The sequence below is a fragment of the Malania oleifera genome, chromosome 7 (genome assembly GCF_029873635.1).
Source record: "Malania oleifera isolate guangnan ecotype guangnan chromosome 7, ASM2987363v1, whole genome shotgun sequence".
Lineage (NCBI taxonomy): Eukaryota > Viridiplantae > Streptophyta > Magnoliopsida > Santalales > Ximeniaceae > Malania > Malania oleifera.
Genome location: NC_080423.1, coordinates 81945976 through 82018064, shown reverse-complemented (window position 1 = coordinate 82018064; position 72089 = coordinate 81945976). Strand labels below are relative to the sequence as shown.

Genomic DNA, 72089 nt, shown 5'->3' with positions numbered 1-72089 from the left:
CCATATATCACGGTTCGGGTTCTTACAATTACAATCAGCCCAAGCCTTGGCTTCATGGACTAAGGCCAAGTAAGAAATCTTCCATTAAGAAACCATGCATTATTACCTTGTATTGGGTCTTCACGTAGATCAAACACAACTAGGCTCCACAAAAGCCTAACAAGAACAACTTTCGAACTTTGGGAACATGGTTCAAAACTTCGAAACTAAGGGGGGACAACTGATATGCCCTAAATATATCAACTTATAAAAGGAAGTCAAAACCCAACAATCACTACCCAAGTTAAATCCTCTGGTAAGAGCAACTAGCTCTAATCCAATAATGAAGGGAGAGATCCACGCTAGCGCTTTAAACCTCTTGAGTGATCCACGCCCCCGCGTCAAAATGACGGATTACCCCAAGGGTCAAATCTCGCCACTATAAAGAAGGGTGATACAAACAAAGCAAGGTAACTAACTCTTAACCCAATCTTACTATTACATTCGACCTCTTGGAAGCATTCCCTTACTTAGGCATCGGAGTGACCCCCAGAGTACACCCCGGGTCCTCCAAGCCTACTTTTGTTTTCATCATTTTCAGGTCATTGGGAGTTGGAGAGTAACGTCGCAGGTCATCACCATTTTATTCCGCAACATTAAGAAATGCAATCAAACGATGTTCTTAGTATAATAATTAGGGCCATTAAAAAATATTTAAAAATCAATATGATTCGAGCCAAATTGACATTTCAATTAATTGACTAGTTTATTTCAATTTTGGTTTTTTTTTCTATGATTTTTGGTTGTCGATTGGGTTTTTTTTTTTTTTTTACTATTTTCGATTTTGATTTTTATACTCACGAATCAATAGTTACCTAAACAGAACTGACATATGTATTTATTTACAATATGTATTATTTATATTATTTATTTATTATATAATAATATATAATATATCTCAAAGTTATAAAATAGTATGCATAAATATTTTTTAGATGATTAATTTATATAAATAAAGTGTAAATGCATACACTCAATCAAAACCCAAGTAAATTGTCTCATTTTTTTAAAAAAAATTTAATAAAGTTCCGATTAATTAAAGGATTCATATTGATTTTGGTTCATAAAAACATTGAACTAAAACTTTCCATTCAGTTCAAATAATCGAACTATGAACACCTCTAATAATAAAAAAACTATTTATTTATGAGTTGCGTGAATATAAAAGAGGCTAGCCATATTTGATATTGTGCGTGCATATAAAAGAGGCTAGCCAGACTGTACTTATTTTATAAGTACTTAAAATCAACATTTATTTTCAGGCATAATTAGACAATATTTATGACCTTAAGTAAAATAAGTATTTTTTTCAATTAGTTCATTATAAATACTTTTTTCTTCAAACAATACTTATTTTTTCCAAAAATATAATTTTCATGAGAGATTTCAAATGTCTTCTTAAATTTATAACTTTTTGGGTGGAGCTTGAAATCAACATATTCGATTCAATATTTCACTTATCATAGCAAATGTGTTGTGTATTAAATATTTTAGAGCCAATAAATTATAAGGTAGTTTCTAGGTTTTAGCTTGAAAACCTAGAACTTGAATTTCAGCACCTGACCTATGCCTGTTCGTATTGAAAATAATATTCTTTAGAGAGAAAATTACAAAAATACCTATTGTAGTTTAACCAAAAACAATGAGTTATGTGTGTAGGTGGGAACAATAAGTTATGTGTGTAGGCGGGGTTTGGTGCCACACCAGGCGGTCCAATTGGGCTCATCGGTGGTAGGGAGTCCCTTGTTACCAAAAAAAAAAAAAAAAGCTATGTTGTCACCCTTTTTTTTTTTTGTGTTTTTATTACAATTGTTAAATCACCTTCTAATTTTCAAAAGAATAAAAGTATGTGATATAGCCAAAATCAGTACGCCTATATTCCTTTCAGGTGATCACAGTCGAAGGGTGAATCACAAAAGTCGTTCGATTTTTGGCAGCAACAGTATGCAAAATTATAAATTCATTAGCATTTTTATTTTATTTTATGAAAACTAATATATTAGATGGATATGTCATCCTTTTAGATAGAAAATGTTCTTAAATTATATCACTTGTTTTCATTAGATCTCTACGAACCAAGTGCAATTTTTCTCTTTAAGAAAAAAGATATTCTTAAGATCACCATGTTTGAAAAAAAGTTAAGCCTTGTTTATTTGTGAAAGAATAACTTTCGTTTCTTTTTTTTTTTTTTATAAAATAAAAAATAAAAAATTTGTAGTTTGTAATATTTGTATTAAGAAATTTTTTAAAAAATTTGACACTACTCACGATAAAATGGTTTTATTTTCCTTTTTCAATAATTTCAAAAAAAATGCCACATCATTTTCTGATTTTCTAATTTTATTTCAAAAAGTTAGAAAATATCATTTTATTGGTTTCTAAATTTTTGATTTCTCGTAAAATTTTATGAAAATTGAAAACTAAGATGCTATTTTGGTTATTATTTAGAATTGAAACATAAGAATTACTTTTCACAACTGAATAAATCATTTTTATTTATTTTTTTTACATTTTGAGACAAATCTTGAAAGGTCAAGAATAAGTTGACATCTTTATAGTTCTTTGAAAAATTAATAATGAAAAACAAAAATTACTTTCCACACTACTAATTGAATCCTAAGGTGCCCAGCCATATCAAGCTCCCTTTAATCAAACAATACTAAGTAAATTTGTTTAGTTAAGGTCCTCCTAATTATTTACAATAACTTTTAGAACACAAGTTACTGATATCTCTCAAGGTTTGACGAAAAGATAATAATATTTCCTAAAATTTTGAAAATTTTAGAGACATAACCTGGAGGAAGGTATGTGATATTTTTGAAACCTAAAATAAGGTTTGTGACATTTTTAAAATTTTAGGAGAGGTGAATATTTTTTATCCTAACTTTTATTATTAATCAAGAGCTTGTGTGATTGTACTTGTACCATTATTTAATTAATTATATATAGGGTATTTTTGTCATTCACATATTTTAGTTAACAGAGAATATCGATAGCAACAATTTTGTATTATTTTAAAACAAAGTTGATCATAATAAAATCCAAAATCCTAAGGCGTTGTTTGGTATCATTGTCAAAATGTAGAGAAATGAAAATCAAAAATGAAAACTAGAAAGCAGAAACAAAAATTAAAAATTAGAAACCAATAACTTGTTTGGTTAACATTAAAAATAAAACTAACACAAATTAAAAACTTAATTAAAAAATGCTCATTTTCATCTTTAAATCATAATATTATAAAAATATAATTAAAATAATAAAATTACAAATAATACACATTAAAAAATAATTATAATAAAAATAAAATTTATTATAATTATTTTACTTAATTATTCTACTTTCAAAATTTACTTTACAATAAAAATTTTTATTAGACTTGACGCTTGAAAAATAGTAAAATTATTTTGTAATTTGCTTTATTATTATTTTTAAAAATTTATTTATATTTTTATTTCAATTATATTTAAATTTATATGATAATTTAATTTTAATTTAAAATATATAAAATAAATAATTTAATCTAAACAGAATATTAAAATTTTTAGCAATAAGTTATCAAAATAATTAAAAATTAAAAAAAATTAATTTTCAATTTTTTCATAAACAGTTGAAAATCAGCAATATAAACAAACGTGTTTTTATTATCTATTTTTTAATCATACATAAATACAAACAAAAAGTAAGAAACAATAACAATATCAAACAACACCTAATAAAGTTATTTGTTTTCTTTGAATTTATTTTATTTTTAAAAAATTATTTATAATGCAAATTAATTAAATAATTGGTAGGAGGTCATCGGTGGAACCTAAAACAGTTTATGGCAGTTTGGGCCTTGGGGGTGGAGTGAAGAACAATTCATTTGATGGCCGGTGGGTGGCCGCCGCTCGCAGTCATTGTTTCACTCAGCCGAACCGCCGAGTTGGTGAATTGTTGACCCGGCCTCACCCACTCGGCCACTCGCTTCCTCTTTCCCTTCCCGCAAGCGATCCCACCAATAATGCGCTCTGTTCTTCAACGCTAATCCCTTTGGCTGAGCTTCTTTCCCACCAGTGACTCGATTTGACGCTTATTCGTCCGACATGGCGAGAGACCCTTCGCCGGAAATCCCACTAAGGGTCAACTCAAGGCGAGGCAGCAACGTGATCCACCCGGTGGAGATCGAAACGGCGCCTGCCTCGTCCGCCGGTACTGTATTTTTCGGAGAGGTCAAGCATCTCCGGAAGTGGTTTCCATGGCTGATTCCTTCATTTGTTATTGCTAACGTGGCCTTGTTCGTCATCACCATGTTCGTCAATAATTGTCCCAAGAACTCGGTTTCTTGCATTGCTCGGTTTTTGGGGCGCTTCTCCTTTCAACCCTTAAAGGAGAACCCTCTTCTTGGGCCCTCATCATATACGTAAGTTCCTCCAAGTTGTTCTTCCTTTTGATGTGAATGGTTGATTTTTGAAACCCAGCTCTTTGGTTTGTGTTCTTTTTTTTTTTTTTTTAGGGAGTTTTTTTGAATGTGCAGTTGTGTATTAAGTATTAAATTGTTCAATTCAATTGTGGACACCAAATAAAATTACAAATTTTGTTTAAAATATCTTAGTTCTTTGCAGTGTTTTGCTTAATGGATGGCTTTTTATTTCTTGTATACATCTTTGTTTTAAATAAATTATTTTGGGTGCCTGGGTGCTATATGTGAATTAGTTCATCAATGAATTGCACGGTTGATCTGAGAAAAGCTTTGGCAGTTAAATGGTGTTTCAATTCTTAGGAAGTTAAAATTGTTGAGATGTATGAGGACTGAGTATGATAGATGACCAATTTAAACTCTATGATCGATTGTGTATTTTTATAATCCAATCTAGTTGTTTGGATCATAACCAGTGAATTGAGAGAAGGAGAAGAAGAAGAGAAGGTATGAAATAGAGAGAAAATGAATCCTGATTCAATTGCTACTTCAACCGCCTCTCCTACCTTCCCTATTTATAAGCGCAAGACTACAAACTGAGTAACAACTAACTTCATTTGTTACAAAAAGAGAAATACTTTACTCCATTACAATCTCAATTAACTGCAGCCACTAGCGGAAGCAAATTCATCCTAGGGAAATGGGTCTTTATTAGTCATGAATCCTTCATACCCAGTGTCTGTTCTTCCTTCCAAATAAAGGGCAGCCGCTTCTACTTCACAATTTTCAGGAACCTAACTTATCAGCAAATACTTTTGACACTTCCTCACCCAGCTTCTGAAATTTTTCACTTCAGAAATAGGGAATTTGACTCTCTAAGGGGCTGTTTGGCATCACTGTCAAAATTTTATGAAAATAGAAACCAAAAATAGAAACTAAAACCCGAAAACAAGCAACTTATTTGGTTAATATTTATAAAACTAGAACAAATTAAAAAAATTTTGATTAAACAAATACTCTTTTTTGTCCTTGAATCAATTACAATTTAAAACTGTGATTAAAATAATAAAAATAAAAAATAATACAAATTAAAAATGCTTTAATAAAAATAAAAATTATTATAATAATTTGACCAAATTATTGTATTTCAAGATTCACTTTACAAGGATAATCTTATTGTAAATGACAATTGAAAAGTAGTAAAAAGATTTTGTAAATGGTTTTTATTATTTGTTTTAAATTTTTCTTGTTATTTTATGGATATTTTTTATTTTAATTATATTTTAAAATGATATGATCATATTATTTTAGTTTTAATTAAAAAGTATGTATAATATGAATTATTTAATTAAAAAAAGTTAATTTTGGATGCTGAAGTATTCTAGCAATAGGTTGTCAAAACAACTAAAAACCATAAAATCTAGTTTTCAGTTTTTTCCACAAACAATTGAAAATGGACAACAGAAACAGAAAATTGACAATGTAAACAAACGCTCTTTTATAATCAATTTCTTCACTGTGTAGAAACAAAAACAAAAAACAACAACAATACCAAACAGGCCTTAAGAAATCCTCCTATCTTGAGTTTTTATTTTGGTGGTGGGCCACTTCTATTTCAACATCTATAGCGACAATCCCCTTTCAAAGTTCAGAGCAGTCTCTTTTGTTACCAATTTGTTTCTGTGAGATTGGAAAACATCCAATTTGAGACTACCTTTTTTAACATCATATAACTGCCAAATTCATGTGTCTCACCCCCTTTGAGATTTATTGAAGTGATGAAACTCTGCTAGGATTTCCATTTTCAGATCTGATTGCTCTTGGAAATGGTGCTTTTTGAGTTGCTGCTCAAGTGCCTTGAATATCCTTCCTTTGGCCATTAACGCACTGGATCTCAACCATTCCGATAACAATTGTTATGATCCAAGCTAATTGATCAGATCATAAGCAGTGAATAGAGAGAATTAGGAGAACAAAAAAGAAATAGCTAGACAACAATTCCTGATTCAGTTGTTATGTCAAACCCAAAGAAGAAGGTGAAAAAATGGCAGGACATCAAATCTTGATTCAGTTGTTGCCTCAACGGCTCAACCCCACAAATCATTTCTTGCTTTTCCCTATTTATAAGTGCAAGATATAAATTGATTAACAACAAACACCATAATAACCTCAATCAACTACAACTACTAACTGAACCACAAACTGAACCAATTTTCTTAAATACAGAAACTGACAGAATACAAGTGGTACAGGGTGGCATCATTACTAGTCTCTACCGTAACATCAAACACCCTCATTTGATCTATCTTTAGTTCATAACGCCTCTGAAACCGTAGTTTGTTTCTCATGATCTAGTTCACTTTTAATCAACTCCGTAACTGCCAGTTGGAGCTCAAGGGAGGGACTGCATTTTCTTCCATGTTATGACAAAACTTTGCAAATAGATAAAAAGCTACTTTCGTGTTCTTTGTACATGTGCTAAAACCTGCAGAATTGAGATTTTTTGAAGGTTATGATCGTATCTTCAACACCTTCCTTCATGCTCCAAGGAGACACAAACATTCTGTACAAAGCATTCTTTGTCAATGGCTACAACTATCTTTCTTAAGTTCCTTTACTTGTAATCTCCTTGACTATAATCTCATGAATGAGGCTCAGGAGCACTCCCAAAGGGAAGGAGCTCTTTGCCCTCGTGATTTCTTGTAACTCTTCCACAACCTCCTCTTTTCTCTCCATCTCTCTGTGATAAGTAAATGCAGCCCCATCAGAGTTAAGAAGAAGAAGCTGGAAAAATATTTTACAGCTTGTTGGTATCATTTTTCTTTTTTCTTTTTTGATTTCAGAGTAGTGAAGAAACTGGTGGCATTTATTTATGTTGCAGTTTTTAGCTTTTATTGTTTTTTCACTTGTTGCAGCACTAGTGCTTTAATATCTAAAATTCGATTTTTTATTAAATCATTGTGCACACAATTTTTAGAAAAAAAATAAAAATATAATTAAAATAATCCTAAATTTAATTTTTTAAAGATAGGAATCACCCTGAAATTTTTTTCACCAATTTTAAACCTTTATATAATAATTTTTTTTTGGAGTCCTAAAGTGGGTTTGAAAATTTAGTCAAGTAATTCTGTTTCATTATAATTATATAAGATATTTAATTAACTTTATTTTGCATTTTTTATTATTCTAATCATATTTTAATTAATTCTAACGTCCAATTTTTCTAACGGATTTTTTAAGGCTTAAGAATGGTACCACTAAATTGCTTAATACTTGATGATGAATTATTTTATGGTGATTGAAGGATGATGTAATAATTAATTATTACTTGACCCTGGGACAAAAATGAACTTAAATTTAATTGGTTTTTTAGTTTGTTTAGTTTTGAGAACATAACCAAACAGGATGCCACTTTTGTGACTTTAGTTTCGGTTTCTGTTTTTTAGTTTTTGTTTCTATTTGTTGCCAGCCTCTTAGTTGTTCCAAAGGCCTTGTTTGTGTTGGAATCCTCAATTTCCACTTGCTGGAGTTGAATTTTATTTTATTTTTTCTGAATATGCCCTGCTGAGAGTGCATCACATCTGTAACACTTGTTTTTGGCTCCTCCCACAATGCTACTTAAAACAGTTGTCGAGGAAAGCTTGCCCTGTGTTCTCCACGAAGTCCCTTTTTACTCTCTCATAATCATTGAAATTAGTGATTGGTGATTATGATGCATATGGATAATATTTGCTCCTCTTGCCACTCTTTGTTTTTCCAAGAAATCACACTTTGACCTTCAAAGGGGTTGGAGGCCAGCATTATTGTAATGTTATAGTCTTCTTTTTCATGAGCATACTGTATATCATATTCAGATGTACGCAGTAATGACATGTATCATGTGGTTGAGGTAATAATGTTTCAGTTTATCCATGAAGAGGGTGCCCCACATGAATGTTTTTGTATTTGAATGTTGAAAAGCATTTTGGCATTGTTGTTTGTTATAACATAATATGATGGATCTGCCTTTTAATTTAACAGACTTAGCCATGATGTGTGAGTTTCCTTCCATAAATATGGTATAGCTTGATGAAGAATGGTTTAGTATCTAAGTAGCTGTTACATGTTTATTTATTTAGGCTTCAGAAGATGGGGGCTCTAGAAGTGAGTAAAGTGGTCAACGGACACCAGGGCTGGCGGCTTATCACTTGCATGTGGTTACATGCTGGGGTTTTCCATATACTGGCCAATATGTTAAGTCTTTTAGTGATTGGTATCCGGCTTGAGCAAGAATTCGGATTTGGTATGAACTTAAAGAACTAAGACCCATATTATTATTATTTTCAGTTTTACTTAAATAAATTAGTTCAAAATTCTGAAATCGTCGTAAGTTTTGAGAAGATCCAATAATTTTCGTCAAGGTTAATTATGGTGCTGGATTATGCATCTTTTTATAAATTCAAAGCTGTATACCAGGAGGTTTTCGATTCTAGTCTTGTTACCTGCATTGATTGTGTGGTATTTAAAAAATTATTGTATTCCGTGTAATAGGTATTATTATTGTGTGTTTATCTCCCAGCATGCTATTGGTTGCACATGTGGGGAGTGTTAAAGCTTGATCTACATTGTTGGCCGACAACCTAACAGCTTAAGCTTTAGGTAAATTGGTAATTTAACAAAAGTATATTAAGAGAAAAAGAAAGAGTAATGAGTATAAGTCATCCTCTTATAGAAGATGCAGAATGTAAATTGGGAATAAAAATAAGAGAAAGCAAAAAGTACGGCAAAAACTCACGCTAACAAAGCTAGCTAATCCTGTTGAAAATATGAGAAACCAGTCCCACTAAAACCTCCAGATCAAAAGACCTGTAGCAAAGCATGGAAGACAATCAAGTCCTGAAGCAAATGTAGATGAACAGATGGACCACTAGAAACACAAGCATTCCTCTCCAACAAAATGCGCCAAAACATTTCAAGGATCACCTATGGTCACAATGTTCTAGCATCCTTACATGTCACAGGCTGAGCACCTCACACCTTGTTAACCGCCGTGCAACACTAGTTATAGCACTCTTGCTTAACTAGTCAGCCGACTTGCTTAACTAGTCAGCCAAAAGTATGCCACAGTTTGACCACATGAACAAATTCTTAGCCATTAAATACACTGTTAGGGAAAAACAGTGAACAAGTAAGCAAGTAGACAACGGTTGCATGGTAAACAGTAAAGCAATGTAATTCATTCTTAACACCTTCATAGGCAAAGTGTGTTTAGCAAGGGAAGCAAGTAAACTAAACACATTTACATATGCTAGTGAGTTTTACAATGTGTGATGAACACTCACCCTCCCTTAAAGAGCTTTCTATGCGATTCTAGCTCTAGCACTAGGAAATGTAAAACTAACCGTGGAGTTATGCTCCCATTTTATTCCAAGGCATTACAACACTCAATGAATAAAACCTATACAACTATTTACATTATGGCTACCCATCCCATGCACACAAGACAAATAGTCACACACAAGCATAATGCCTAGAACAAGCATTATGCCAGACAATCCAAATAACTTTCTCTACAAAGTGCAAGCTGCTCAACAATGTATGAGTAAATAAGTATGAGACTAATCCCTACTATGATGGGGCTTTATACAACCTCATCTCTTACAACAGATTGTTGCTCTTTACTCTATTAATGGTGGCTAACCCACCAAAAAAAAAAATACAACTTGACCTTTGATGCTATTTTGGCTTTCCCAATAGGATAATCAAGAGGGCAAGTGGTAGGGGAATGAATCAAATGTGAATAAAGGGATTTGCAAGAAAACACCCTAAAAGTACCCGAAGCCCATATCCTATAATCCCTTCTAGAAGAAGATTGAAAGGAAGCCTACAAGTTCAGTAATAAGGGAAATTCCTTGGCCTCCTGATTATTGAGGGGCCAAACTGTTTGATTTAAATAAAAAATAAAAAAAAATTCTATTTTCTGTTTTTGTTGCATTGCAATAAAAAAACAGGTGGTGACAACATTGTTGTCCAAATTGCTAGTTTTATGGTGGCAATTTTCTGGTTTTTAGTTATGTAAGTAATATTTTATCTAGAATTATTATTGTTGGTTTAATTATTTCAAAAATTTTAATTTTAATGAACAAGGTTAATTAAATATTGAAATCTATAAAAGGCTAAAGAAATAATAAAAATCATCTTCAATATATTTTCTCAATTTTCAACATTCATATACAATAGGATTGTTCTTAGAGTACTAAAACGTGTGCCTAAAAATATAATAATTATAATTAATTTTTTTAATTATAATATCTTTTAAATTTTATTCTTTTGCATTTTTATTATTCTAATTATATTTATTAATCAATTCTTTTACATTTTTATTATTCTAATAATTGTATTTATTATGTTATTTAATCCAAGGACAAAAATGAACACGTGTGCAATTAGATTTTTCGTTGACTCAATTTTGGGGATTTTAACCAAATTAGTTTTCAGTTTTTAGTTGTTAGTTATAGTTTTGAATTTGTTCCTTTTTCTTTTTTTGTTTTCATAATTTTTTATGATGATATCAATTGACCCCAAAGCTTTTCCAAAATAATAGTTCCAAGAAACACAATTCACATCACGAATTAAAAATTGAGGAAATAGATGCATTATGAATAGGGTAAGGTGAAAAAGAGAAGGTAAAGTAGCACAAGAAGGTTGCTCCCCTACCTAAATATCCTCCCAGAAACTAATTCAATAACCATCCAATGTGTATGTAATAAATGCAAAGAAAAGTTGAATTTATTGAATGAAGAATGACAATCCCTAATGAAAACCTGGAGAGAAAAAAGGTGTCTTCCAACCATTCTGGTGCTTACAAACTCTACCAACCTCAGATACAGACTGAGGATTATCACCCTATGGAACACCTTGATAAGTTTAAGCTATTCCAGAACCTGAAAACCTGCCAGAGAAGTTAAATCAGGAGCAACATTCTCAAGGACTCAAATTAATGGCACCTTAACAACTTTTACCCATATTAATTCTTCTTGGAACACTCTAACTGATCTTTAGAAGGGCAAAGACATTTTTAAAAGTTAAAGACATGGTCAGAATGGAAGAAAATGGTATCATCAACAAATTGCCAGTGAGAAACAACCGCAGTACCATTACTCACTGAAAGACCCTTTGTAAAACCTGTCTACAACCTGCTCAATCATTCTACTTAAAACAGCCACTACCAAAATATAAAGTAGTGGGCATGTAGGGATCCCCTAGATACACTCCTTAGATGCTGAAACTGAGTCTTGGGTGCTCCATTGATAATTACAGAAAAGGTAGTTGAGGTAAGAAAACCCCTAATTCAACATATCCATTTCAATCTAAAGCACTTCCTATCCAAAACCATGCCTAAAAAGGTTCAAAATCACTCTGTCACAGGCTTTCTCAAAGTCTCACCATAAAACTAACCCCCTCCTGTTTCTCTTCCAAACATCCTCAACTACCTTGTTTGCCACTAAGCAGCATGTTGAATCTGCCTGTCACCCACAAAAGCAGCTTGTGAACTAGCAGCCATGGATTCTAAAACCTCACTTAACCTATCAGTAAGAATCTTAACAACGATCTTATAAAACTAATGGTTATGCTGATAGGTCTAAAATCTTTCACTGTGATTGATCGTTCTTATGCATTAAGGAATGAAAGTAGAAATCATACTTTTACCAATCACCTTATTTAAATAAAATTCCTGAAAGACCTTCCAAAGGTCTGTCTTGACCAAGCTTAGCTTCCCTATCTCCTCCTCCTCGAAACTCCTCCCCAACCAGGAATTCGTATAACATGAAATCAGACGCAAGTGTAACTGCTCATAGGCCTAAACAAAATCTATTTGGAAGGGTTTTTGGTTATCTCCTCCACAGTCAGGGTAGGGTCACTACAACTACTCCATCACTGTCTCCTCTTCAATCAGATTCTTCATTCTCCTAGCACTAGCAACCCCATGAAAAAACCTGGAGCTATAATCCCCTTCATTCATCCACTACCCTAACCTTCTGTGGCCAACTCTTATCCTCCAAAAGCAAATCCTCTAACTCATTAGAGAGAAGTTCTTCTCACGGCCGTACCCTCAGGAACATCATCCACACCCTCCAATGGCAGACTTTAAAAAAAAAAATTATAGAAAATTCTAGACTTCATTTCCTGCAAAATATCAGCCTTGTAACTCCCATATAACAAAAAACCTCAACATTCCTTTTCTTCAAAGCCTCCTTGAGAAATTTCAATTGTTTCATAAACCTACCTCTCAGCGTAGCAATCTCTCATGAAAAGAATTGAGTAGTAAGCCACATGTTCTTGAAATGGATCGGAGACTCACTTTACTAGATTCCAAAATATTAGGAAAATGATCACAGACTGGTCATATAGTTATGGAAACCCATCCTATTCAAAAAATTGGATATAGAACAGCTCTCCTCCCTCTACCGACCAAGAGAATATGGCAGTTACCACAGGAAAGTCCCTCAACCATACAACTAACAAAATCATCAAAATGCATCAAAATCATCAAAATAATCAAATGCTTCAGTTAGATGTAAACTTGGAGCTGCCTTGCTTCTCATTTGGTTATCTAATATTATTAAAAGTCCCTCTAGTGTCTAGTCCCCTACTAACCAATATGGAGCACAATCCCAAACACATACAAGCACTCATTCCAAAAAAGAGATCTAGGAGCAGGCCAAGAGGGTCCATAAACAAAAGAGAACAACCATTGACCCATTGATCCTTTCCCTGAATTTCCAGCAAACCTGATAGAGAAAATGACCTGGGAAGAGTGTCCACCATAGAAGCATTCCTGCCTGTGACCACCTCACCTGGCCATGCATGTGTGATGGTGAATACAAAGAAGGAAGACACTAACAATCTTTAAAAAGGAGATTCCCAAATACTTCTAACCAACAGTCCATCCACCGACTCTAAGTTTCTTGCAGCATTGGCATCATCAAGAGAGGCTGTCAAAATAACCAAATATTATAAATTTTATGAAATTTCATAGACTTTCGGGATATCTGCAGTATAATCATGTCATACATTTCGCTGTATTGACCTACGATTGTGTATATTTTAACCAATGTTGCCTATTCTCTGTATGTTGAGCAGTTTCATTGACACCAAACATGTTGCATTTGGTTGCTAGGAGAAGAGAAGCAGCAACGTCTCTTCATTTTTGCTAAATAAAAAATGTCACTAAATTGTTCTATGCTTTTATCTTCTGCACCTTTTTTTCATGGATATGGCCTTTAGGAACAGTTGCATTAACCAACCAATCAGACGATTACTAGTTAATTTTTTAGGTTTTAGTCTACAATAATTACCTGAGATGAAAATATCAAGCCACATATGTAAGGATCACCATCCTGTGATTGCTTGGTTCTTGATATGGTCTCAGTTATATACTGTTTAATTTCCCCTCAGTTCATGAGCACATCAATGTAATATTAGCTGATTCAGCATTGTGCTGCGTACATGACATATCCTGTGGCCATATTGTCTCTCTAAGTGCCTGCATGGTGGATGAGCAAAATTTCATAGGAGGTTTAATTGCTTGATTTTTTTCTTTTTTGTTATTTTTTTGGTCCATTGGAGGCCCATTAGGGGGGGCTGCACAACGGGAGGTAAGCAAGATATTTGGTGGTTACACTCAAGCTAGAAAATCACAATTTCACAGAAACAGCCTTTCCAATTGTGGAGGTAACACTGTGTACATCATGCCCCTCCTAGACCCCTGATGTGGTGTGTGAGCTTTGTGCACTGAGTGTTGTGTTTAATATATCTGGTGGTTAGCAGCAAGCAAATCTATGCTTGTTTTAAAGTAAACAGGAGAAGTTTACTCACTTATTACATGTCAAATTTAATGTGGCTATGTGGTTCCACCAGATAATTTACACTGGGAACTTTGTAAGTCCAGTTGCCCTTTTCATTTTTTGTGCTTAATTTAATCCGGAAGTCCCTAGTATGGTTAGCATTAAGCATTTGCTCTGTAATTTTTTTGCGTTGCACTTTCTGGCTTTGTGATGACAGTTTCCTCTAATTTTTAGCTATGGAATGTTATTTATGCATGCCGATACATTTTTTTAGCTAAAGTCCTTCCCAATTTTTGTGTGTGCTTTTTTGTAGTGCGGATTGGGTTGCTGTATTTGATCTCTGGGTTTGGGGGAAGTTTACTGTCTGCTCTTTTTGTTCAGTCAAATATATCTGTTGGTGCTTCGGGTGCGCTTTTTGGATTGCTGGGAGGCATGCTTTCTGAGTTAATCACAAATTGGACAATATATGCTAATAAGGTGGTTATTAGGTCACTTTTAATAGAGCACTGACATTCCATAAGAAATTTATATCTGGTTGTTTAAATTGCTTGGCCTAATTATCTCACAATTCATATGCACGTGTTCAGGTGGCAGGATTGTTGACCCTCCTGGTCATTATTGTAATCAATTTAGCAGTGGGAATTCTCCCTCATGTGGACAACTTTGCACACATTGGGGGATTTTTTTCAGGTTTTCTTCTTGGTTTTGTGTTTCTGATCCGCCCTCAGTTTGGCTGGGTTAGTCAAAGATATTCTCCGCCTGGATCTTCAACATCTGCTAAACCTAAATTCAAGATATATCAGTGCATCTTGTGGTTCATTTCTCTGATCCTTTTACTTGTTGGGTAAGTCCGAAATTTGTTTTGTTTTTTCAATCTAATCCCATTTCTTTGTCTTGATAGCACTTAAAAACAAAAAAAATTCATGGTGTTATAATCTCTAATTTGTTCTGGTCTTTGCAAATTTAATCTTACAGTCGTAGATTCCTGGCCAAAATTTGACCCTAACTTGGGCTGGCTGGAATTTTAGTACCTCTGTTGTTGATGTCAAAGACATCAAGTAAACTCCGAAATGCAAAACATGTGTGAACTTTGAGACTTGAACATTTTTCCTATTAGCAGGAGATAAATGGTAGATGCCAGAGAAGTGGACATGGTTCTGCTCATGACACTTCGGCAACTTTGCATATGACTACTAATAATCTCTTCCACCAACCCAACCCAGTGGGATCTGCATTCTGTTTGGCCTGCGCAGAAATCTTGATATTTTGACATGCTAATTTTGACAGGTTAACCATTGGCCTGATTTTGCTGCTTCGAGGAGTTGATGGAAATGACCACTGTTCTTGGTGTCATTACTTGACTTGTATCCCTACTTCAAGGTGGAGCTGCAACAAAGAGCCTGATTACTGCATGGTAACTAACACAGCACCTCCTTTTCCTTATTTACCAACCAGGGTCCTTGATTAGTTCCTTGTATGCTGAATCATAGATTGATTCTTAAAATTGGCCCACTTTGCTGTGGTGAAGCGGCTTTATGCACAAAATAGTTTTGCCATCCAAGCCAATTGAACTGTAAGATTTTTCACTGCATTGATAAAAGGAAAAGCTAATGAGAAAATCTGATACACATGCAGCCTTTTGAAAGAAAGGATCACAAATTTGTTAGGGGAAAAGCTAATTTTAGCCAATACACGTGAACTGGATTTGTGATCTATGATTCAGTTTCCACGAGTTCCACTATATGTCATGCTAGAATTGGCCAAAACCAAGGTTCAATTTTTCTTTTTCAGTGGTCTGGGGCATACTTTGGCTGGAAAATGCTCATTTGGCATCTGTAGGTCTCAAATTCGGAAAACACATTTACTTACCATTATTTATATTGGTTAATGTGCAATACTCTTCCCGTTTTGCAGTCAACACAAATAGGCAACCAGCTCAACATAACATGCTCAAGCAGTGGAAAAACTGGTATATACTCATTGTCCGATGCAACCAGTTCCCAAATCCAGGGGCTATGTACTCAGCTGTGCAACTAGGGTTTATACAAATTGATGGCCTGGAGACTGGCATGTGCAGCTGCCTCCTTGTATGTGAAATTCATCTGTGCAAATGTGTTGCAGTGCTACTATGATGGTCTTCCTCTTGTCACATGGCTTTTGTTCACTGTTATATATATATATATATTTTATAACTTTGTAAATTGACCTTTACAATGGAAATAATAGCTTGTTTACTTGATTTCTTTTACGACTTTCACAAAAAAAAAACAGGCAATGTGGTAGTGTAGATGCAGTAAAACGAAGACATGGTAGATTGATATTTTGACAATATAAGCAGGAAACATGGTAATGGTAGTTTTGCTTAAAGGTTCCAATCTTGGAGGGAAGGGGAGGGTTGCCCCTTTTATAGGACCTTTGGTGACCCAAATAAGATTATTATTATTGATCTTTACTCCTCAGCAAGGAAATAAAATAACTTGACATTAACCTTATCACAAGGGTGATTAGGGTCTGTTAGATTAAGGTCTGATACCACTTATGAAGAAACAAATTATGACAATGTATTGTTTATGTTATTAGTTTATTATTATTATTATTATTTTTTATTGTTGATTTTTATTTTTAAGAAAAAGTTCAGTCAGATTTTATGGATTTTAATTATTTTGGCACCACCTAAGTACTTTAATATCTAAAAGTAAATTTGTAGATTAAGTCATTCATTAAATTATAATTCTTAATTAAAATTAAAATTAGATGACCATGTGACTTTAAAATGCAATTGAAAAAATATATCCATAAAATTTCTAAAATTCTAGAAGAAATGCTAGTCATTTAATTTTTGTTAACTATTTTTTTGAGTTGTCATGTACCATAAGATTTTTCTTGACTTCTTGTAACATTAAGAAGTGAATTTTGAAATGGTATAAATAAGTAAAATAATTATAATAATTTTTAATTTATATTCTTTGTATTTTAATAATTTTTCAAAAATTATTATTTTATTAAATAATAAAAATGAGCATTTGTTTAATCAAGTTTTTAGTTTATTTTAGTTTTACAAATATTAATCAAATAGGTTTCTAATTTTGATTTTTAATTTTTTGTTTTGATTTTTAGTTTTTATTTTTTAAATTATGTTTCTATAATTTTTCATAATAATACCAATTTACTTTTGGACTCATAACATTAATCTCGCAAGTGAGAAAACTCAACTTTGATAAGTTAAAATTTAGAGTCACATCATAAAGTGGCGTCTCCGTCAAAGTAATTTTTAATAAGCAATTTATGAATCTTATTTTATTTTATTTCCTTTGACTTTGGGGTAGAGAGGCATGTTTTTAGGTACATAGATATTTTTTTTTATCAATTAATAGATATATTTTTTTTATCAATTAAATGACTAGTTTAATAAAGCACAAAGTAAGGGTAAAATGACCCACGTGTTTAAAATCAAATAGTAGAATGGAATTGAACGAAACTAAGTTGAGTGGGATGGAATTGGATTGATTGGTTCAATTTTTACACATTTCATTTAAATTTTTATTGCATTTCTACTCCATTCCATTTTTCCGCAAATCGATCATAAGTTTTTTAAATTTTTAATAGAGTTCGACTTTAATCCGAACTCCAATTGTATTTGAATATACTTAAATTATTCATTACAAAAATAAACTAGTTGACAAGACCCAACTGAACTAAATTATCAATATGCTTATGAATAGACTCTATATTGTGAGAGACAAGAGGCTATTATGATTTTGTTAGGTAAAAAGCACAAAAGTGCTCAAAATAGGGTTTTTTTGCTCCTACTAATCCAACCTATTGGCTTTGGGTATTATTCCTTTCACTAAGTTTAGGTTGTAGAGTTTGAGCTAAATAAGCTTAATCCTACTTTAAACCCATTTAAGTATATTGAGGTTTATGCAACCTTATTAAATAGGGCCATAAACAAACTTAATCCAAGTCTAAAAAACAAGTCCAATTTGTTAGGAAAAATATATGAGTGATTCCCACAAGTAAATCAATGGTGTAATATAAATAAATAAATAAAGTGAGACACAAGAAATTTAGCGTGGTTCCCTTTGATATTGAGGTATGTCCACGAGACACAATGATCCAAATGTACTATCACCAAGGTTCGTATGAAGTGGGTACAAAAGGCACAAGCCTTACGAATACACAAAAGTGTATAACAAATGTAACAAGAAGAAAGACCTCATCAAATGTTGAGAACAAACCTCCAAGAGCCAACCAAAGTAGAGCACAAATGTAAGCACAACTAAAAGCCCAATATGCTGAAAATAATCCCTTTTTGCTTGCTGGAATAAGACTAAAAAAACTAGAGGCTATCAAGAGTACTTGTAGAAATGCAGTGAGTGAAGAACCAAAATAAAGGGACCACAACTTGCTTCGAAGAAGACAATTGGAGAGCTGCTACAGGTGTGAGGTCCTAGTGCAAATGGCGAAGGAAGTGGAGAGGTCAATCTATGGGGAGAAGTTGGGCATGCGCAGGGGGCAGAATTGATTGTGATAGAAATGCAATAAAACACTCTCCAACAAGCTTCTTGAGAAGCCAACAAAATAATAAAAAAAGAGGGGTACCTTTCCAAGACATAGGCCCCACAAGGAGGGACGCCTAAGAAATCTCTCCCTCCCGACTTATGGGGATGACTCCACCAATCCAGCCAAAATTCAACACTTTACATGCTTGTCTTTAGACAATGCTTTTGTCATCATATCCGAACCATTATCATCGGTGTGAATTTTGTCAAGTTACAATAATTTCTTATCCAACACATCCTGAATCAAATGATATCTAACATCAATATGTTTTGACTTTGAATGGAAGATAGAATTTTTACTCAAATGAATTGCACTTTGGCTATCACAATAAAGAACATACCTTTCTTATTCCATGTACAACTATTTCAAGAATCTCTTCAACCAAAGCAACTCTTTGCAAGTTTCAGTAATGAGAATAAATTCGGTTTCCTTAGTAGATAAAGCAACACATTTGTTTAATTTTGATTGTCATGCTACAGCTTCCCCTGCAAAAGCCATCAAATAACCTGAAGTTGATTTTTTGGAATCAACATCACCGGCCATGTCGGCATCCGTGAATCCATGGAGCATAGATTTACCATTCCCAAAGTACAAACACAAATTTGATGTGCCTTTAAGGTATTGGAGAATCCATTTTACCGCTAACCAATGCTCCTTTCCTGGATTAAAGAGAAACTGACTAACAACTCCAACGACATGAGCTAAATCCAGTCTTGTGCCAACCATTGCATACATTAAAAACCAAAGGCCGAAGCATAAGGTATTTTCTTCATCTCTTCCTTGTCTTTCTCACTTGTAGGATTTTATTTTGTACTAAGCTTGAAGTGACTAGCAAGAGGGCAACCAACAAGTTTTGTTTTACCCATATTGAACCTCTCAAGCACTTTTTCAATGTACCTTTCTTGAGACAATCAAATTTGCCCATTTTTTACAATCACGAATAATTCTCATGCCAAGAATTTGCTTTGCCGGTTCCAAGTCTTTTATAACAAAAGACATGCTCAACTTGAACTTCAGCTTGTCAATCTTGGAGAAGTCTTGTCCTATAATGAGCATATCATCAACATAGAGTAAGAGAATAATATAACTACCATTTGGAAATTTTTTCACAAACATACAATCATTTGAAGAGATTTTTAAGTAACCACGATCAATTATGAAATAATCAAATTTCTTGTACCATCTACGTGGTGCTTTCTTCAACCTATACAATCTTTTCTTTAACTTGCACACTAAATTCTCTTTTCCTTTTTGTTTGAAGTCTTCCCGTTGGTTCATGTAAATCTCCTTTTCCAAGTCACCATGTAAGAAAGCAGTTTTTACAGCTAGTTGCTCAACTTCTAAATTCAAGTTTGTTATCATACCAAGAACAACACGAATAGATGACATATTCACAACCGGTGAGAATATTTCATCAAAATCAATTCCTTTTTTCTGACCAAAGCCTTTTATCACGAGCTTAGCCTTTTACCACGAGCCTAACCTTGTATCGAAAATTCTTTCCATCATTTTTCAACCTAAACATCTATTTATTTTTCAAAACTTTATTTCTATGAGGAAGTTTAACCAAATCATAAGTATAATTGTTAATTATAAACTTCATTTTCTCTTGCATAGCCTCCATCCATTCAACTTTATTTTCATGTTTCATGGCTTCTTGATAGCTTTTGATTCGTTAGAATAACATAATCACTTGATGGATATTTAGTTGAAGGTCTTGACTCTCTTGAAGATCTTCTCAATGGAGCTTGCTTTTGAACTTGTTGCTCCCCCCTCATTTTCATCTTCAACATTACTAGGAATTTCATCATTTCCAACATCTTCAAGAGGTGGATTAACATCTTCCATACTTTCATCATGTGCCAAGGGTGGATAAGGTGACTCTAAGTCAACAAAATCATTCCCATTAGATTGTAGTTGCTTAACCATGCCAAAATTTTCAATTGTTTGATCTTCAAAAAATACAATATTCCGACTTCTAAAAACTTTCTTATCAATCGGATCCCACAATCTATATTCAAATTCATCATGCCTATAGTCAAGAAAAATACATTGCCTTGTCTTATCATCAAGTTTGGATCTTTCATCTTTTGGAAATGTGAACAAATGTCCGATAACCAAACACTTTCAAGTGATCATAAGTGACATCTTTACCTTTCCAAATTTTTTCGGGAACATCACCAAGTAAAGGAGTTGAAGGAGACAAATTAATCAACTCCACTACCGTCCTCATTGCTTCATCCCAAAATGATTTTGGCAACTTCGCATGAGAGAACATACATTTCATTCTCTCCACTATGGTGCGGTTCATCCTTTCGACAATTCCACTTTGTTGAGGGGTTTTCTTGATGGTCTTTTGATGTCTAATGCCTTGGCTATAAAAATATGCATCAAATGGGCCAATGTACTCTCCACCATTATCCAAACGCACACATTTCACCTTCTTTCCAGTCTCCCTTTTAACTTTGACCTGAAAATGCTTAAACACATCTAAAACTTGATCTTTAGTTTTCAAAATATAAGCCAAACTTTTCTTGAACAATCATCAACAAAAGTAACAAAATAAAGTGCACCACCATGAGACTTAACTTTCAAAGGACCACATACATCGGAATGTATCAAATCTAGAACATTAGATTTTTTAGTAGCAAACATTGTATGAAAAAGCAGCTCTATGTTACTTACTGGCGAAACAATGAGCACAAGCTTTAAGATGGGTACCTTTCATTCCGGGTAGAAGCTTCTTTTTGAACAAAAGTTGCATTCCTTTTTCACTCATGAGCCCAAGCCGCTTAGGCCACAAATTGGTGGGAAAGTGACTCTCAATTGCATTCACAACACCATTACCAATTTTACCTTATATCATGTAAAGTGTACTAGTCTTCTTGCCTTTAGGCACCACCAAATTACCCTTTGTGAGCTTCTATTTTCCATCACCAAAATGGTTGTCAAACCCTTCATCATCAAACTTTCCGGTAGATATCAAATTTGGCCGAATGTTGGGTATATGTCTCACATCTTTGAGCACCAACTTGCATCCAAGATTTGTTTATAAACAAACATTTCCCATGCCAACAATTTTTGATAAACCTTCATTTCCCATCTGAACAACTCCATAACTTCCTTTGGAATAGGAAGCAAAGAAATCTTCCTGAAAAGTGACATGGAATGACGCACCGGAATCAATAACCCAATTAGTCTATTGACTTGTCAAATTAATGCAACTTTCATCACAAACAACCATAAGATTACCATCCAATGCAACTGTCTTCATGGTTTTTCCAAAAATTTTCTCTTTGTTTTGCTCCTTGAATTTTAATTTTTTACACTCCCGCTTCATATGTCCTTTCTTATGACAATAGTGACACTCAATATCCTTTTTTGAAACTGAGTTAGACCGGTCTTTTGATTTATCATTACGGTGAGGAGATCTATTCTTGGTTCTACTTCTCCCCCGATTTTCTGTCACAAGTGCCTCTGAATGAGAAGAACCAACTGATTTTCTTTTTATTTATTCATTTAACAAGTTGCTAGTTACTTGGTTCATACTAACAATTCTATTGGGAGCCGAATTACTAACTGTTACAACCAAAGTCTCCCAACTTTTAGGCAAAGAGTTAAGAAACATTAGGACATGCAATTCATCATCAAAAACTATTTTCATAGTAGCAAGTTGATTGAAAATATTTTTCATTTCATTCAAATGCTTGGTAATAAGACCACCATGTTTATATTTCAAGTTCACCAATTTTCGAAAAAAAAAAGTTTTATTTGTAGTCGACTTTCTATCATAAAGAACCTCCAATTTTTCCCACAATTCATACGCCGAAGTTTTGATAGAAACATGATGAAAAGCACCATCATCAATCCATTGACGAATGACTCCAACGACTTTTCTATTAAGCCTATTCCACTCATCATTACTCATGTTTTGAGGCTTTTGACTATCACCCTCAATAGGTCCATCTAAATCTTTACAAAATAAAAGATCTAACATTTTTGTCTTCCAAGTTACCCAATTGCTTCCATTGAAGCTAATCATACGACCAACATTACCATCCATGATTTATACAATCCTAATGAGTCCAAAGAACATGACTCTAATATGACTTGTTGGGAAAAATATATGAGTGATTCCCACAAGTAAATCAATGGTGTAATGCAAACAAATAAATAAAGTGAGACACAAGAAATTTAACATGGTTCCTATGATATTTAGGTGCGTCCACGGGACACGATGGTCCAAATCCGCTATCACCAAGGTTCGCACGAAGTGGGTACAAAAGGTACAAACCTTACGAATACACAAAAGTGTATAACAAATGTAACAAGATGAAAGACCTCACCAAATGTTGAGAACAAAGCCCCTAGAGCCAACCAAAATAGAGCACAAATGTAAGCACAATGGAAAGCCTAATATGCTGAAAATAATCCCTTTTTGCTTGCTGGAACAAGACTAAAAAAACCAGGGGTTGCCAAAAGTACTTGTAGAAATGCAATTAAGTGGAGAACTAGAATGGAGGGGCCGCAACTTGCTTGCGGAGAAGACAACCGGAGAGCTGCTGTAGGCGTAAGGTCCTGGTGCAAATGGCGAAGGAAATGGAGAGGTCAATTTGTAGGGAGAAGATGGGCATGCGCAGGGGGCGAAATTGATGGTTAGAGAAATGCAATAAAACACTCTCCAAACATGCTTCTTGAGAAGCCAACAAAATAATAAAAAAGGGGCACCTTTCCAAGACATAGGCCCCACAAGGAGGGACACCCAACGCAATCAAGCTAGTAACTAAACAACTTACAAGTTGAAATAAGTCGAGCCCCAACACGATCTAATTAAAAAAATTCAGCTAATTGAGCTTGTCGGGCAAACCTTCTCATAATAACAGGATCACTATAACTGATTTCATTGAGTTCACTACTATAGAACTCAATAATACACTTACATATGTTAGTTTCAAATTTGGATATAAGAATCACTCATTTATATAAATGACGAGTCCTTACTAAGTTAAACTTTCGAACAACTCATCAGCAATTTGGTTGATTTGCAGTCTAATGCTTACCTAGAGCAATTTGAGAAATCTAGTTTAGAAGAGAATAATTAAGTTCTAAAATAACTTGATTTTGCAAAGAATGAAGTCTTGACAAGTTAATTATAGTGAAGTTAAAATAAAAATAAAATTAAATAAGAACTTTGAATGAATGGTCTAATAATTTCTTAAAATTTGACTAAATTTCACTCTTCAACTTTTAACTATTATGAGATTTCTAAACAAATACTTGAATTAAGGAATAATGAATTAAATTAAACATTAATTAATGTCTTCGTAATATAAGATTTCAAGAATTAAATTGACCTAATTTGAACTTTAAAAAGAAAAGTTTCTAGACTTTTTGACATAATTCATCTAAAATAATTAAATTTAAATTTAGTAAAATAAAGTTTTTTGAACGGTGTAATTGCACTTGAAAGTATGAATCAAGACAGGTTCTCACCAATTGAGCAACAATCTCAAAGAAATAAGATGTACATCATACATATTCTTATGATTTCATTCAAATTGTTTCGATTTATAATCGTTATGTTGTATATAAGAGGCACATGAGTGATATATTGATATCCACATGAATATACACTTTACTGAAAGGAACATCGATTACTAGTAAAGTAATCCTTTTGTTATTGCCAAATTGATTGATAATCAATCTTTCAATGATTTTTTTTTTTACTAGACTTTATACTTACAGATCCTGATATGAACCTAGATCGTTCATTAGTAAGGAACATAAAATATAAAATATAAATAAATAGTAGGGATATAGCAGAAAATTGGATTAAATTTAAATTTAGATGGATTTAAATAACATTAATATAATTTTATATTACATTTTACTTAAAATATTCATAAAAAAATAACTTACCTTTCTTAAAATTTTAAAATAAAAAACGGCAATATTTTGGAAGACCCGCCAACCCGACCCAGTCAATATCGAATCTTGGGGCGGTCCCTTTTCTCTATCCTCGGCGTCCTGGCTTTATCGACTCCAAGAAGCGAACAGACCACTACGACTGGTAATCAAATCCTCACTGCATGTCTCTTCTCGTTCTCAACTAGAGCTACTCCATGAACTCTGTAATGCTACTAATTCTCAATCACTAGGTGTCGTTGACGACGATGGCGGTTCGTGCTGTCCACAGCTATTCCCTCCTTCGCTCTGCTTCGTCTCCTCCGCCCTCGGCGCTACGATATCGTTTACGTCATTTCATTGCCTTTCAGTCTCGGCGAAGCCTCAAATTATCGATTCCTGTTCAGATTTCCGGGTCCGAGCGGCGGCACCTCGTCGGCTGTGGCGGTCTTCGAAGCTGTTCTGTTCACAGTCTCGTAGAAAGCGTCATGGAAGAGCTTGAAGCTTCCCGCAAAAGGAAAAGAGTTTGTGCTGGCGCCAAGTAGGTTTACGCATTCTCAACCATCGTTGAATAGGATGCTTCTGAGGTGTTGTTTTTGTGATTTTTATGGAATTTATGTTGAAAGGCTATTCATTTTCTTCCTTGTGCGGAGTTTTCCGGAATTATTGGAGAAGGTAGGAGTGACAACCGAATTGAAATAAGAAAATTAGGGACCGGGTTGAGTTGTGAATGCCATGCGATTATCACTGTCAACAGTAATTGATTTGTGATCGCTGGACTGGTTTTGGGGCCTTTGGTTAGAGCAATTTTGGAGTGTAAGTGTTTCAATTAGGTTCGGTTCAAATAATAAATTGAAACCTAACCAAACTACTTCGACTTCACAAAATTGGGATCAGAGCCTATTCAAATCATTCTTTACCAAAATTTGTATTGTCCGGAATTATAGGCCTAACAAATAGTCCAATAATAAAATCAGCAATATAGGCCTTTGAGCATGGAAAACAATTAATTTAGTATACAAATCATGGATTGCAAACTCAAGACTCCTCGTTTTCAATTACAAGTTACAACAACAAAAGGGATGCATGCCGAGTAAGATGAATTGAATGTGCTTTATTATTCATCAGCTGCTAGCCTGCTACAAATGCTTTGCTATTCCAGCTAAACTGAACAAAGTTAAATATTTAAAATTTCAATTTCTAAATCAAAAATTAAGTTTTCAAAGTTGCAAATAAAAAATATTCTATTTTCAAAAATAGTTAAACAATAGCGTGAAAATACAATAATCCCACTAAATTTGATTGAAAACAAGTAAATATCAACAATAACAATTACACCAAACCAAACCTTAAGTCCCACTAGTTGGGATCGGCTACATGAATCATTTCTTGCTAATCTGCACGATCATGGGCTATTTTTCCTACCCCTTATAGTAACTATCTCAATATTCTTTATTGGCGCACTATTTGGCATATTTCATAGGCGTACAAATCATCTAAGCTGTCCCTCCAGTATCTTATCTTTTACAAGAGTTATGCCTAACTTTTTGCGAATATGTTCATTTCTTAGTTTATCTTTTAACGTTATACCACTCATCAATCTTAAGATTCTCATCTCAACAACTTTTACTTTTTAGATATGTTATTTTTTGTCGCCGAACAATCTCGTTCATGTAGCATAGCTGGTCTTACAGCCGTCCTATAGAGCTCCCTTTTAATTTTAAGGGTATTCTATGGTCACACAGCATGCTCGAAACACTTCTTCATTTTACCAAACCCGCTTTAACTTTACGTGTTACATATTATTCAATTTCTTGTTTAGCTTGCATGGTAGATCTAAGGTATCAAAATCTACTAGTGTTATTGATTTATTGACCATTGAGTTTAACCTTTTTGCCAATATTCCTCCTACTGAAATTGAACTTACATTTCATGTGTATTGTTTTATTTCAATTTATCCTAAAACTTATAGATTCTAAAGTTTCTTTCCCTAATTCTAACATAGATTCAACTCCGCCATTAGTTTCATTAATCAAGATAATATCATCTGCAAACAACATACACCTAGGACCTCATTTTGGATACTCCTAGGAAGTTCATTCATCATTAGAGCAAAAAGCTAAGGACCCAAGCAGATCTTTGATGTGCACCTATTGTGATTGGAAATTTCCTAGTGTCTCTACCTGTAGTTCTAGTAGTGGTTATTTCTCCATCATACATATCCTTAATGACATCAATTTACCTATTAAACACATCATTTTTTTCCCCTAAAACTCATTATAGATCTTCCCTAGGTATCTTATCATATGCTTTTTCTAGTTAATAAAAACCATATGCAAGTCCCTTTTCTTTTCCCGAAACTTTTCCAGTAATTTTCTTAAAAGATATATAGCTTTTGTAGTAGATCTCTAGGCATAAAATCAAATTGATTTTCTGCGACCTTCGCTTATAACCTTAATCTTTGTTCAACTACCCTTTCCTGTAGTTTCATTGTGTGACTCATAAGCTTAATTCTTGGATAGTTATTAACTTATTACGATTTTGAATATCTCCTTTATTTTTGTATATACGTATTAAATTGCTTTTCCTTCATTTGTTTGTCATTCTCTTAGCTTTTATAATTGTGTTAAATGAATTAGTTATCCATATAATTCCATTAACACCTAGGCATTCCAAACTTCAATTGGGATGTCATCCGGTCCTATAGCTTTTCCATTTTTCATCTTTTTTAATGCAAACTTAGCTTTGTTAACTCTAATTATGGGAATAAATCTCATATTTTACTAAAAACAAGTTGAAAAGAACCCAAATTCATTAATCTAGGTTCCAAAATAAGTAGCCTATTCTCTGAGGAGGATAAAGGTAGGGCTATGATTGAGGGGCTTGATTGCCCTATTTCCACGAAATCTTTTCTCTCAATATTGAAATCCTTGAATTCTTCTTCGTTTCCCTTGAATAATTTTATTTGGAAGGCTAAGGTTACTTTCAAGATTGGGGCTTTCATGTGGACTGTCTCTTAATAGGTTTAATAATATTGATTTGTTGTAGGTGAGAGGCCCTATAAGGATATTGGTTAAAGGCAAGTGAAACTAGTGAACATAGGTTTATTCATTGTAGGTGGCAAAGCAGCTTTGGGCCTATGTTTTCAGTTTATGGTGAGGGAATGGTGATGCCACAAACTGTTGATGCCATTTTGGTGGTTTCATTTATGGGTTTTGGGAGGACTAAGGAAGGGATGATCTTGTGAAGTTGTGCTTTTTAAAACTGTATTGTAGATTTTGTGGTTTGAAACGAACATGGAGATTTTTAAGAGCAAAAAACAACTCGCTCACATGTATTATGGGATAAAGTTGTCTTCCTTGCTTCCTTTTGAGCTCAATATTTGCGGTTGGAGAGTGTTGTCTAATCTTTAGAGAGATTGGAGAGGGGGGGGGGGGGGGGGGCTTTATTGTAACTGTTTTTCCATTTTGTTTTTTAAGAGGACATCTTGTCCTCCATTTTATTGTGGCCCAAGCAAGTGCTGAATTGGAGTATGGGGTCATTGCACACACTATATGTGAACTGATTTGGGCCATTTGGCTAAAGAATGTTTTAGAAGAACTTGCTTTTCTACATTTTCAGCCTATGGAGTTGATGTGCAATAATTTATTCATATTGCCTCAAGCCTAGTTTTTCTTGAGCGCAGAAACGCATGGTAGTTGATTGTCACTTTGTTTCAGAGAAGCTTATGCAAAATCTCATGACAAACACTCATGTGAAGTCTGGATTCCAACTTGCTGATTGATTCACTAAAGCTCTTATGGGTGTTTGGCTTAAATCTGTTTGTAACAAACTAGGAGCATGTGATATCTATGCTCCAGCTTGCGGGCGGATGTGACTGGATAGTGGTTATGTACTCTCAATTATTTAGTATTGCTGTTATGTTTTAGTAAGCATGAGTTAATAACTGTATGATGGTCATTGTAATGTTCATGACGCATTATTAATGGAGGGGGAGACCCATCCTGTGATTAGATTTTCCAATTTACTAGTCATTTTCAACATTTTTTTTGTTTGTGATTGTCAATGATGAACCTATGTCTTGGTTTTTGACCCCTATAGGGAAGGGTATCCTTTATCCCCTCCACTTTTTATTTTGGTTGCTAATGTTTTGTACAAGATGATTGATAGAACTGTTGATAGATGGTTTATTTTTGGGTCTTTCGATCGGGAGGGATGATGTAGTTTTGCTTTTGTAATATGCAGATGTTACTATTTATTACCAGGCCCTCTTTTTGTCATATTCTTTTTATTTTATTTTTATTTTTATATTTTTCAGTTATTGTAGGGCTTAAAAGATTAATCTGGTAGGTGTAGCTTAGGTGCTATTAGTGTAGGTTCAGATGTGACTTCTTCTTTGGCTATTCTTGTGGGTTGTGGGGTTTAGTGGTGGCCTTTGTCTTATTTAAGAGTCTCATTAAGTGGTAATCCTTAGTCTCTTTGTTTGTTGGATCTAACGTTTGCTATGGGTCTCTTTGTTTGTTGGATCTAACGTTTGCTATGGGCTTTTAAGCATTTGTGGTTCGAAGAGGGCTCTCTTAACTTCTGGGGTTTGCATTACTTTTGATTCAGCCGTGTCTTTCTTCAGTCTATTGTATTTTTTTTTTTTTTTTTAATATTTGGTCCTTTTTTTAAGGTTTTGGTTGGGGTAGCAGCTAGGTTAGAGAGATTTGTCAGAGATTATCTTTGACCAGGCAAAGCTGACCGGAGGGATCATCTTGTAAGTTGCGAGGGTAGCAATCTTAGTATTTTTTTTTTCCTTTTTTTGGGGAGGGGTTATGCCTCAGAAATTTAGTGTCTAAAAACATTCCCTTCTTGTGAGTAAATAGTTATGGCTTTTTTATTTAGAAATTTATTCTCTTTGGCATAAAATAATCAAAGAGTAATTTTGACTTACAAGAGAATGGGTGGATGCTAGTGTCGGAATTCGATTTTTACAAAAAAGTCTGTGGGAATTCATTTTGCAGATTGCATCCTTAATCTTGCCTTGTCTTGAGCATAAAGTGGGGAATGATTATCCCAGTTATTTGTTTTTAGAGGATCTTTGGGGTTAAGGTAGAATTATATGTCACCTTTCCCTCACTTTTTTGTTTTTCTACATGTCTTAATGTGCTTATTTTATCTTTTTCGATTTTTGAGAATGGATACTGTTTGCGAGATTTTCACTTCTGCGGGAATATTAATGATAGGGAGGCCAAGGAGCTTTGTTTGCTTTTTAGTTTGTTGTGTTCTTTTCAGTTTTCTTGTAGATGAGATGTAGGATTTTAACTTTAGATGGTTTGAGTGTGTTTTCTTGTGGAATCTTTTCGTTATCATTTGATTGTCTTCTCCAGTTTTTATCCTCTTGCTAATTGTTTGTAGAAAGTTAAGGTTCCCTGAGGTTAAGGCTTTTGCATGACTGGCCATCCTTAATAGAGTTTGCATAGGTTAGAAGATGACCTTATAAGGCTTGTTCTCTTGCCATTATGTGGATGTGTAATGCAAATGATGGATCTCATGCTGACTTGTTTCTTTGTTGCTCTATGGCTTGGAATTTAGGAAATAAGCTCTTTGGATTGTTTGAACATGGGATGCGTCCTAGTTGCATGGAGGCATTCTTGTTGACTATTGAGATTTTGGTCATTTGGTGGTTGTAAGGATGCAAGAAGGTTATGGTGCTGTGTAGTTTTTGCTGTTTTATGGGTTGTATAATTGAACAGGAGTGTTCACATTTTTCATGATTGCTCTATGCCTATTCATTTGATCTGGCAAAGGGACGTTTTTTTGCACCATTGTGGGTGTTTTCTTCTAGTTGTCTAGAGTTTCTTGCTTTTCTGATTTTCGCATGATTGGATGGCTTTGTTAAAACCTTCCAAAATTCCAAAACAGCAACCACCTTCAATGTGAAAAGAAAAATCTCAGGTCTGTTAATTGCATTCACCACCTAAAAAAGGGTATTAGATTATTATCATTTTTTTGGATAGAAAAAGAACCTGTATTAAGAGAAGAAACAATATGCAAGGTGGATAAGAAATCCTCCTAAACAAAACAGATAAAAAAAAGGGAAAAATGAATCAAATGCAAACAACAAATAAAAAACAAATCAAGCTAACAGAGCCGATGAATCTCGTCATATATAAGGAAAATTGAGACCCCAAAGCAATCTGAAGAAAAGATTCTTGTGTGGTTTGTGGAGTGAAAGGATGCTTTTGCTAAATATCTTATAGGATATGCTTGTTAGGCTGGTCCTCTGCCAATTTTATTTATTTATTTATTCTTATTTTGGATTCTTATAAGGTAGGTGGGTCTTATTCTGGTTTGGTTTGAAAATATGTGGCTGATCATCCTGCTTTCCTTCTTTCTGTTGAGGAGATTTGGAGGAATTATTGTTTGAGGTTGGGAGGGTTTTAGGTTTATGAGGAGGTTGAAATTTCTTGAGTTATCTTTGAAGAAAAGGAATATGGGGATTTTTGGTGATGTGAGGATTAACCCGTAAAAACATAATTAATGTTCAGAACTTCTATAGAATCCGAATATAAGTATTTGTCAACAGATATCAAATGTATAATGATTTATAAGAAAAATAAAAAGAATGTTCAGTTTTATGTTAGCAAAGTAATGAGTTCAGTTTTATGTTAGCAAAGTAATGATTAAAGAATTGGACATGCCATATTTGTGCAAAACTAGGTCTTTGAAAAAAAAACTTAAGAGGATGTCTTGTTCTCCAAGAATTTGTAATTCTTTTTTATTTTCATTGATGATTTTTTTTTCTAAAAAAAGAAAACATCAATTATTTTTGACGAATACCAATATATTGCTTTCTAGGAAAAAAAGCAAGACATTCAGATTAATATTGGCAGAAGGAGGCTTGGTGGTCAAAGAATGAAAAACTGGCAGGCACCAACAGATTAGGATTTTTATTTATTGATTTTTAAATATACAAATAAACTGAAGAAAAATGGAAAAATGGGGCTCCTGCCATGAGAAGAAACAAGCAGGGGCAGGGGCAGGGGAGGCGCTTGTGTTAGGAATATACGAACAAATTCCCGAAACCTGTGAGAAACAAATTGAGAAAGAATGACACCAAAGAAAAAATTCAATCACACGCACAAGACAATATTTACGTGGTTCGGCAATTTTGCCTACGTCCACGGAGTTGCAGGGATTTCAATATTATCAGGAAGGAAGCACAGAGAGTGCGGCGATACAATTCTCTCGCTCTCGCTCTCTTTCAAGAATACAACCACACAAACCCTAATCACCCGAAAGCACCCTTTTATATGTTGCGCCTAGGGTTCCGTTCCGAATGGGCTCCAAAAATTTTCCTCATTATGGAAACAGGTATCAGGTGAACTCATCAGGTTGAAGGGGAATCTTTTGATCTGAGATTGGTGAAAGGGGGGAAGGTGGCTTTTATTTCTATCAAATGGAATCTGGTTTGAAATCTCTGAGTAAGTCTATCCTTGGCAGCAGTAAAATGAGTTTTTGATGGGTCATATTTGGTTTTTGGTTGGTTGGGGGGAATTGTTTTTACAGAATACGAATTGGGAATTCATTGTTGGATGGGTATTAGGTCTGTGGGAACAGAGGGAATTTTTGGAGTTAGGATTGTGTTGGAATGGGAAAAGATATTTGTTGTCATTCTAGGAGAGTTCAGAAGTGATGGCTGGAGAAGCTTCATGTGAGAACTTTGGTTGTTGGTAATGGTGGAATCTATTGAAAAGGGAGGTGGTGTGCTCCTGAATGCCAATGGTCCTAGGTTGTAGTGGGAAGTTTGTTTTTGAAAGGAGTTAGTGAAGGAAGGCCAGAGCAGTCTGTCTGAGGTGCTGTGGAGTGGCAGAGTGAATTCTGGCAGAGGCTGCAGAGCAGAAGAACTGCCTGTTGGTCTTTTCAGTGGGGTTGGTGGCATGGGGTGGGAGAGCGGCAGATATTAGAGGTGGCCATGGTTTCCTTGGGACTTGATCTGGTGATAACAATGCAGTGGGGCAAAGTCGCTGATAATTGTGTTGAATATAGAATAGCTATTGAGTATTATGAATGTATGCTCAAATTTCGCTTGGTTAGCAGATGTTAAATAACTAGGAGGCCCAAAGTCTCAGTCAATACGGTGTAAGGCCCAGTTTTAATGCTTTATAGAGCAGGTCAGTGAACTATCCAAGAACTTTTGAGGCTTACAGTAGAATATTAACTTGGGTGGCCAAGCCCAGCCTACTTAAGCAACTGCTGACCAACCGGGAAATTAAAATGATGGTTGGCTATTGTTCAGCTGCTAACATTTGCAGCCTAGTACCAGTTCAAGCTGTGAAAGCTGGGGGTAAACAATGGATTGCCAAGAATGTCTGGATGGATTGGCTTGCAGGGATACTGCTGAATTTTCAACAAGGGAAGGGCATTCCAAGGTCTGATAAGAGAACCGAGAAGGGAATAATTTGCGGACAGTTTTGGCTCTAGTCATTGTGGTGCTGGACGGCGAGAAAGGCCCATCCATGGAAGCAAAGACTAATCAGATCAGGGAGGGAAATGATCAGCAGATGCATGTATTGAACCAGATCATCCTAACGGCACACATATTATGCAGTAAGGGGCTTTATTGACTCTTTTAACCAGAAAGAAGTCTGCAAATTTATCATTGAGAAATAAAGTAAATATGATTGGCCTGAACGAAACAAAAATCAAGCCAAAGAACTTCAATAAAGCTATAATAGCTATTCAGAAGGACTGCGTTTATATTCATGAGCTGGATGAACTAGCTAGTAGAGTATGGGTGGGTTATAACCCTTGTATATGCCATATTATTGTCAGGAAAATATTAACAAATTGAGGGAAAGTATACTTGGGCTACTTTTTTTGCATGCTTCAAGTGAGGTGCAGGAAAGAAGGAAACTGTGGGCTGTTTTACAGGATCTGGCAAAAACAATTGCAGAATCTCCATGGATAGTTCTTGGTAACTGTAATACAGTTAAGGTTATTTCTGATAGTAGCAATATTGTTCTACAGGAGGATTGGCTGGGATTCAAGATTTAAAGGAATTCTGATGATCTATTGGGCTAGATGATTACCCTTACATAGGGCCTGTATTCACATGGACCAATGGGAGGATGAAGGAATTTATTGCTGTTGAATAATTGGGCAAAAAGGGAATACCTTACCTCAATGATAGGTCTCTTCCTCTATTTGTAATATATCTCAAGTACACAGCAATGACCATAATATCCTTACTAACTCACACTTACTAATATAACTCTAGCACATACTAATAATGCTAAAAGACCAAAATGACCATTTACACTCGCCCTCAAGCTGGAGCATGTATATCACATGCTCCTAGCTTATTACTAATGAATTTATATCTCCCAAGTCTTTAGTGAATGAATCAAGAGGCCGCAAGTTAGATTTCGCATGAGAGGTTGTAATGAGCTTCTACATAAGTTTCTCCCAAACAAAGTCGCAATCAATGTCAATGTGCTTTGTCTGCTCATGAAAGATTGGGTTGAAGGCAACATAAATAGCAGTTTGATTATCACACATCAACTCCATATACTAAGAATGTGGGAAACCTAGTTCTTCCAACACTTCAACCAAACAAGTTCGCATGTAGTGTGAGCTATGACCCTATACTCTAAATTAGCATTTGACTTGGTTACCACAATATGTTTCTTACTTTTTGAAAAAACCAAGTTACCACTGACAAAGATACAATAGCGAATTGTGGATCTTGTGTTAGAAGGTATATCATTGATTATGAGTGTGACCTTGATCTTGATATAAGAGAGCTCTCCTTGGTACACCTTTAAGATATCTTAAGATTTGAATTACTGCCCAGTGGCTTGTTCTTGAAGAATTGAGAAATTGACTCTCAACACTTGTTTCGAAGGATATGTCCGGTCGAGTGATTGTGAGATAATTCATCTTTTTAACAAGTTTCTGGTACTGTCTTGGATTAGGAGACAAATCACCCATATCTTTGCACTAACTTATTTTTGGAATCCATTTGTGTATCAACAATTTTGGATCCCAACAGCTAGTATCATCCAAAAGATCAACAACATACTTACTTTCTGACAAGTGGTTCCCACACTAGATCTCGATACTTCTATACCCAAGAAGTACTTCAATGGTCCCAAGTCCTTGGTCTGAAACTTATTCTGTAGGAAAAGCTTTAGGTCGTGGATGCCTTGATCATCATCGCCAGTGATCACAATATCATCCACATACAAAATAAGAAAAATCCTGCCGAATGGAGTATGATGATAAATTACAGAGTGATCTATTGCACACAGTCAAAGGTCAAACTCAACTACTACAACACTGAATCGACCAAACCACGCTTTAGGAGACTGTTTCAATCCATATAATGATTTCTTAAGCCGACACACTAAGCTGGACTCCCCTTAGCAACAAACATGATGGTTGATCCGTTTGGACCTCCTAAAGATCACCATGTAGGAAAGCATTCTTCACATCTAACTGATGTATTGGCCAATTACAAGTAGTGGCTAAGGAGATGAAAAAACATACCGAGGCAAGTTTAGTGACTAGAGAGAATGCGTTTGAATAATCCAAACCGTACACCTAAGTATATCCCTTAGCAACGAGACAGACCTTCATTATTTGGCTTCTCTTTGGTGTGTGGGTATCGGAAACTTCAAGGGGATGTGCTTTTTGGATATTTAGTGCGATTGACATTCTTTGTTGACTTATTAGGGCATGATGATGTTCTTGTATCATTTTTTATGCCTTTTGGTTTTTATTTTTTGTTTTCTCTGGGGTTTCCCAGAGTTTTATAAGAAGGCGTCTCTTCTCTTGATTGTACATTCCTAATTTATCAATGAATTTCTTTTTCTATTAAAAAAAAAGCCATAGAACCATTAAGGTTAACTTTCACATTGCACAACTAGGGACAACCAACAATAGACTTATTAGGAGGAAGAGATATTGAATCCCAAGTATCATTATCATGTAGTGCATGCATCTCTTCAACCATTGTAGTCCTCTACCCAGAATGGGATTGGGCTCCAGAAATAAATTTTGGAAGAGCAACAAAAGTCGAAGTATTAACAAAATAGTGATATGAAGGTGAACAGAAATCATAACAAACAAAATTAGAGATTGGATGTTGGTTACAAGTGCATTACTTTTTCGAACAACTAAAGGAGCATCATCATCACGGGAAATAGGATTATATGATGAGGGAACTAGAGGCACAAAAGTAGAAGTTGGAGGAGGCTCTCCTCCCTTGAGTTGGTGTGTACACTTACAAAAATTGGGATGATCCAAGCGATGGGAAGGACTCAAATTGGATGAAGATGTAGGAGGATTGGGCATAGATAATAGGTTATGACCTAAAAGGCAAGGTAGAGGAAAGGACTCATCAAGGTCAATTGCACTCAAGGAATCAGGGTAGTATGGTGTAGATAAAAAAAGGGTGACATTGGTAGAGACAAAGTGCTATGACAGAACAATTGGAAAAATTTCAATTTTTAAACAAAATACAAGATGAACAACTTGATATTATGATGTATGGAGGTATTTAAACCATTCTAAGGGTGGCTATGTGGTTATATTTGCAATATATGAAGTGTTTCTTAGAATTTTTGGAAAGGACAGTGGTGTCCAGGATTTTTCTGGCGGCTACAGTATTTTTCGGCAGCTCCTAGACTTTGCTTTTAGTCTTTGGTGGTGTGGATTATACTTCTATAGCAGTAGGTTTGAGGTTTAGGGTTTGGTTTTGGTTGGAGGTTTAGAATTTGGTTTTAGTATGAACGTAGGGTTTAGGTCGGATCTTGCTTTGATATTATATTGAATAATTGGGTAAGATGGAAGACTTGACCTCAATGATAGGTCTCTCCCTCTATTTATAATATACTCAAGTACATGCCAATGACCATAATACCCTTACTAACACACACTTACATAACTATAGCATATACTAATAATGCTAAAAGCATGGTTTTAAATTGCAGTAGAGGGTAGCACAATGTAATAGTAACCGGTGTAACGGGAAGCAGGAGCAGTGGATGTTACATAACGGGAAGCGGGTGTAATGGCTGTGAATTTTTTTTCAAGCGTGTACAGCCTTGTGCATATTAGTGTATTTGCATGTTTTAAGCTTTTAACCCTTCTTAGAAAGAGTTTTAGTGTATTTTGGATCCTTTAGTTCAACTAACTAAGTTATTTGGTAAGGGCAAGAAATTTACGTTTGTTTTTAATTGCCATTAAAAAAAAATTATTTGTGTGTATTTATACTTTCTCATTGTTCTTATGCATGATAAATTCTTATGTGTGATAAATTAATTAATAAAAAAAAATTATACACTGCATTAATCTATTAGACACATAAGACATACAATTATATAAATAATACAAATATACAATAACTGAAAGGAAAAGAAGGTTGAAGTTGGAAAATATCAAATTGCTAATTTTGTCAAAATAAATTTTTTTCCTAACAAGTTAGTATTTTCAAATCATTAATTAATGCATCTCTTGTGAGTATTTAAAAAAATTATAAATTTTGTATAATTATCATCCTCATTGTAATCTATTTTCCCACTTGCCATGTAGTATATTGAGAATGATTATGAAAGGAGGGAAAAACAAAAGTAAGAAGGAAAAGTAAAAATAAAACAAAAAAGTTTTGGCATAACAGTCTTGTAGCGGTTACGTAATGGCCAGAGCTGCCTTTACGTAATGGTTGCCGTCCATAACGGCAGCTATGTAATGGTATGGGGAACCCAAAAAAAAATTATGTAACGACGTTACATAACGGTTGTGGCCGTTATTTAAAACCATGGCTAAAAGGTCAAGATAACCATTAACAATTGCTAGAGAGCGTGACAGGTTTTTAACTGCACAATGATGTCACAGTTCTTTTGGTAATTTGAGGGTTGAATTTTGCCCCTTGGAATATCAAACCCTTGTCCTGCTTTGGTTGCTTTAATATTGGGGAAAAAAATCATGAGGTGCTGATGCAGGACAAGAAGCAGGTATTTGGATGGATCGTCATGACCCAATTTGGAGGCCTATCTTGAAGAATAGGGTCAATGGGTTATTAGGGCCAATTTGAAGGCCTTCTGTACCAGTACTTTTAGGGCTTTTGGCAAAGGAAAGGATAGGCGAAAGCTCCAAGGCGATGCATTGTTATGGGTATTATTTGGTGTGTTTGGTTGGAAAGGAATGCTAGAATATTCAAAGGTGTGGCTACTGCTAACAATTTGCTTAGGACTAGAGTAGTTTATCTTGCATTGTTTTGGGAATTTACACATCTTGGAATCTACTTTTGTTCTCCTTCTTCAAGCGAAGATATCTTCCTGGGTCGTTTTCTATAATCTTGAGGCTAACTCTATTTCCTGTTATTTTATTTTATTTTATTTTATTTTTTAATTTTTTAATTTTTTAATTTTTTTTAAGGTTAGCCCTCTTCAAACTCCATCAATCCTATTTCTGACCTCACAAAGTACCCTGTCAGCCGTAGAGTCCGCACGAGCTCCTCTTTCTCCACCATTAGCTTCCTTGCAAATTTAGTGATATGGTAAGTTGAGGAATCCAGTTGGCTTACAGAGACCACCTTTCTTTCAATTATCAATGTTGCATGGCCTCCCATCCCTTCTTCGAGAATGAGAGGTGTGGCTAGACAATCATCTTGGGTTGCTTCAATGAATTCATTGGTGGGGGGAAAAGACTAATTGATTCAAAATAGGTTGTCACTGGTCATTGAACAAACTTTGGCATCCAAAAATGGGGTAGCAAAGGGATACACGACTTTCTGAAGCTGAGCGTTTTATGAATAGCGAAAGGTGCTTGACGAGAAGGCTTTTCCGGTGTTAGGAGAGAAGAAGGGGTTCAGTTTCTTTGATTACTAGGCTTCGATTTCTTGGTTGGGGTATTGTGGGGAAGGGGTTGTAGGCAATGGGGTTTCAGAAGGAGGGGAGGGCGAGGCTGGCCATGCTCACAATCTCAGAGGAGGGAGATGCCGGATGGAGAGCATGATAACCAGCACCGACAAGTGCAGATGTTCATGTAAGTAAGAATTACAATAGAACAAAAGTTAAGGAAGAAGAAAACTGAAGGGATTCCCATATCTGAGATTGAGAAATATATTAAAAAAGCAAAGAATCGTCTGATCGAAGAGATGTCGACTGGGTCTAAAGGAGATGTTATATTGCTCATGACCATCTCTCTAGAGAAGGAAGTTAGAGAAAAATTTACTGAAGCCCTAGATCAATAGGAAAAGATGGAACTATGGTTGTTGGATCCAAGAGGATTGTGGAAGGAGCAAGATGAACAAGTGACAATGAGAGTTTGCTAAGTTAAAGTGTTCTATAAACTGTGATGGGAATGAATTGAAACCAGGCTCTTGGATATAGTTTTGTGATGCTTTTCTCCTTTTCTTCTTTGGTTTTATTATTGGTGGACTTCTTGCCTTCTCAAATTGTATATCTTTTCTTCCTTAATGAACTTCTTTTGTTATGTATAAAAGTACTATTGTAAAAAATGGAAACACTAAGGTATTCCTTGCCCTATTGGAACAGAAGTATAAGTTTCCATGGTGCTTAAATTGTTATGTATATTTGATAGTGACCTCACTGCGTAAAATAATATCTGGATTTAGAATAAGAAGTAGCAATCAGTTCCAAAGTCTTCTAAGTTGTAAGAGGATCCATGTCTTTGCTCCCTGCACTAGCCTTAACTCAAACCATACCAAACCAAACCTTCATTTTGGTTGGCATCAGTCTAGCGTGCAGGGGTTTAATCTTCCACCTGAGAACATTGTGATTTACTATACTAATTGGATTTCAGATTGTTTCTTTCTTTTTTTGGTGGGTTTGCATTAGTATAATATTTTCACTTTGCAGAATGGGTTTAACAAGTAGTGGCGAGCTTCTTGAAGATGAGCTTGGAAAGCAAGCACTGCAGAAAGGGTTCCTGCTGGAGTTTAGGAAAGATTCTGAAAGGGTATTGTTAGCAGTTGCTCAGAAACCTGATGGCAAGAAGAACTGGATGGTGTCAGATCAGGTTCTATTAGAAACAACTCATGCGGCTGTTGAATAGGTTGCTAGGGTTTGGAACTTAGTAATCTTTTATCCATTGCTGAAGAATGATCAGTTTTTTTTGCCTGTTTGATTGTTCTCCTGGTTTTTATGATGCAGAATGGCATCACATCCTCCATTAAGCCACAACAAATTACGTTTATTGTTCCAGGTCTTGAAAATTTTGACCATAAAGAAATTCCAGAATTTATTAAGAAAGCTCAGGATAACTTGGTTGGTTCTTCATGCTGAAGCAAATGTGTCATTTTTCTTTCTGTTGGTTTGTACTGTATTATATATATATATATATATATATATTTCATGTTTTGGCAGGACCCTACACTGCTTGAATTTGCTTGGATTGAGCTCCTTGAAAACAAAAAGTCAGTGACAGCTGAGGGATTAGCAGAGGTACTATATTCTTCTTACATGTCATGGTCTAGTCTAATTGCTATTGTAATTAAATTAGCTCATTCTACAGATGATATTTGGCAGCAAGGAGCCTCTGGAGAGTTATTGTGCCCATATTTTGCTTTCAAAAGATGAAGTTTATTTCACTGTGCTAGAGAATAAAGGTTCTCGATCTGTTTATGGTCCTCGGCGTACTGAGCAGGTATATTTTAGAACTTTTTTGGGGTCTTCTGGGTGTTAAATATTGATTAATAAGAGGGGCATTTTTAGTGGAATTGTTATTTAGCTTCAGTTGTGTTATATGTGAAATAATTGTGTATTCTGTACAGATGATATTTGTTTATATATATATATATATATATTTAAAGATCTCAAATGGATTTGAGGGCGTGTTAATGTTGATGGTGTAATTTATTTTGTCTTAGGCATTGATGGTGCTATTTTAGCTTGGAATTTAGGTGATTAGATCCCTTAGGTTCCCTTATTACTTTTTAGTAAATTGGTCCAGAGATGCAGGAAGCTTCCATGAAGAAAGATCCTGCTGGGTGTTTTTTCTATGGCTCCCAGAACATGGGATTAGTTAAACAAGTTGCTGCTGAGGCAGACTGGATTAGGATTTTATGCATGATGTTGTTGCTCTCAGGTATGCCGCATTGAGTTCAATGCCTGCAACCAGAACTTCTTCAAAAAGTTGTCTGAAGAATCCCATGCTTAAAACTTTTTTTTTTTTTCAAAAAGGAACGTCACTTTGGGTTAGTAGGAGTAATGTTTGGTTATGAGGATGGCAAAGCTAAGTTAGTAGCCTAGTGTAGCCAAACTATCTTTATCTTTTGCGAGTAATCTAGCTTCATTGATCCCTATTTTTTCGTCTCCTTATTCATCTTCTTCTTTTCGAAGTTGCTGATGCTTTCCAAATTTCAATAGACCTCATTAATTGATATTTCAATTTTGTAATGCTAATCTGCCATTACATGATCATACAAAGTTGATTGGTTAAGTTAGTTATGTATATTTTCTGAAGATTGCTTGCTTCTTTCTTAATGGTCTTAAAGAGGAAATCCGGATGTTTGAAAAACTAGGTAGAAGAACTTCTACGTAGGAAGCTTGCCAAGGAGGTTGCTGACAAGGAATTTGAGGAGTTTATACAGTTGCTAAAATCTGCTAAGGCAAGGCCTTTGGATGCAAAACCCCCAAAGTCTATGTGGAAGGATGACGAGAAAATTAGAGACAGAATTGAGTCTCTTCAGGCATATGCTGTTGATGCATGCAAAACTGATGACGAAAGGAAAACGGCTGGGATGGTAACAATTCTCTTGAACTTGAGTGTTTATTGTTGTCCAGCATTTATCAAGAAAAATTAGTCGCTAATTGGTTTAAAAGGCTTTTAGCCTAATATCTTTGGCAGATGTTACCATGGGTGAAGTTACATTTGCTGACTATTTTTTTGTTAAAAACATTATTAATATTGCTAAAATATTAAAAAAATTCATTTTAACTTTAATTGGAGTTTGACCCTCTTTATCTTTTATTTTGTATCATATTGTTCCCTTCTTTAAAATTCTTAATTTCGTCTTTGTGATGTATATGAACTTCACTAATAATTTTTCACTTTATGTCATATCTATTTTCCTTCCTGTCAGATCCTTAAAGGAATGGGACTGGCAAGAACTGCATCCTCGGCAGTAAATCTTCTCATAGACATTGGGTATTTTCCTGTACATGTCAATCTTGATATGTTAAAGTTCAACATCCATGCTGATTATTCAGATGAGATAATATCAGCTGCAGAAGGTCTTATGCGCGAGTCATCTGACCCAGATAAGGTGAGCATGTTTGCTGTTCTAAAAATCTATAAAAATTCTCAGAAGCTTAGGCGAGGTATCAAAGGGCAGCTCGGTGCACAAAGCTCCCGCACATGCAGGGTCTGGGGAAGGGGCAGACTACAATGTGTCTATGAAGGCATTCAATAATTTTTTGAAGGAAATTGCAATCTAACTGGGGTTTAAGCTCTTTGAGTTCAAATTCCTATCTTGATATGCTTTCGTAAGTTGCATCTGGGATGGCACAGAGAGAGGTTTCATGTGTTATCTCCATATGCTGAGCTCTAAACAGAGCCTCTGCAACATGGCAAAAATAGCACTTTTAATGCTTAGTTTTGGTTTCTAGATTAGTGTTTGATTTGTGTAGTTTTCAACTAAATGTGATCCAGAAAACTTACAGAAAAGGCAAAAAGGAAAAAATGATATTGTTGACCCTGCAGTATGTTATAACAGTGTTTAGTTAATAATTAGGTTAATGCTGCTTTAGGATTTGGCTGGAGATTGGGGGCTCCAGGGATCAAATGTCACCAACCAAAAAAAAGAGAACAAAACTAACGTGAGCTAATAATTGTAGTTTATGGTGTAAATTTATTGAACTGTACCTCAAATCCATCTATTGCATTCATATAATATCAAAATAGTAATAGCATATTATTTATTTATTTGTTTAGCTAATAATTTTAGTTTATGATGTAAATTTATTGAACTGTACTTCAAATCCATCTATTGCATTCATATAATATCAAAATAGTAATAACAAATTTATTTATTATTTATTTATTTTTATTATGATAAATATTCAAGCTCCTTTATTCCAGTCAAAGGGGAATAGAACTTGGACGGAGGCAGTGCTAACTGATGACAACCATGATTTCTAAGAATTTAATTATGTGGCTCTACATAGGTCTAAATTATGAACAAGGATTCATCTGGCTCTCTGGAAGTAGTTGGGCTGGGGCACGAGGCTATTTGAGTTAATGTTTCCGAATTTTCAACCATTCCCCCGAAACATAACATTGTCAAGCACAAAACTTATTCAACTGAGTCATACTGGATATTATCAGTCAATGAGCCTCAAATTCAGTGGACTTATTCTGTCATTATAAACATGATGAGGCCCCAAATTATGTGGATTTATTCTGTCACCATAAACATCAATATATTTATCATTTATGTCCACTTGATGTATTTGATGGATACAACTTTTGTTCAGAAGTATTGGGCTGTACTTAACTGATGCTTGCCTTCCATCAATAATCAAAGCCATGTGATTGATAAATAGGTTCTACAAAGTCAAGGCTTCATGATTATATCCCATCACGTGTGCATGGATGTATTTTTGATTTTCTGGGTATGGGAGCAGGTTTGAGGCTGGGGGTATGATGTATCAGTATGCCTGTGAATGTAATATGTGTGACATGATGTAGTTTTATCAGGACAATCATTACTAAAGAATGAGAACCTTCAATTTTAAATCTGGTGCATAAACATGAGGTGAAATTTTGTGCAGCTGAAGAGTAAAACTTTTGAGATCAAACTGGATGCCCTAGAGGATGGGGTTTTGATTGCTGAAAGAGGAAGGCGGAAGATTGAACTGCATTAAGATCTCTCCAGGAGAGAAGCAAGGTGGATGGCTTCAATCTGTTAGGTCAGATCTGGTGAAGAATCACGGAAATGGGAGATGCACAGAGAGCTTCATTGACCTTCAGAATGCTGCATGTGGTGTGTTTGTGGATCAGCAGCAGATATTGAGGGCTGGAAATTTTTGACTTTGGTCTGCCGAGTGGTTGATGAAGGGAAAGAATATGAGAGAGCAGGTGGTACAAATTTGAAATCCTTCAGGACTGCGGCTGCAGGAGTGAAGTGGCTGCTGGGTAAGGCATCTACATCCAATTGTTGTCGTATGGTAGCTCAGTTTTGGTGGAAATGGAGCTACCAACATGATTATATTGACAAGTTAAACAAGGTGCTGATGGTAGCTATGCAGGGAAGGGGGTTTAGCCTGGGGGAGGAGAGATGCAGCAATGAGTGGATGAGAGTTGGTGTTCTAAGGCAGGTGCAAAGCTTCTCAAGATGAACTAAGCATTGTTTCCATTGTGTTCAGACGAGGAAGGTGACCGAGGTGGTGTTAAATAGAAGATGGTAATCTGAATGGACTGAAATGGTTCTTGATTTGTGGCATCCAGTAGGCTTTTACAGGAAGGCATTCAAGTTGAAGGAGATTTGGGTATGGCTGCTAGATTTGCTTGTACATCTTTGGGAGGAAGTGGTTTTGAGTAAGGTGGGGGACCTCTGTGGATGTTTCTCTGAAATGGATGAAGCTACCCAGCGTGTACTGATTTATGATGGGTTCATGATGTTACTTGTTAGATACAGGGATGGGCTTTTACCAGCAGAGGTTGAAGTAACATAAGGTGGAGAGGCTGGAAGTATTTGATTCCTTGCTGACCAGAAACAGTGCCAGTATTGATTTGGTTTGTCGCAGGGAGGGTAAAAGGGACTCAAGGGAGTGTGTGAACTCAAACATTGAGATGGGTGGCACACAATGGAGAGAGGAACTTGGGGTTGAGGTAGATGGGGGAGGTAGAAGGTCAGGATAGAACTGGGATGTTGCTCGGAACCCAGTTAGAATGGCGGTGAAGGTCTGCTTACAGATAATTTTAGACAATCATATTCTTTTTGAGGATTCAATAATTAGGGTTTTGTTTTAAATTCGTAAATCTATATATTTTAGAAATTTTTGTTAATCAGAGTTATTTTGAATATTTTAGGTACTTTGGGATTGTTTTGTAATTATTTGTTTTAGGAACAATGTTGGGTGCATAAGAACTTTGCGTAATGTATGAAGAAAGTTATCAGATTTGAATTCAGAGCTATCTCTCTTCCCTTTCTCTCTATGTGCAGCCTCTCCTCTTTTCTTCTTCTTCTTCTTCATTCCTTCTCCCCTTCTCTTCTCTTCTCTCTCTCTCTCTCTCTCTCTCTCTCTCTCTCTCTCATTTCCTGTAACTTCCTTTACAGGGTTCTCTGGGACTTATGGGAAGGAAAAGATTAGCCCATTTTGGACTTTTATTGTGGTAGAATTTAGACTTGGTGGGGGCATGGATGGGTTCTCTAGTGTCTAGAAAGGGATTTCAGCTTAGTGCTTTATCCCTAGAGAGAGTAGTGGGGAGTTGTTTGGAAGCTTGCAAGGCATTTGCAGGGTTCATTCATGCACATATTTTTATTGGTTTACTCTAGAGGAGGAGAATTTATGAGGGACCTATTTTAGAGAAAGATCTTCCTTTTGTGTCTGGGCAGGTTCCTCATTTCTTCTTCTTGGGATGAGGATTTCCCAAATTCCCTCAAAAAAAGTTGCTTCCTCATCTTGTCTGATGACCACCCAATTTGATTAGATTTTGAAGGTATTTGGCAATGTAAAGCTCTTTTTAAAGTTTGAAAACATGTGTCTGAAGGTCGAAGGATTTGAAAACATGTGGCTGAAGGTTGAGGGGCAACAGTCTGTTTGTTTAGCTGGAAGTGTTGAAGGAGAAGCTAAGGACGTGGAACTAGGAAGATCTAGGAGCCTAGGAGGCATTTTTTCAAGAAGCTGGAGCTTGTGACGGAAATTAGTAGATCAGACAAAGAAGGAGGGAGGTTGGCTTTTGAAGGGGATGGGGAGGAGGGTGCAGCAAAACGGGAGGCTGGCTTGCATTGTGGAGACAAGATGTCTTGCAGGCAAAAGTATGGAGTTCTGTAGCTGGGATAGAGGAGTGCCTTAGCCTCTTGAAGTTACTTCAGGGGTGGGGTTGGGGGATAGGGGGGAGGATTATATGGCGTCATCTACATTCTGCTTCATAGCTGCCCAACCACATCTCCGGTCTCCCATCTGAAGCAAAATCCCCTTTAATCCAGAGTTCAAGCCACCAGAAAAAAAGTTTTGTTGCTGTGACAAGGCAGCTTGCTGCCAGTCTGTCTGAAACCCAAATAAAGTTCCAGCAACTAAGAAAAAGAGGGGGAAAAAAGTAAGAGTGCTGCTGCTGCTGATGCTTCAAAGTTCTTGCCAGAAAAGAAGGTTCACCACTAGAATAAGTTCTCCATCGCAAGAATTTCAAGAATTCCTTCTTGTGAGAATGAAGACTCATGGAGAGCCACCATCAAATCTCTCATATCCAACTCCTCTGCTGTCGCTTCAAGCCATCTGATTATCCCAATCCCTTTCTCTTGTTGTTGTTCTAGTACCGTAACCGTCAACCTGTAGCAACACCCAGTCCTGTAGGCCCATTGTCACATCCCTAGGCTTTCAATTTCAGGTCTGTTTGTGAGAAAATAGTTCTCTGCTTGAGAGACCTCAATCTGCGTAACAGTAACCCAAGAAACGATGTTTTAACTATAGAGAAGAGAAATTGACTGAGACTACTGGAATCCTCTGTTCCTTGAATGGGGAGTGTTGTAAGGATTCTTCTGGTTTTCTTCCACATACTCTTCTTTCTCATATGTTGAAAATATGATCTCTTCTTCTTGAACCACTTTATTTGGGAGGCCAAGGTTCCTCTTAAGATAAGTGATTTTATGTGGACTGTGGCTCTTACAGGTGAGGAGGCCTTACAAGGCTATCAGTTGGGTATTTGTATTATGTGTTTGGTGATGAGTAAGGCCTGTGAATTTGGAGCAACGTGGGAAAAGCTCGACATTTTATACGTTGCTAATTTGGAGAGATGTGTTTCCCCTGGTCCACTTGGTGCACAGGGGGGTGGACGGATATAAGCCAGCAGCCCTCCACACGTACTCTCTCTCTCTCTCTATATATATATATATGATGGCGGGCCTTGATCTATCTGGTGGCGGCCTTGACCCAATGGCAGCAGTGTTGCAGTCAAACCTGAACATCATAGGTTCAAGTCTTGGAAATAGTCTCTCCAAATGTGGATGTAAGGCTGTGCATATCATGCCCTCCCCCGACTCTAACTGGGTGTGGCATTTTATATTTGTGTGTGGATGCATGTGTATAATATGCATAAATGCAAGTATGTATATATGTACTACAGATAAAGCTCATATAGCCATTTGCTTATTTTGTGCTGCTTGTTCCATAGATTGACAGAAAGGATCTTACTCACTTGAAGGTGTATGCCATTGATGTTGATGAAGCTGATGAGGTAAGATGCTTGTTACTTTGTTGAAATGTTGGTGAATATGCTGGCTAAAATCATTTAATGACTTTGATTGGTCCATATTTTTGGAAAGGGTGTTGCTTAATTTGCTACAATAAAAAATTGTGCAGCTTGATGATGCCCTGAGTGCAGCACAATTGCAAGATGGCCGAATTAAAGTTTGGATACATGTTGCAGATCCAACTAGCTTAGTCCAGCCTGGGAGCATGATAGACAGGTGTTTTCTGAGATTCCATTGGACATACATGTACAGAAATTATGTTATGCCAGATTCTTTTGAAATAGTTAATTTGCTGTAGGGAGGCAATGAGAAGAGGAACTTCAATTTTCTTGCCCACTGCTACTTATCCTATGTTTCCCGAGAAACTTGCAATGGAGGGAATGAGCTTGAAGCAAGGAAAACTTTGCAATGCTGTTACAGTATCTGTTGTGCTGCATCCAGATGGCTGGTAAAGTGAAAGCACGTTAGTGTTTTTCTGTCGAGACTCAAGTTCAAGGCATGCAAATGCTGTTTGGTTTCATTCATTGAATTTTAGGGTTGTAGACAACATATTAGGATTTCTGGGCTGTCAAATTATATATATAAATATTCAGGTCTACTATGGTCCAATTGGGCATTTGAGTGTCTTTTTTACTAAAATAACACTTGTTTAGACACTTAAAGGGTTGCATTATTTTCTAATTGGTGTTTATAGTAATCTCCATACTCCATGACCGACTTGTGTTTGGATGCCTTGTAGTACACGATGAACTGGTTAAGTTCTTGTGAGAGTTCATTAGATTTTTTGACAGATATGGAACCATAAAAGGTTATCAAGAATTGGCTATGATCATGTAAAGAGCTTATCTAATTATTTTAAATTGCATTGTAGCATACTAGCTAATTTTCCTGGTGCCACAGTGTGCAGACTCCGGTTTATTACAGTATTTCCAATATATAAGGAATTGCTTTTCTCTTTAGTGATTAACTATGGTTTACACGAGTACTGCTGTTTTCCCCTCCGGATTGAAACATGCATGTCTATATTTGTGTATGTTGTTTGGGTGTGCATGTGCTGGTTTGGGGTGTTTGTGTGAAAATATAATCTTATGTCACTATTTGGGTTCTGTAGCATTGCAGAATACATGATAGATAACTCATTAATTAGACCAACCTATATGCTGACATATGAAAGTGCATCCGAGCTTCTTCATTTGAACTTGGAAGAGGAGGTTGAACTGAAAATTCTGTCCAAGGCTGCAGCGCTCAGATTGAAATGGCGTTGCCGACAGGTTAGGTTTAACTTGATCAAATCATATCAAAACTTGCATGTTCAGATGTTCTTTTGGGTCAAGTTCTAAAAGTTATTGTTCACTATCCTTTATCTTCTTTGAATCTTAATGAAGAACCTTAATCAGTGATTGGTACCTTACATTGATGTTCTTTCTCATGGTTTGAAGTATTGGAATTGGACATTGATAATACGTGCTATTTGGTCACAACTTAGTTTTGACTAAGATGTAGTTATATAAGTGTTAGAGGTTATTTTTGTCTTTTAGTATTATTATTATTATTAAAGTGTGTTAGTATGTTAATTAGTGAGAGTTAGTAAAGGTATTATTGTCATTGGAATGTATTTAATTTGTATTATAAATAGAGGGAGAGACCTATCTTCAAGTTAGGTCTTTCATTTTCATAAAATATTAACATGGTATCAGAGCGTGATCCAACCTAACCCTATTCTCCTCAGCTGTTGTTATAAAATACCATTCTTGCGGTTGTCCTTCCTAGATAAGCTGTGAGGCCTGTTTTTTTGCTAAAAAAATTCAACCTTTTTTGACAATGCACTTGTGGTATTTTGTTAATCTCTGTTTAGGGTTTGTGAAGGCTTCTTTGTGAGTTTTTTGGAGCAGTGGCAGCGTTTGTATGTTCAGTTGTGAGGCTGTGGCAGTGCTATATCTGTTGGTGAGTCGTTCACGTCGTTTGTGGTTGTGTTGGTGCTTCACATAGTTTGTGCATGTCCTGATTAGTTTTGACTGTTCTTCTGGCTTGACATTGGCGTGGTTGCTGATTTGTGAGTGTTGGGATGGAATCTATGAATCCTAAAAGTTTGTTTCCTACATCGCTGCCACAAATAATGACTCAAAAGTTGGATGGAAGGAATTATGTTGAATGGTCTGAAGGTGTTTGGGTTTCTTTAGCAGGATTAGGAAATCTGATCACTTGCTCCAATCTGATCCTTCTGATGAGAAGAGAAAATATATGTGGGTTCAAGAAGATGCATTGATTGTTTCCCTCTTATGGAATTCGATGGAACCACAGATTGCACCGATGTGTATGCATCTAGATACGTGCAAGGAGATTTGGGATTTTGTCAAACTTATATACTCTAGTAATATTACATGTATGTATGATTTATCTCAGGATTACTTTCAGTTACAACAAGTAGATAGGAGTGTTGCAGATTATTTTGTAAAGATAAAGCTTATTCATGAGGACCTTAACATTGTGCAACTTATAACTGCCGACGTTCGTGAGATGCAGAAGCAGAGGGAGCAGATGATAGTTCTTTGTGTTCTAGCAAGCTTGAGACCTGAGTTTGAGGTAGTCTGGTCCTAGATACTTAAGTAGTGCCGAGCTGCCATCATTTTCCGATGTTCATTCTCGTGTCCTTCGTGCTTCTTTTAGCACGCATTCTCATATTATTGCATTTGGCTCTCAGAGGACGACCTTTGCTGCATAGGTTGATTCTAGTTCTCTACCAAACAATTGCAAAAGTTAATTGAGTAGGTTTGAGTGGTCATAGTGGTAGAGATGGACGAGGTTGAGGTACTCCTCGCAAGTGCACTTATTGTGGATGGAGTAATCATACTATTGAGCAGTGTTGGGATCTTCAGGGTAGATATTCACATGTTGCCGATGCAGCTACTACTGACTCCACACCTTTGGGGGAAGCCAATGCAGCCACCACCGACTTCTCACCTTTTGGAATGGGAGTGGGGGGTAACGTACTGTATCCATATTAGAGTAAGAGTATTCCAAGTTCCAATAGTATCAACCGTCACAACAAGTTTCTCTTCCCATTACATCTCTTTCCCAAATAGGTAATCCCACAGTATGCCTATCATCCAGTACTTCTCGTCCTAGTCCTTGGGTCATAGACTCTGCTGCTAATGATTATATCATAGGTATACCTAGCTTCTTCTCGACTCTTCACTATCTTGCAAATTTACAATGTGTTACTCTTGCTGATGGATCCACCACTGCAGTTAAGGGATTTGGGGACTGTAAATCCCACTTCTTTTATTTCTCTTCCTTCTGTTTTATATTCCCAAATTTCCTTTCAATCTTATGTTCGTTAGAAAAATTACTGAATTCATGAATTGTTCAGTGACGTTATTCCCTGACTCTGTGGTTATTCAGGATTTGAAGACGAGGAAGACATTTGGTGGAGGGTGTGAAGCTGGTGGACCCTATCACTTTGAGCTGCTATCTCCTTTTACTGCCTGCACTGCTGCTGCCACACCTTTCCAAATTCATTGCTGCCATGGTCATCCTTCATTGGAAAAGTTAAAATGTCCCGTTCCTAGTTTGAGTTTTATGTCTAGTTTTGATTGTGAGTCTTATCAATTGGGAAAGCACCATCATGTTCCTTTCGTTTTTCGAGTCAATAAACGGGATGCATGCCGTTCTATTTCATTATGATGTTTGGGGTCCTAGTAGGGTTGTGTCCAAGTTGGGTTTCCGGTACTTTGTGGATGATTTTTCAAGAATGACTTGGTTATATTTAATAAAAGATCGTTCTAAGTTATTTCATGTATTTTGTGCCGTTTGTTATGAAATAAAGACTCACTTTGGTTTGCTAGTTTGAATACTTCGAAGTGATAATGCTAAAGAGTATTTCAGTGCACAATTCACTACTTCTATGACTTAGTTTGGTATTGGTCATCAATCATCTTGTGCCCATGCTCCTCAACAGATGAGGTTGCAGAGAGAAAAAATAGACATCTTGAAATCACTCGCACCTTATTTTATCAAATACATGTACCTAAAGTGTTTTGGAGTGACCTTTACTTATTGCTTGTTATCTAGATTAACAGAATGCCATCCTCTGTCCTTAGTGGTAAAATTTCCTACTCCATTCTCTTTCCTAATTCCCCTTTATTTTTTCTCCCTTGTATATTTAGGTGTATGTCCTTTGTTCATCAACTAAATCCTAGGGTGGATAAGTTGGATCCTTGTGTTATAAAGTGTGTCTTTCTCGGCTACTTATGTACTCAAAAGGGATATCGTTGTTATAGTCTTGTGCTGCATCACTTCTTTGTTTCTTGCTGATGTTACCTTTTTTGAGTCTACACCTTACTACACCCAGCACTGAGTGCTTATGAGTAGACATAGTTTAGATGTCATAGTGCCTATTACGTGTTTAGTACATGTTTCAATTATCCATATCATTGTCATGTCAAATATTTCACTTTCTCTACATTTCAACTAAAACAAACTTGCCCTACAACATGAGTCCACCAATACCAATTACTAGTATACAAAACCATGAGATAAATAGTAGATTGTCAACTGAAAAAACCAATCAAAATCATCTAGCTAGAATTTGCACATAATAATGCTTTTCTTCATAATGTGATGATCTAATCATCCATTTCTTTGTCATCTAATATTTTCCATTTTTGTAATAAATTTTTATTTTATATTTTTAAATCCAGCATATCTTTTTTTCTTCTTGTTAATGTTCGATTAAAATGAATGACCTAACTTGAAGATAGGTCTCTCCCACTATTTATTATACAAAGTTAAATACATTCTAATGACAAAATACCCTTACTAACTCTCACTAATTAATATACTAACAAAAATAATAATAATAATACTAAAAGACATAAGTAACCTCTAACACTCCCCCTCAAGTTGGAGCATAAATGTCATATGTTCCTAGCTTATTACGAATGAATTTAACACGAGCACCCTCCAATGCTTTGGTAAAAAAATCAGCAAGCTGCATATCTGATTTCACATAAGCAGTAGTAACGAGCTTCTGCACAAGTTTCTCATGAACAAAGTGGCAATCAACTTCAATATGCTTCGTTCGCTCATGAAAGACTGGGTTGGAGGCAATATGAAGAGCAGCTTGATTGTCACACATCAACTTCACAGACTGAGAATGAGAAATACTCAATTCTTCCAACATGTTCTTCAATCACACAAGTTCCCAAGCAGTGTGAGCCATATCTCCATATTCTGATTCAGCACTTGACATTTTTCAGAGAAATAAGGGTTAAAATGAGGGTGAATTTGCAGGAATTGGAAGATTGGATAGGTTGGAATTGAGTGTTTGGTTGGTAGGCAGCTTTTGGTGAGTTTGATAAGATTATTTTAAGGGAGGAGATTACTTGGAGGCAAGAATCTAGGTTAAAGTGGGTGAAAGAAGGGGATTGTGGGTAATGGGTTCTTTCACAGCAGTAGTAATGTTAGGAGAACGAGTTTTATTAAAAACTAAGTAGCATGGGGGGCGTTGGGGCAAGTAGGTTAAGAATTATAACCTTGTAGATTCTTTTTTTGTGGGTAAGTTTTTCAGGGGAGGGGGGTAGGATGGCTGATTTTGATAGGACTTTTTACTTGGTGTCGGTTCTAGACGAACCTATGAATGAACTAGCAGATTTCTGGGCTCAAAGTACATTTGTGGGGAGTAGGCAGAATGTGGAAGCTATTTGGTTGCTAATGAGGTAGTGGAGGACATCCAGAGAAGAAAGGAGAAGGGGATTGTTTTTAAATTGAATTTGGAAAAAGCTTACAATATATTCAGTTGGAATCTCTTGGATGAAGTATTTTATTAGAAAAGGTTCTGGGGAGAGGTGACTTTGTGGATGGGAGGATGCATGTCCAATGTTTTCTTCTGTTATGGTGAATAGGAACCAAAATCTTGGTTTAAGAACTTTGAGGGGTGTTATAGACAAGGTGATTTGCTCTCCCCTTTTTTGTTTGTGCTAGTGGTCGATGTTTTCAGTAGACCGGTTGATAGGGCAGTGGAGAAAGGGGTTGTGAATGGTTTGAAAGTAAAGAGGGAGGGGGTGCTTGTCTTCAGTTTGCTGGTGGTACTATGTTCTTTCTATAGCGAGAGGGAAAAAAGGCTAAAGATAACAAGATTTGACATTGTTTTGCTAGATCACATTTTCTTTTTCCTTTTTGGAGTTGGTGCAAATCCATAATTTAAATCAAAATTTGGATGTATTTTCTGAAATTCTTAAACGTTGTCTCGATATTCTTCTTATTTCAACCAAAACACTGTTTGGAACATAAGTTGCTCTGGTGTCCCAGAGGGAAAGAAAAATGAAAAACCATGAACATGTCTACCACATATTGTAATATAATTCTTTAGAATTTTTTTTTTTTTTTTAAAATTTCCTTCTTCTACTTACATTTGTGTACTGAAGTTAAGTGAACGTCTTTTAATGACTTTATTTTAGCTTCTGTCCTGTTAAAGAGTGATTTTTTTTTTCTTCTAATGTTAACCTAATTCTGATAACTTTCTTGTGGTATCTGATTTTTCCATTAGTCTCTCTTCATGTCTTTATATCGTTTAACATTTCTGCATTCCTCAGGGTGCAATTGACACAGCTACCATAGATACACGCATCAAAGTAGCTAATCCAGATGATCCTTCTCCATTGATCAATCTTTATGTTGAAAACCAGGCAGACCCTGCAATGCGGCTTGTCTCTGAGATGATGATACTCTGTGGGGAGGTTATAGCCACATATGGTTCTTCCAACAACATTCCATTACCCTACAGAGGACAGCCCCAGTCGAATATTGATGTGTCTGCATTTGCCCATCTTCCAGAAGGGCCTGTTAGGAGCTCTGCTTTGGTTAAAGTAATGCGTGCAGCTGAAATGGATTTCAGGAAGCCTATACGCCATGGGATCTTAGGACTTCCTGGCTATGTGCAGTTTACGTCTCCCATTCGTAGATATACAGACCTTCTTGCTCATTACCAGGTCAGATTTTTACAGTCATGAATGATGCGATGTCTATAAATAGACAAGTGAAAATTCCTTTGAATGTTCTTTTAGAATTTTATGATCTGGAAGATCATATCTGGGAAGTCTTATGTTGTGCTTTTGTCTGTCTGTTTCTTCCATGGGTATTAGTGCCTCCTTTTTGTGTTTGATTATTTCTCATGATTGTTGAAATTTGAGATCCTGTTGCAGCAGTTTGAATTTGTGCGCTTAACATGTCTGCCTCTTGCAATTAGACATGAACCATGTATGGTTAATGCACACAGAGTTCCAAATAACTGCAGGAGGTAGCATATAATGGTAAGAGGTGTAGGACTGGGTTACATAATGCGACGTTGTTGTAACGATCATGAATTTTTGTTCAAGCAAGCATGCACAACCTTATCTATATTGTTATATTTTCAAGTTTTAAGACTTCAATCTTTCTTTAAAAAATTTTTAATATAATTTGGATGCTCTAGTTCAGCTTACTGATGCCTTTTAGTAAGGTTAATAAATTTTACATTGGTTTTAAAATGAAATTGAAAAAAGAAGAAGTTATCTTTGTATTTTTTCAGTTTCTATTTGTAATAATTAAATTAATGAAACAAAATACATTAGCTTGTAATATGATATATTCTGTTAATCTATGATGCAAATAAATGTACAATAAATTAGCCAGTTCTATTTTTTTGCTATTTAATGTAATAAAAATCTAATAAATTTAGACCAATAAATTAGCTTTAAATATAACATTATAGTCATGAAATTTAGCATTAAAATATAAATTAACTTGGACAAGACACAAACTAGAAAAATAGAAGGTTGAAGTTGAATATTATAGAAAAGAAATATCAAAATTACTAATATTATCAGATAATATTTTTTTTAACAAAATATTGTTTATGTATAATTTTTAATTAATGCATTTTTATAGGTATTACAAAAATAAATAATTGTCATTATCATCCTTGTTATAATCTTCTCCTCCCCTCTTCACTTGTGGATTTACGGAAGGAAAAAACGAGAGAAAATGAGAAAAAGTATAATGAAACACCTAGTGGCCAGTGCGCTAGGCTCCCATGCCATTGGGGTTTGGGGAGTGTAAGTAATGTTTGCTGCTGCTATTTAAGATCATAATGCATGCAGGCTGACTTGGCGATATCCTGGGTTCTAGGAGTCTTCTTAGCTAAAAGAGAAATGAGGGAATGATGAGGATTTGATGTTATGCAATGGTTGAACTAACAATGTTTTCTTTTCTTAATTACTATCTTATGAGCTGCTGATGGAGAATATGTGCTGTTTGACCTATTATTGTTCTTTTGTAAAAAATTTTAACATTTAAAATGCATTTGTGCATATGTAGGTGAAGGCATTTCTTAGAGGTGAATCTCCTCCTTTCTCAGCTGGTCAGCTGGAAGGGATATCATCGATATTAACCATGCATGCTAGAATAGCAAAGCGACTCTGCAGCAGCAGTCTTCGGTATTGGACATTAGAATTCCTAAGAAGGCAACCAAAAGAGAAAAAGTTTCATGCATTGGTCCTTGGATTCATCAAAGATCGGATTGCATCATTGTTGTTAATGGAGGTAAGCATTTAGGAGGGAACTTAGCTGCTGCACATAACATATTGGATCACATAACAAACTGGATATGTTCCAACCCAAGCATATATATTAGCCTTTTGCAGAAACTGGTTCCTCACATTTCATCGTTTTGTAGAATGCTAGGTTGAGCATGGAGGCGGAAGAATAATGTTTAAAAACTCTTTTGTAATGTATGCTGGAGAGGTTAGCTGGCTGGTTTGGCAAGTGGACAAGGGATTTGGTGATGGCATGGTGTGCTAATTGTCTAATGAATAGCTTTATCGTGTATTCTGTTCCGCTGCTAGGATAAAACATCTCCCTACTTAATTCTGGTCTCCAGTTAAACAGTAACCCAGAAAGTTAATCAGAGCTAAGGGCTTGTTTCTGTTGCTTAAAACAGTTTCATTCTCAATTTTCAGTTTTCCAAAGAATTATAAAATTGTTCCATTTTTTTTTAGTTTTCGAACATTTATATAGAGAACCTGGAAATCATAAAAAGATGGTTTTCAAGTTTTCTGTACAAATGTTGAGAAAACTAGAAAATGAGGTGGCATTTTTGTAATTCTTTGAAATGCTGAAAATGGAAAATGAAAACTGTTTTTCACTACTGAACAAGCCCTAAACTACAGACCAATTTCAATTGTTAAATGAGCAAGGAACTCTGGTGTTGTCTTTCACACAACTGGTGCCAAGCCTGTAGAAAACGAGAAAGGGATCCCATAGGTTGACTGCTAGCATAAACTTTTTGGTTGCATACTAGGCTGACCTGAGAACTTGGGGGTTAAGGCTTAGTTTTTATGCTCAGTACAGAAGCCAAGAAAAGCCAGCAACCCTCTAAAAAGTGAGGAACTCGTCTCTTACTCTTACTGCATTAGTTGCCTTAGTGCCTGAATGTTCTCTCCTGATAGTCCATGTGTAGGACCATTTACGTTGCATGTTTCTAAAGCTCTTTTCTTTTTAATGTGTCATTTAAAATTTTTTTATCTTGAAAATTCATTATTTTTAAAATGAATAGTTGGTGTTTTATATTACAACAATTGAAATGACTAATGAACTTCAAATTCTGTAGGTTGGGCTTCAAGCTTCTGCCTGGATGTCTTTGGGAATACAAATTGGGGCCGAAGTAAAAGTTCAGGTAGAAGAAGCTCATCCACGTGATGATGTTCTCTCTCTCAAGGAGGTTGTTTAAGGTATAGCAAGATGCTTCCTACAGGAACTTATCATAGCCCTCTTCCTCAGTGCTGCCGTGATCTATTAAATGGGTAAGGAAAAAATGTTCCACTTCCAACTCAATTAACTTGAATTAATCTTCTTGGCTGTTGTCAAAAATCTAATTGTTTACTGTCAATGCGCCACTAGACCATGAAAGAATGATTAAATCATTAATGCATTATCTCTTTTGCAACTTTTTGAACTTCTTAAGAATGTGTCCCAGATTTGATGTAATTGCTCTGTGGAACTTCTTCGACAAACCTTTTTTTTTTTCTGAAATTAATAGTGAGATGAGATTTTATTAGGAAAAATTATTAGCAATTTGTCTAGGAGTTTCCCTCAGAGCAATTACATCATATGATCGGCAAACTCTTGAGAAGTTTAGGCTCTGTTTAAATGTAGAAAATAATTTTCATTTTCCATTTTTAGTTTTTCAAAAATTATGAAATTTCTGCTTATTTTCCAATTTTGTGACATTTATATAAAACACTACAGGACAATAAAAAGTTTGGCACTATTTAGTTATGGAAAATAATTTTATTTTTTATTTTGAATTTTTCAAATAATTATAAAACGTCACCATGTTTTCCATTTTTCTAAATTTGTATAGGGAAGTTGGAGGACTCTTTATTGTTTTTTAGATTTATATTTTCTTGTATAATTTTTGAAAAATTGGAAAACAAGGTGTGATTTTGTAATATATTGAAAATCTATAAATAAAAAATGAAAAGTGTTTTCTGCAACTCAACCAATCCTTTATTTTAGAATTTCTCAATACTAGTCTTGGAAAACTAAAAACCAAACTTTCATTTTAATATTTTTTTTAAAAAATAAAATGGAATCTGAAAATAGTTTTCCACTACAAAGAAGGCAGTTAAATTTGTCATGAGGGACAATGCTTTAATATGGAGTCAATGCATAACAAGCCTACACATTGGCTGGAAATTAGCATATTTTGATGTAATGACCAGAGTTCCAATGTGTAACAAGATTACAAGTCGATCAGAATTTTCTATAAATTGAAAATGTGAAGGCCAGGAAATAATTTGAGGGCATTATATACTTGTCCTGAAGGTTTTAAATATTGGCTTCGACTAAAATTTCATGGCTTCAATAGCAAGTGTGTGGTGTATAAGTTGCAATAACTTTAAAAAGAATAAATATTAAACATCTTCAATTAATGAATGAAATTCACAGGTCAGATATTAGTTCTCATCCAAATACAACTAATTTAGATATGAAGATCAAATAAAATGCCGTGGTATCTGTATTCAATTTCTTTTTAACTGTATTAAAGCTGACATTCCAATCATCCTTGTAAATCTTTAATTTTGGTAATAGATTATAATTTTTATTTTGATAGAAAAGTCGATTTGAATGGTCTTGAAAATTTGAGATTTATTTATTATTCGTTGAAGCCGAGATTTTGTTGAAGGTGATTCATGGAAATTTCAATTGAGATTTTTGTGAGGCGGAAATTGATTTGCTGTTTTGATTTCAAGGAGTGGTGAAGAGTGTAAATTTTGATGGGAATCTCGAGCCCATTTAGTGGTGGAAAACAGATTTCTTTTTTGATTTTTAATTTTTCAAATAATTAAAAAAATTATCTAAATTTTCAGTTTTATAAATCTTGTATTAAAAAAGAAAACCAGTAAAAAAAAATGTGCACTATTTTGCTTATGGAAATAATTTAATTTTCCTTTTCTAATTTCTCAATGATTGCAAAAATACTGCCTTGTTTTCCAATTTTCTAAATTTATATAGAGAAGTTGGAAAACATATTATGTTCTAGATTTCTGATTTCTTATTCTATGTTTGAGAGCATGGAATTCGGATTATATTTCCATCTGCATGGGTTATGACAAAATATGCTATAAAATTTTATTTTCTTCCAAATCTACAAATTTAAATCCAAGCCCCAAAATCAATTATCCAAACACTAATATAATTTTTGGACAAGTGGAAACAAGGTATCTTTTTTTTGTAATTATTTTGAAATCTAGAAATAAGAAATGAAAAATTGTTTTGCAGAACTAAACAAACTCTCTATTTTCTAATTTTTTAATATGAATTTTGGAAAACTAAAAAATAAGCTGGAATCTGTTTACAGTTCTATGGAAAACTAAAAATAGAAAATTGAAAATGTTTTTTCATAATTAAACAGGCCTTTGACAATTTTGTTGAACATTTAGGAGTAGTTGATAGTGTTGATACTTCAATGTTCAGAGGTTATAGTCAGTAATTTGGGTTCTTCATTGTTTGAGGCCAGCCTTTTTATGTGGTCAATTTTTTGTTCTCTTCTGTTTCTTCTTCTTCTTCTTTTAGAGTGAACAGTGTAAGTGCGTAAGGGTGTTTCCACAAGTATTACTACTAGAAAATACCAATGTACCATTCAATATCTCATGTATTTTGCTTCTGGTAGATCCATTTTCATGAATTTTGTAATTTAGTTATACCCATGTATCTGATTATTTTTTCAAATACAAATCAACATATATCTAAGATCATTATAGACTTCTTCCTTTATGCTCTTTGTAACTTATTGGTGACATTATTTTAATATATGAAGCATGGAAATATTTTAATGATGATAGAATGATCCATAGCTTTATGATTGAAGGTTTTTAAATCAGTGGTTCAAAGGCATTGTATATCTGTAATTGTGTTGTACTGTTGATAGAACTTGGAGTGGGATTTTGAGGACTTAAGGAAATGGTGAAATGGAAATTCATGTGGTGTACCCTATGTAATTTTTTGATAGAAGTCTACTCCAAGTGATTGAAGTTTAGTTTTTGCCATTTGGCGCATCTTGATGTTTAACCAGAAAGCAGCTTGCTCTTTTGGGGTAGTGGATCTTCAAAAGCTTCGAAAATCCAATAATACAATTCTATTCTGGAACTTTAGTTTAAATTTTTAGTTCAAGGGTCAAGAATAAGTTTTATTATTGATTTATCTTGTACATTTTCCATGAGGTTTTTAATATTTTTGTTTACAACAGTTGAGGTTAAAAATTTTATTAGGTTTCATGATTGCATTATTGATAATAATGAAAAATCTATAAGACCTTTGAATGAATCACTATTCACAGTAGGTATGTATGTATGTGGGGCAGATACATATATTTGTGTATATATTTTCATTGAGAGTGACTTTAATTTGTTTCAAAATTTGTGTTCTAGAATTCTAGAATAATGGTTTGAGTAACAGTTTTTTCTTTTCTTTGATAAAGTTTATTCATACTTGATAATTAATTAAAAAAATCATGTATTTATAGGTGAAATACTTTGGTCTCAAAATTTTTATTGAATTGCTTTACTCCATTAGCAACTGATCTGGTTTTAAAAAGGGTAGGTATAGGTAGAGGACAATGATATGTATAAAGCCCACGCTGAACCAGCCTTGCAAGAGTAGAATAAGTATATAAAATATGGTCTCTAATATTTTCATAGTGTGCATGATTATATTTTAAAATTGTTTTACTTATTTTTAAATACAAATGTGCAAGGCTTGGTGTAACGGTCTTGGGCCCAACTTTGGTGATGTATTAACCACTTTGGTCCATTGGCCTCGTGGGTTTGTCCTATAAAAGGTGCCTCGGACAAGCATGTATATGTCTGGTACAAGTGTTGCTCTATTCATACTGAGTATCGAGTTCAACCTGCCTCATTTTTGTCTATTTTTTCTGTGATCGAAAGATTATCTTGTTAAATAATATTGTCCTACATAATGTTATTTTAGTAATAGTGAACTAATAAGGTGGGTGACTGGAAAGGATACTGAATTTGGTGGGAATATTTTGCATTTTTAAACTGAAATGAGTGCCAATGTTATAAATGTCCCTTCTATTATCTGACAGAAAATATCTTGTGGGTAATTTCAGGCTTTGACCCCCTGGGCTTGATTGTTGAGAGCTCTTGGAACTGCAGTGAAACCAAGCTACAGAGCATAGGGCAAATCAAAAGGGCTTCTCTGTGGAATGCAGATAAATGAAATGAGTCTATGAAAGCAGATTAATAATGAAGAAAGAAGGAAACTATAGAAATGTTTGAAAATATAGACATGTTTGTGGTGGTTAGAACTAAAAGATAGTGTAAGTAGACTGCAAATCACAAAAGCATGGTGTGATTACTTGATCATGCGTGATCAAGTGTGAAAAAATGGTTGGATTAGTGAAATATTCCGGGAGTGAGAGGAGATAGTAAAACAAAAAAAAAAATGCAATAATAAGTACTCATTCCACAACCTGTGGGAGATCTAGAGGTCTATACGTTCTACACAGTGCTACTACTACAAATGGAGAGGCTCCTTTTGCAACTATCTCTTTCCAGCCTGCGGACTGGGTGTGACATATTTTGTGATACTATGGACTGAAATAGTGAGATAAGAAGTCTATTGATTGATGATTTATAGTTTTAATTCTTTGCATTATTCTTAGGATCCAGTTGGAAACAATGTAGGGGCTCTGGTGAGAGGGCCAGTTCCTGAGCACTCTGTGTAAAATTATTGCAGTGATATCATATTATCGTTTTCATTTCATGGGATGCAATATTGTCGCGTGGGTTGTGAAATTTCAACTCTCTCCAGCTGAATGGATATGTTGTAGAACAGGTTACTGTAGTTCATGCATATCGTGAGCTGATTTCCAGAGTAGTGAGATTTGAATTTCACATTGCCACAACTCTGTGACTATGGAGGGTTTATGGGGCTCATAATATATGCTTAGAAATTTTCAAATGAGTTTTAAGCCTTGGCTACCTTATTTTACAACACTTGATCTTGGGACAGTCTCAGCAGTTCGATCTATCTTTTTTATTTATTTTATATTTTTGTCAACTTTCATGTTATTGGGATGTCAAAATTTTATGGTATTTTAAGAAGTATCCTATTTTGTGATGACTTCCTGAGCCCACTAGAAAGGCGTTTATCTGTTTATTTATTTTTTAAGATGTTTGAAGTGTAGATAACAATTCAATTTCTTGGATACTCAATGTTCTCCCCCCAATTAAAAGAAAGAAAAAAAAAAGAAGGTGTACGGACGGTTTTAGTAATGCCGCCGTTTGGAATTTTGAATTTAAATTTAAATAAATTTTAATATATCTTTATACTATATTTTATTCAGTCTCCTCGGTAAAGAAATTTTACTACAATCACAGGGGAATACGTAATTCTCAATTTGTGGGTGGGCTTGGGGTGCGAATGAGGTTGACTTCTCCATTCCAAATCCAGAGACAGTGGGCAGGTATAAGCTCGTTCCAAATTCAATCTACAGTCCATATTTATTTATCCATAGCATAAAATGTGTGTCAGAATAATTAAACAATCAGTGATAAACAATAATATAGTATTATTATTGGTAGAGACGTGGGTGTGCAGCCGGGAGGATCCAAGTAAGTTTCATTCATATATATGTATATATATCTTATAGTACAAAGTACATACATTTAAGGTCAAACTTGTAGGCTTTCAGTTCATATTATACTGAGACAATTGAGAACCTACGTCCGGCATATTTCATTTCCATTCAATAAATAAATCCTGCGCGCAAGACCCACATGATTAAGAGTTTGCATTTGAAGGGCAGAGGGAGGTGGATCGGAGCGTACGTCTGTACGTCTTTGTCATGCGTAAGGCACGTGCAAATTAATTTCTCAACATCCAGTAAATGGAGTCCCAGGCAGAGTCCTCGAGAAAGCACCTCCTTCCATTATTAGTGTGTTCTTGAGGCATGAGAACTCATCACAAATTTCTTAATTCACTTTTGGAGAGGCCACAATGATCTGCAATGACTATCAAATTTAAGCAATATATACTTGAACTTGTTATTGAAAAATGACTTTCTCGTGTTGTTATATCCGTAGGGTTTCCTTCTATAATAACTTTATTAATAATCCAATCACCTAATCCCAAACATAATCACATCTAACATTAATATGATTATTCTATTAATCGATTTGATAATGCATGGAGTCCACTAGCACTGCCTTGTAAGAGAAGTCATGTAGCCGATCCCATCTAGTGGAACTTGAGACTTAATAGCCCTGAATTTATTGAAAGAAATTGTTCATAATCGTATAAATTGACGGAAAAAGATTCATGTAGCCGATCCCATCTAGTGAAACTTGAGACTTGATTTTGTTATTGTTGTTGTTGTTATTGTTATTATTGTAATTAGACAATCTAATTACAGTTAAGATAAAAAAAATTTAGTGCAAATTTGATTAAATTTGAAGAAAAGATCCATTTTTCTCCTCAACATAGATTGAACTCCTGGATTTGCATGTTGCAATAGCTACTGACCAAGCGAAGGACTTTAGAGAGTAGAGTTAAAATAAATTATGATTATCATGAACTTGATTAATAGTCCTCTCATAATTACTATTCGCCAGTCTTTCGTGTTGGTTGTTTATCTATTTGATGTTTTGTATGCTTGGGTGTGTGGACACTTGTTTATTTATAAAATGTTAAATTGGACTGTACAAGTTTCACTGCACAAGCTAAGTCATTTACTTGAGTTAGATTTATCCTTAAAATTGGGTTGGGGCCAAAATGTTGTTTCTCTCGTGAAGAGGTATACACACACACACACACTCTCTCTCTCTAAAAGAATTATCTAACCTCTTATAATTGAATCAATATGTGAAAGCCATATTATTGTTTGATGATTGATGTGATCCAACCAACTCAAGTGGTAAGGGCGACTTGTGACTTTGGTGACCTCGAGGTCACAACTTCGATTCCCCCTTGAGGCATTACGCTGGTGAATTACCAGGAATGCATCAATGGGCGGACAACTTTCACCCTCGGGTTTGGTGCCGCATCATAGTGTCCAAAGTAGTGGGATGATGGCTAGAGTCTCTGCATTATTAAAAAAAAAAAAAAAAAAAAATCTCTTTGTGTCATTCAATAAACCAAGATCTTTACTGGCAAGCAAAATATCATCAACTTATAGAATTAGAAAAATAAACTTGCTCCCATTTACCTTTAGATATATATATATATATATATATATATATATATATATATATATATCAATCAATAGTATTTTCCTTAAATCCAAAGGTCGTGATGATATCATGGAACTTAAAATACCATTGTTTGGAAACTTGTTTAAGTCCATATATTGACGTCTTCAATTTACAAACCATATGCTCCTTTCCTTCAATCATTAAACCTCCACGAAGATCCACATACACCTCTTCGTCTAAATTCCCATTTAGAAAAGCAGTTTTCACATCCATTTGGTGTAACTCTAAATCAAATGAGCCACCAAAGCCATTATGATCCTAAGAGAGTCCTTTTTAGATACAGGAGAGAACGTCTCTTTGTAATCAACACCTTCCTTTTGAGTGAAACCCTTTGCTACTAGTCTATCTTTATATCGTTCAATATTGCCATTATAGTCGTGTTTGGTTTTAAAGACCCACTTACACCCAACTGTTTTAAAACTTTCAGGAAAATCAATGATGTCCCATACTTTATTATGTTCCATGGATTTCAACTCATCATTTATGGCATTGATCTACTTTTCAAAATCATTACTTTCGATGGCCTGTGAAAATGAAATCGGATCTTTACTTGTCCCTAAATCATAATCAGATTCTTGCAGATATATCAAATAATCATCTAAAATAGCTCATCTCCTTTCTCTTTGAGATCTCCTTAATGCTATTCCTTGTGATTGTTATGTAACTGGTTCATTGGTGACATTCTCATAATGGAGTGATTGATCACTAGATTGTTGTTCAATGTTGTCATACTGTTCAATAACTGGAGACACAACAATTTCTATTGAAGTTCTGGGCATCAAGATAGGCACCCAGACTTCTTCAATGATCACATTATGTGATATATCACTCCCATTATTTTCACCATTCTCAAGGAATCTGACAATTCTAGTTTCAACAATTCTCGTATTATGGTTAGGACAGTAAAACCTATACCTTTTGAAATTCTTTGGGCAACCAATAAAGTACCCGTTTACAGTTCTAGAGTCAAATTTCTTTTCATGTGGATTATAGATCCTAGCTTCTGCTGAATAACCCCAAATAGGAAAGTCTCTTAAACTTGGTTTCCTTCCCGTCCACAATTCAAAAGAAGTCTTTTTAACTGCCTTACTAGGAACCTGGTTAAGCAAATAAACGGTTGTCTTAAGAGCCTCCATCCACAATGAAATGTGTGTGTACTGAGGAGTTACTTAACATACTCCAAACCATTTCCAAAAGAGTTCGATTATGCCTTTCAACCACACCATTCTATTGAGGCGTACCAGACATTGTGTATTATGCACAAATACCATGCTATTCTAAGAATTTAGCAAATGGTCTTGGACATTGTCTAATTCCATCATACCTACCATAATACTCACCATCTCTATCAAATTGAATGATTTTCACCTTTCTATCCAATTGTCGCTCAACTTCAGCAATATATGTTTCCAAAGCATCTATTGCTTGAGACTTTTCATGCAACAAATAGATATAATCATAACGTGAAAAATCATCAATAAAGGGGATAAAATAATTTTCTCCACTAAAATATGGTGAGTTAAAAGGTCCACATATATCAGTATGAACAATCTCTAGAAGATTTCCACTCCTCGTGGCCTCTTTCTTTGTATGTTTGATTTGCTTTCTTTTAATGCAATCAACACATACATTGAAATCAATAAAATCAAGGTTTGTAAGAATCCCATATTTTAGTAATCTTTCCATTCTCTCTCTGGATATATTACCCAGCCTTTTATGCCACAAGAAAGAGAAGTTTTCATTAACTCTACTAAGTTTAGTTCCAACATTATGATGCAGGGCGAGTGTTTCAGAATTTTTTTTATTAAGATTAAATTTATATAACCCCTAAGATAAAACACCAGAACCAACACATAAGCCTTTTTTCAACAAACGGAAACCTTTATGTTCAAAATACAAATCATAACTATCATTATCTAGTCTTGACATGGAAAATAAATTCCTAGAAATAGTTGGAACATAAAAAATATCAAACAAGTCTAAACAATGACCTGATTCTAAAAACAAATGAAAGGTTCCAACACCAACCACTGGTACTTGATTTCCATTTCCTAAGACTATAAAATGCTTATTTTCCTTTATGTTCTGGATTGAAAGGTATTCCTGTATCGAATTTGAAACATGAATAGTAGAACCAGAGTCAATCCACTATGCATTAGAAGGAACTAGTGTCATATTTGATTTGAAACATACATAAGCTAATAGCTTACCTTTCATTTTGAACCAAGCTCCCCGTTTTGAGCAATTTTTCTTTAAATGCCCATAGTAATGATAGAAATAACATTTCGGTCCATTATGTTCCTTCTTGCGAGCCTCATTGCCATGAGAAGGTCTTGCAACCTTTAATGGATCTTTCTTGAAACTATTTTTCAGTTTCTTTTCTTTACTTCCAACTACATGACTCATGACATTAATTGAATGTTGTCCTTGTTGCTTAAGCCTTGCCTCTTCTTGAGTTAACATAGTTGCCAGTTCATTCACACTTTACTTTTCTTTAATAATATTATAGTGAATCTAAAATGGCCCATACTGAGGAGGCAAAGAATTCAGAATAAACTGAACAAGGAAGCTCTCATCAACATTCATTCCCAGTGAGTTCAACCTCACAGCTAGATTAGTCATATCAAGGACATGTTCGTTCATTCCTCGGCCATCAAACTTCATGGTGGTAAGTTCAGACATTAACCTCCTTGCAAGGGAATTGTCTACTGAACGGAACCGATCTTCCACAACCTTAATTTATTCCTTTGCATTTTCTAGTTAAGGAAGTGTTGATTTAATATTGTTTGCTACACACATTCGCATGAACATAATACTTAATCTGTTCGACTTTTCCCATGACCTAAACAAAGCTCGTTGCTCCGAACTACTTGTTTCAGTAATAGCAGCTAGTTTATTTATTTGCAGAGCTAAGTCCAAATCCATAACACCAAGGTGAAACTAAATTTGTTCACTCCAGTCAGAAAAATTTGTCTCACTAAAGATCAGAATAGAAGAAGCTAGTGAATGTAGTGAAACAGGAATAGACACTGCAATAAAATGATTACAACATTAGTGCTTTGAGTAAAACACTTTCATCAGTAAATCGTTCAATCTTTGGATTAACTTATGCAATATACTAACATTTACATTTACTGGTGATTTTCACCCACCCAACCATGATTGATAACCCTTTAAAGTTCGGTTGGTCTGTCACCTTTGGGCATCCACCCCAATCTCACTACCATTCTTTCAATTATCCTGGCTAATTCAATGATTACATGAAATTTGGTGCACCTTTGAGTCAACCGTAATAATCAAATAATCATTCTGTAATAATATTTAGAAAAAAAACATAATTCAATTCCATGTTTATAACCTTTCTCAGTAAGATCACTTTGGCGACAACATGTTGATTATAATATAACCATTGATGAATAAATATCCAAGCAAAAATCTGTCTATACTAAAATCAAACAATAAAGCATGCATAACGAAAAATTCCCAAACTATTATGACGCCTTTTCTGAGGTGGTGTTGATGACGTGGCAGTAGAGCCTAGTGATGATTGTGCTAAATTATACCAGGTCAATTCCCAGGTAAGTGGGGAGTCACAATGGACCGCTTTAGTCCTACTTTCTTAAACAAAATTTTCCTTAGATACGTAATTAGCACAATCTACCACAGAATTGGTTATAATGTAAACTAGTTTTTAAAAGCAGATAATTAACCATACTGTTAGCTTTGGTGCAATCCCAAGAGGGGGGTGAATTGGTATTTAAAAATTTTATCCGCTAGGTCAATCCACTAACAACAGTATTATACAAGCCTAAGGTCAATTTAGTGCATATAAAATAAATCAATATAAATATACAGTGGAATTTAAACTGTAATAGAAATTTAAACAAACATGCACAATTAAGCAGTAAAGGAGACGACACCAAAAATGTTATTGAGGTTCGCCAAATTGCCTATGTCCCTGCCTTGGCTAACAAGCACAAGGATTACCACTATAAGGCTCACTTAATGGGTGGAGCGGCACCTAAACAACTAGGTCAATTAGCACAGAGCTGACCTCAACCTTTATAACCAGGTCAATTAACACAGGGTTGACCTCACCCTTTACAACCAATCCTTACTAGACTAGATTACCGCCCCCTCAGGCCACGCCTAGAATATAATAGATTTCTTAATATAACATGTTACACTGATTATGCTTCTCAGTCAAGTAGATATGTACCAAATGTAATCAATCAAATGCACATCAATTATATAGGTAAATGTAAGCTCAGTGATGTAATTTTGTGCAAGCAACACTCAACAAGGTATTATCACTAATATGCTCAAGAGTGTTCTAATCAAGCTATTTCTTTGAAACGATAAATATCAAATCTTAATAATAAATTAGGGTTTCAAAGATGCTAATAAGATAATCAAACTATCTCAAAAGATTTCCTTCAATGAAATGAGCACAAGAGTAGTTTGAAAATATTGTAACTTGTAAAAAATATTTTGCACAACAAAATCAAGCTATAGGAATCTTGCAATGACAATGCAAAGATCCTAAAGCCTATGAGTTTATCCCAACGCAAGATTTACAATATTCAAATCTGTGGGATAAACTTTGCTAAACTTCCCAAAATAATATCAAACAATAAAGCCAAGCAAATGGGAGTATGAGCAATCTATACTAGTCAATAACCCAATATAGAACTCACAAAGCTAAGATATATAAAGGGAATGAAGATTTGAGAGTGTTTTGAAGTAAAATGGGCAATATGAATTTTTGGAAATAGAGAGGAATTTTGCTAATGATTTTTGCTAATCTCTGTCTAATCCTCACAAATGAGCTCATATATATAGACCAAGACCTAATTATGACCGTTTAGGACATGTAGGGTATTATTAGGAAAGTTTTAAACCACATTAAAATTTTTAACCTAGTTTAACCCTTTTAACCTCGGTAAATAATTAACTCGAGAGGATTCAGGTGGCTGAACTTTAGTTCGGTCACCCGAATAGATACAGCCCTGAAAAACCATTTTAAAAGGTTCTGGTGCGCAAGAATAAATTCAGTTGGTTAAACAAAAGTCAGAAACATTATGTGCGTGGTTTGGGAGCCCAAAAATACATTCTATTAATCGAACAGAGGAACTTGGTTGCTCGGGGCCTATTTTGAACTAAAAAGTTCAGTAGCCCGAGTTGGTGAAAAGTAACCTTCTAAGGGCTCGATCGACCGAGGGCGATAGGGTCATTTTAGGTTCAGTCGCCCGAAGCCTGGTCAAACTGCTGACTTTCTAGCACTTTGGGTGCCCGTCCTCTCTCATTTTATGCCTATTACATTCAATCCATTTCAATTTGATCCCCTGAATGGCAAGATATTATAGGGACTTATTAGTGTATATGTGTAGGGACCTAAGGTCTTTTCTAAGGCCATTTGAGGACACCAAAAAAATCCGGCATCAGTCGACCTTCGGTCAACCAAAGGGTGCCCTTAGGTCATTCGGTCTCTATGGTCAATCTACAGTCATGTTGAGCTTACAATTACCTACATGCATGACATGTAGAGATTATTATAGACTGATATAAATTATTATAGACCAATATAGAAATGAATGCAAATACAATAGAAAATAAGTCTTCATTCTTTCGATTCTTCATACACCATAAATGAAGCTTGATCTTCATAGTTCGTATGACTTGCTTGAGTTCCTATCAACAGTGTATGCTAAGGATAAACCTGTTCAAGAAGTTCAGTGCACAGGTGAGAAACATTAGTTTTGTCATAATCAAAATGGGATCAAACTCATAGAGTCAACACATACACGCTTAAATACAATTATTCACCCAACTATAAGAATTTAACTTGCTTACTTTTATGTAAAATTCGACAATTCATGCACCCATAAATACAATTGATCACCCAATATAACTAGGTCCATAACATTGTCCATATTGTCTACATTGTCAACTTACTATTATAAAACATATGAGAGTTCTATACTTAATCAAATAATAAAATTGTTTGCATGCATTTTCATTTAACAGTTCACTTTAGTATCACTATACAGGGGAAAGCCATCAACGGTTTCAAGATGTTAGCAAGTTCACGATTTCAGAACTAAGATATTTCAGACCAACGAAACCCAATAAAACGAGCAAATATCATATAAATTTTTCGGTATTATACAAAATATTAAAGAGATCGTAAGGGGTTAACGGAAGCGATCTTTATCATAAAAGGAAGATCACAATAATTTCAACATTACTCTGATACCACATGTAAATAATTATATGCTATTATTTACTACAAACACAGGATCTTTAAATCATCATGATCTTCACATATATGTTACCTTTATGAGGAAAAATAAGAAAGCCATAAAGTCACATATACCAGAATCGTTCATGGTGTATGTCAACCGAGAAGAACGCTCGTAGAAACCATAGAAATCGTTTCTCTTGCTTCACCCCGATCTCTTTCCGTACTCTACCAGATTTATGGGAATATAGCTGATGAACAGAGAGTTAAGGCAAAAAGAGGACAATTCCTATATGCTTTACTTTTAATCTATTCTATTACTTTGCAGAATATCTTAACAATCATGCTACTCCCCATAACAATAGCTATATATAGATTCATAGGAAACTCTTCAACTTCTAGCCATTATATCTCACATTAGTTAATCCATAGATAAGACTTTTCATTTTAGATAAGACCTTTCATTTCTCTTATCATAAGTCATTTCATTTCCCTTATCATATGGTGCACTTATCTTTCATGTGGGACATAGACATACTCTTACATCTTGATCATAGTTGATGGAATATTTAGGTTTCAATGTTATAAGTTACTTTTTATATTTAGGGTAAACTATGAGATTTCATGAGTTGAAACAAACAAGTAATACTTCACTTGATTTGTGTTGAGATTGTTACACCATGTGCCAAAGCATAAAATAAATTTTCTTAAGGTTTTCATTGACTAGAGGCATGATTTGCGAGAGGCTATTCTTTAATTGAGATAAATGTTAACATTCAACAGTGAGAGAAATTTGTTATCTCTACTGAATTAGTAATGGAATACCTAGCTATTACAAGTCATATATGCACTCCAACATCTAATAAAGATCATGAAACTCATTTCAAGCTACCAATCTGGCCATCCAAACAGAGGCAAAATGACAACGTGATGCATGATGTTGTCCACTTGTGTTTCCACCCCACCTACAGTTTTATTAAATCTTAATTAATAAGGCTGGCAAGCTCTGCTATGAATCGATGGAATCAGGGTTTTGGAAGCATGCATCAATAATAATTAACTATAATGGTTAATTGGCTTGCTTAACCAACCCATTGATGATGGGGGTTGTAGCCTCTAACCCGACCAATTGAGGAACCCACTTCTTGTCCCTAAGCCAATTAAGGGCACAAAAGCCAAAAAACAATAATAATAATTACCAAGTTAAAGGAAGCCCTTAGCATTAAGGGGTACCCTACATGTATGGGGCATGCCGTTCACCCAATAGGGCCAATAATCTTTTAGGGCTCCCGCCGAGGCTTGGTGCTAGCTAGCTACTGATGACAGCATTGAAAGCCTGCTTTAGCAGGCAAATACTAGAAGAGGAGAAAAGCTCGAATTGAGTGAGGCATTATTACATGATTTCCCATTTTCCCAAGAAAGTCTTTGCACCATCATTATCGATGACACTAATTTTGATTGATGAGTACTCACTTAAAGTCACCGCACAATGCCAACCTAGCTAGCTTCTCAGAGTGGCATATATTATGTTAGGCTACTAATTAATTGGTCAAACTTAATTGATTTTGTTTATTATGGGGAGCAATTGAATATGCAGATTAATGACCCCTTGAAACTCAAGCTTGGGGATTTCAGAGTCAAAATATTTTAGGAGATAGATTCAGAAATTTTGCAATGGGAAATAGGAAATTATAAAATTTTTACGTTATATTGAGAGCATGAATTCAAATTTTGAATTGTAATTATATAGATTTGGACAAAACGTAATATAAAATAACATTAAACTTCTTCCAATTCTTGCACAAATCTGTTCAAATTTCAAAATCTATACTCTCAAATATTTGAAAATTAACTTGGATTTTATAATTTTGATTCA

General features: G+C 35.0%; 2 protein-coding genes across 4 annotated transcripts; both read left to right on the top strand.

Moving 5' to 3' along the window:
* The first annotated feature begins 3825 nt into the window (after window positions 1–3825).
* On the top strand, window positions 3826–16505 carry LOC131159220 (RHOMBOID-like protein 1). The gene is made up of 6 exons (XM_058113947.1): window positions 3826–4438; window positions 8554–8717; window positions 14576–14739; window positions 14850–15106; window positions 15550–15676; window positions 16177–16505. Exons 1-6 carry the CDS (start codon window positions 4122–4124, stop codon window positions 16297–16299), a joined length of 1152 nt encoding a protein of 383 aa, XP_057969930.1. The 5' UTR covers window positions 3826–4121; the 3' UTR covers window positions 16300–16505.
* An 8312-nt stretch (window positions 16506–24817) lies between these two features.
* On the top strand, window positions 24818–61856 carry LOC131160440 (ribonuclease II, chloroplastic/mitochondrial). 3 transcript variants are annotated; one of them, XM_058116120.1, is made up of 16 exons: window positions 24818–24895; window positions 24984–25270; window positions 39603–39762; window positions 39897–40010; window positions 40110–40187; window positions 40258–40389; window positions 41267–41488; window positions 41828–42010; window positions 47080–47142; window positions 47268–47374; window positions 47457–47606; window positions 48270–48429; window positions 53752–54147; window positions 55514–55738; window positions 56805–56997; window positions 60828–61856. In XM_058116120.1, the coding sequence occupies exons 2-15, from the start codon at window positions 24999–25001 to the stop codon at window positions 56922–56924; spliced, it is 2382 nt and encodes a 793-aa protein (XP_057972103.1). In that variant the 5' UTR covers window positions 24818–24895; window positions 24984–24998; the 3' UTR covers window positions 56925–56997; window positions 60828–61856. The 3 variants fall into 3 exon arrangements, with proteins under 3 accessions (XP_057972103.1, XP_057972105.1, XP_057972104.1); XM_058116121.1 differs by lacking the exons at window positions 24818–24895; window positions 41828–42010 and having other exon boundaries at window positions 24907–25270; XM_058116122.1 differs by lacking the exons at window positions 53752–54147; window positions 55514–55738; window positions 56805–56997; window positions 60828–61856 and adding an exon at window positions 50561–51002 and having other exon boundaries at window positions 24891–25270.
* Window positions 61857–72089: the final 10233 nt, after the last annotated feature.

Excerpts from the sequence above, each read along its gene's own strand:
- LOC131159220 (XM_058113947.1), top strand. The coding sequence starts at position 4,122 with ATGGCGAGAGACCCTTCGCCGGAAATCCCACTAAGGGTCAACTCAAGG. Across the intron at positions 4,439-8,553 it reads CTTGGGCCCTCATCATATAC|GCTTCAGAAGATGGGGGCTC; the intron begins GTAAGTTCCTCC and ends TTATTTATTTAG. Across the intron at positions 15,107-15,549 it reads CTGATCCTTTTACTTGTTGG|GTTAACCATTGGCCTGATTT; the intron begins GTAAGTCCGAAA and ends TAATTTTGACAG.
- LOC131160440 (XM_058116120.1), top strand. The coding sequence starts at position 24,999 with ATGGCGGTTCGTGCTGTCCACAGCTATTCCCTCCTTCGCTCTGCTTCG. Across the intron at positions 39,763-39,896 it reads ACTGGATGGTGTCAGATCAG|AATGGCATCACATCCTCCAT; the intron begins GTTCTATTAGAA and ends TTTATGATGCAG. Across the intron at positions 40,390-41,266 it reads GTCCTCGGCGTACTGAGCAG|GTAGAAGAACTTCTACGTAG; the intron begins GTATATTTTAGA and ends TTGAAAAACTAG.